The sequence below is a fragment of the Procambarus clarkii genome, chromosome 27 (genome assembly GCF_040958095.1).
Source record: "Procambarus clarkii isolate CNS0578487 chromosome 27, FALCON_Pclarkii_2.0, whole genome shotgun sequence".
Lineage (NCBI taxonomy): Eukaryota > Metazoa > Arthropoda > Malacostraca > Decapoda > Cambaridae > Procambarus > Procambarus clarkii.
In genome coordinates, this window is record NC_091176.1 from 43613366 (window position 1) to 43685454 (window position 72089).

Genomic DNA, 72089 nt, shown 5'->3' on the forward strand with positions numbered 1-72089 from the left:
CCCAGCTACACCGCGGGCCATTCAAATCGTGCGCGGTACCCATAATCGTCATATGACGTGAAGCGCAGTTGACTGGTAAAACGATTTACACTTCATATGACGTGATGCGCACTTTAAGGGTTAAGAAGCACATCAACAAACTGGAAAAGGTGCAAAGACATGCTACTAAGTAGCTCCCAGAACTGAAGGGCAAGAGCTACGAGGAGAGGTTAGAGGCATTAAATATGTCAAAACTAGAAGACAGAAGAAAAAGAGGTGATATGATCACTACATACAAAATAGTAACAGGAATTGACAAAATCGATAGGGAAGATTTCCTGAGACCTGGAACTTTTAGAACAAGAGGTCATAGATATAAACTAGCTAAACACAGATGCCGAAGAAATATAAAAAAAATTCACTTTCGCAAACAGAGTGGTAGACGGTTGGAACAAGTTAGGGGAGAAGGTGGTGGAAGCCAAGACCGTCAGTAGTTTCAAAGCGTTATATGACAAAGAGTGCTGGGAAGACGGGACACCACGAGCGTAGCTCTCATCCTGTAACTACACTTAGCTAATTACACAGATAATGGCAGAGAGCCGCAACTGGACACAAAACATGACGCACCCCCCCCAGCCTAACCAACCATCAACAACCCAAGGACTGCTCCAGAAAGCAGGAGTCCCATTCTTTGCCATAAAAGGAGACGGCTGCAATTGAACAAACCTACTACCAGGACCAAACAGGCAGTAACCTCTGCGCCAGAGGAGAGCATGAAGCTAACAGACCCGACCCCCAGAGGCCAATTCCAACAGGAAAAAGAGCCTTAGAGAAACAATCCTTAACCCAAGGGGCCACTACAAACGGAGGAGGAGAGAGAAAGGAGAGCACCCGATCCAAAGACCAGGATGACGCAGGTAGCGAGTGAACAGGCCAGAGGTGAAATAATGCACGAGACAGCTTGTGGAACGGTAGAGAAGTTAAATCGACCCCGAACACAAGCTGTAGTGGCTCTGCCAGCGCCACACGATAAGACGCGACAGTATTAGGTCTAAGATGACGGTCCTGTAACAACCACGAAAGAAAAGACAACACCACAGCATCAGAAACCTAAGTAAACCTACGAAGGGATAAGAAAAACTGAAAGGACCGCCAGGAAACTTCATACTGACACCGAGACAAAGCACACACGTGGGACACCATCAAAGAAGCCACCTGCTCACCATACAAATGGTGATAGACTCGAGTAAAAAAATACCAGACACGAAGACTCGAGGGGAAGATTGAACCAGCCATGTAGCAGACTGGGGAGATCTCCTGAAAAAGGCAGAGGGCAGGAAGACCCCCAGGTTCAGACACAGAGCAAGCAGCCCCTGAAACCAAGGCTGGGTCGGCCACCAAGGGGCCCAAGAGGACTACTCTCCCCCTGGTAAGTCTCCTAGCGAGCCAGGGGCCTGGAGCAACAGCGGAACAGCGGGGAAGAGGTAAAGGTAACCCCACCTCGACCAGTCCTGCCAAAAGGCATCGACCCCGACTGCCTCGTAGTCAGGGAAAGGAGCCACGTATATGTCCCTTTGTTCGTATTCCACCCGCGCTAAAGAGTTTGTCTTTGTCCACCCTGTCAATTCCCCTGAGAATTTTGTAGGTGGTTATCATGTCTCCCCTTACTCTTCTGTTTTCCAGGGACATGAGGTTCAGCTCCCTTAGCCTTTCCTTGTAACTCATTCCTCTCAGTTCCGGGACCAGTCTGGTGGCATACCTCTGAATCTTCTCTAACTTTGTCTTGTGTTTAACTAGGTATGGACTCCAGGCTGGAGCTGCATACTCCATGATTGATCTTACATAAGTGGTATACAGGGTCCTGAACGATTCCTTACACAAGTTTCTAAAGGCAGTTCTTATATTGGCCAGTCTAGCATATGCCGCTGATGATATCCTTTTGATGTGGGCCTCTGGGGACAGGTTCGGTGTGATACCGACCCCCAGATCTTTCTCTCTATTTGACTCTTGTAGGATTTCACCTCCCAGATGGTACCTTGTGATCAGCCTTCTGCTCCCTTCGCCTAATTTTATTACTTTACACTTTCCTGAGTTGAACTTTAGCAGCCATTTTCTAGACCATTCCTCCAGTTTGTCCAGGTCGTCCTGTAGTCTCTGTCTATCTTCATCCGTTTTGATTCTTCTCATAATTTTTGCGTCATCAGCAAACATTGAGAGGAATGAGTCTATAACCTCTGGAAGGTCGTTTACATACACTAGAAACAGGATGTATCCGAGAACAGAGCCCTGTGGAACCCCGCTGGTGACATCTCGCCACTCTAATGCCCCCCCTCACTGTTACTCACTGTTTCCTATTGCTTAGATACTCCCTTATCCACTGGAGCACCTTACCTTTTACTCCTGCCTGCTGCTCCAACTTTTGTAACAGCTTTTTGTGAGGTACTGTGTCAAAGGCTTTCTGACAGTCCAAGAAAATGCAGTCTGCCCACCCTTCTCTTTCCTGCCTAATTTGTGTTGCTTGGTCATAGAATTCTATTAGGCCTGTGAGGCACGATTTACCATCTCTGAACCCATGCTGGTGGTGTGTTACAAAGCTGTTTCCCTCCAGATGCTTTATGAGCCTTTTCCTCACAATCTTCTCCATCACCTTGCATGGTATACAAGTTAGGGAAACTGGCCTGTAGTTCAGTGACTCTTGCCTGTCACCCTTTTTGTAAATTGGGACTACATTAGCTGTCTTAACAACGTACTAACGTACAACGTAATAACAACGTACTGGAGTGAACGACATGGAAGAAAATGCAGAATAGAACCAATGAAGAGCAGAGGTGCCATAAGCACAATCAGAGAACACTGTATGAACATCAGGGGTCCGCGGTTGTTCAACACCCTCCCAGTGAGCATCATAAATATTGCCGGAACAACCGTGGACATCTTCAAGAGGAAACTAGATTGTTTTCTTCAAGGAGTGCCGGACCAGCCGGGCTGTGGTGGTATGTGGGCCTGAGGGCCGCTTCAAGCAACAGCCTGGTGGACCAAACTCTCACAAGTCAAGTCTGGCCTCGGGCCGGGCTTGGGTCGTAGAACTCCTCTCAGAACCCCATCAAGCAGGTATCAAGCAGTAAGGACCAACATGGTTTCTATAGTGAAGACACTGATGGCACCATGGCTGAACAAAGTCCACATTTTATACACAGATAACTATTATACAAGTCCCTCGCTAACTAGGTTCTTGCTTGAAAATAGAACTAGTGTGTGTGACACAGTAAAGGCAAGAAGAAGGGAAATGCCAGTATTTGACAATATTCTTGAAGTTGGTGACTGTCAGCTAAGAAAAAGTGATCAAAAACTCTTAGTGCAGTGGAAAGACAAGAGAGAAGTGAACATGTTGACCACCGTTCACAATGGCACAATGGTGGACGGTGGCAGGGTGAAAAGAACAAAACAAATAAAGAGCACCACTTGGTTTCCGAACCCCTTGGGGACGAGACCCGTCGGTTAACATGTAAGTTCGTATACGAGAAATGGAGGAAAAATATATAAAAAATGTGTGAAAAAATCTAGGGGTAAAATCGACAGGTTCATAGCATAAATGCGACCATATTTTGTTTGTACTCACCAATAATTGAAGTCCTGATCTGCTTATGTTGATGACTGATGTTGATGAAGCATAGTTATTTACATGGAAGAGGTGGTGGTGGATGTTGATGGTGTTGGTTTGACTGAAGTTTTTGGGTTGACTGAAGTTGTTGGGTTGACTGGGCCAACATGAGATGAGTCAGGTGCAGGTGATGCAATGCGAGCTTTCTTGGAAGCCATTGCAAAAGACTCTTTAATTGACATTTGTTTCAGTCCCTTGGCTCTTGTTTTTAAAAACTTCATATACAAATTATACTGAGTCATCATGTCCTTAATTTCAAACTCGCTGTTACTCGTGTCCATAAATGCCAGAATTTCTTAAAAAAAATTCTGAATTTTTTCCACATTACAATTTTCCTTTAACGTTTCTTCATCCTCTTCCTCTTCCTCTCCATCTTCTTCATTGCACTCGTCTGGCTTTTTTGCTGTACATACTAATTCTATAATTTCATCATTAGTCATGTTTTGATTGTTTGGGGCTTCTTCATCAAAATCCATCCATCTATCGATGTCATCTTCTATTGTTTCAGTTACCAGTTCTGCTCTCAGCTCAGGGGACTTAATCCCCTTGACATAGGCTAGGAGTTCCTCTCTTAATTTTTTCTTCTCGCTAACTTTCTTCACCGCAAATCCTTCAAAATCTGCCTCGTCATCTTCGTCAGGAAACAGACTTGACGTGGGCCAAAGTTTTTCCAACCATTTCTTAGTGTTGTCTGCTTTACCTCATCCCACGCACTAGCAATAGTCCAGATAGCTGACTTTATTGTGAAGACTTTATAAAAGTCCTTAAGTGTTCCAAGCTGATTATTAAGACGTCTGGCAAACATCCTCTTGTAGTGGTGTTTAAGGTTCTTAATTATTCCTTGATCCATGGGTTGGATCACTGAAGTTGTATTGGGTGGCAAGAACGTTCCAATAATATTGCCATATACTAGCTCATCACCTCGTGGATGCGTTGAACTGTTATCTAACAGCAGCACAACTTTGCTGTTTTGCGGGAGACCAACACTTTTCAGGTGCTCCTTCACCTCGGGTACAAAGTTCTTATTAAATCACTCGACAAATATTACTCGAGACATCCACGCACTTGGCTGGTTCTTATAAATCACAGGGAGGTACCTGGCTGACTTTAAAGCCCTGGGGTTTTTACTAATTCCAATCACAAGTAATTTTAATTTGTGCATGCCAGCTGCATTTGCACAGCACAACAAAGAAATTCTCTGTTTGTTCTGTTTATAACAACCTTAATCGTCCTCACCACTATGAGCCATCGTTTCTGTGGGAAGCATATGCCAGTGCAAACCTGTCTCATCAGCATTATAAATTTGCTCTGAAGATAAATTTTGTTCCTGCACCATCTCCGCAAATTTACTTACATACTCATCAGCACCAACAATATCAGCAGATTGTCTTTCACCATGCACTCTAATGAACCTAATGCCATGACGGGTTTTAAAACTTCTGAGCCATCCATCACTGTATACACACTCTTGAGTAATTTTCATTGCTTGGTGAAATTTACGCGCCTTTTCCATGAGCAGCCAGCCTGCCACTGGCTTCATCGTCATCAAACTTCACGTCTCTGTTTGTACTACTCCCACACTGTGTTATCAACACTCTCCACCTTTGCTTTACTTACTACCTTCCTATTTCGTATTGCTTTATCACATTCACTTCTAGAGAAAAAGTAAAAAATGATAGGTTTAGCCTTAAGAAGATCAAAAACAGTACTTTTACTAATGCCATATTCAGCGCACACGACACTTCTCGGGACACCACTCTCCACCTTCTTAATTATTTCAACTTTCTTCTCAAATGTCATCACTGACCTCTTTCTTTTACGTAACCCGCTTGTAGATGCTTTCACTGACACAATGCGTGCATTTGGAGTCGATATGGTGCACGGATGTTCCTTGATTGTGCTGATATGTAAAACAAAGTCACGGAATGAACACTCCAGTCTCGTGACAAATTCAAACAATGGGAACAATAGACCGTGAGTCTGTGACGTCACAGGGTAGCAGGCGGTGCCCGACACGGTCAGTGAGCAAACTGAACCATCTCCCACCCACCCACCACCACGGGCCGGCATGACGCTTGTCTGACCGCTTCCTTACCCGAACTTGGTTCGTGTAGGATAACCCCAACCCCGGCCGGCATGAAGCTTGGCGGACTACTTCCTACCCGAACTTAGTTCGTGTAACATGACTCCCCAACCCCAATCGGGAAACTGGAAGTTTCGGATAACTAAAGTTCGTAAACCAAGTGGTGCTCTGTAATCTATAAGCCAGACTGTGTGAAGGACTATAACATCAGCAGGCGTTTGGTGGATAAATGTGATATGACGGTGAGGTCAGTCGAGTGTGTACAGAAAACAGTGAAGGCGACCAAGTTGTTTTTCCACCTTGTTGACGTAACAATGCTGAACAGTTACAATATGTATCTTGTGAAAACAGATGGTAAACGAAATTTCCATGCGTCCAGTTTTACTGTAGTGACACAATTACTAGAAACGTTTGCCAAACCAATTTCTGGCATATAAATGTTCACTGTGATCCGTTTACCACCAAACAGGTGGTAAACAAAATTTCCGTGTGTTCAGTTTTACTGTAGTGACACATTTACTAGAAACATTTGCCAAACCAATTTCTGGCATATAAAGAGTCATTGTGATTGTGAATGCACCATGCTCCCAAACCCAGACTTGCTTTCAAGAATGCCTTTCTGACACACAATATAACGAATTTACCACCAACTGGAAAACGTGCAGTACGCCAGTGTGAGTGTATTGTATGTAAGACCACACAAAAGAGGGAACAGAAATGTAAAGTGGTCTTAACTTGGTGCACAACGTGTGAGGTCCCTTTGTGCTATGTCAAATGTTTTGAGGAGTATCACAGTCTCAAGGCCTTCTAAATGTTCAATACTGGTGCAAAAACATGTACATATTGAGTGATACCTGGTTACCAGGTTGATGGGGTTCTGGGAGTTCTTCTACTCCCCAAGCCTGGCCCGAGGCCAGACTTGACTTGTGAGTTTGGTCCACCTGGCTGTTGCTTGGAGTGGCCCTCAGGCCCACATACATCACAGCCCAGTTGGTCCGGAACTTCTTGAAGAAAACATTCTAGTTTCCTCTTGAAGATGTCCACGGTTGTTCCTGCAATATTTCTGATGCTCGCTGGTAGGACGTTGAACAACCGTTGACCTCTGATGTTCATACAGTGTTCTCTGATTGTGCCCCTGGCACCTCTGCTCTTCACTGGTTCTATTCTGCATTTTCTTCCATGTCGTTCACTCCAGTACGTTGTTATTTTACTGTGCAGATTTGGGACTTGTCCCTCCAGTATTTTCCATGTGTATATTATTTGGTATATCTCTCGTGTCCTTTCTAGTGAGTACATTTGGAGAGCTTTGAGACGATCCCAACACTACCTGAGAAGCCATGTTGGTCATTAGCAGGAATGTCTACATTTGTACCCGTATACATTATCATATGTAACACAATTTCTGTTTCACAGTCACAGAGTACAAAGAATTTCAATCCAAATCGGTGGCGTTTGGAGGGAATATACTGCTTAAAGGCAAGACGTCCTTTGAAAAGCACAAGGGATTCGTCAATCACAAGCTTCTGAGCTGGTACGTAGAAATCCAAGTACTTTCCGATAAGTTCATTCAGTACGTGCCTTACCTTCCAAAGCCTATCTTCATCATTTGCAAAGTGAAGACACCTGAGGATTATTGCAAATCGGTCTCGAGACATATATTTGCCAAACATTGGTGTTGGAACAGTATGGTCTTTGCTCCAATAATGATCGATTACGTGTTTGACACAATGTTTCATCAACATACACAGTGCCAAAAACACATACATTTCACCTACAGTCGTATCTTTCCATCGCTGCAAACGTGAAAAATCGGATAACTCCTCCTCATCAATGAGATCACTCGCATATTTGTTCGTCTCCTGAACAAGATGTTCCATTAGCGGCTCATCAAAATATGCAGTAAAATAGTCCATTTCACACATATCTGCACCTTTATCAGGGAAAATGTCTGTAATTCCAACATCCGAATTATCAAAAACAGGAATTTGTGGAACAAAATCTGTCCCATCACTCCACACAAAAACACCGGGTGTCTTTCTAGAGCCAATAGCGGCACCACGGCGAGGAAACCGTGTACCAGGAGCTGAAGCAGGTCTAGGAACAGTAGGGGCGGGCAGGGATGGTGATGGAAAATTCCTCGATGTTGAGGGTCTTTGTTCCTGTGGTGCCATGCGGTGCTGCATGGCTTGGCCATATGCTGCTGACGCGACAAATTGTCGCTTGGCAACACCACACACTCCTCCACTGGCACTAGCAAAACTATTTTCCGATTCTAAGTCACTAAAACCGGAAAATGATTCACCTTCTTCAGAATCGTCGAGCAAAACATCAATATCTTGCAAGGGAGCACATGAACTGTGTGGTCTTGCTGAAATTGGGGTGGAGTGAGGGCGAGGAGGCATGGGCGAGATGCTAGGCCTAGCCCTGGTGGAGCCAGCATGTTCACACTCGTCGTCGGTCGTATCCACCTCTGAGGGCTGTGTATAGTCATGATCAAAGTCTGAGTCGTCTATATCAGACTCATCACCATCTGGGAACAAATTACGAGTAATTTCGTCCTCGGTCAGAGGTCTCGAGGAACGTCTCGCTGAGCGGGGTCGGTCGTCGGAACGTGATGCGCTCGCCATGGTGTCCGCCGGGTAACTGAGCTCTGTACACAAAGGGGACCCACGCTGGATTTTTTTCCCAGGCGGGATTTGTTTATGTTTGGTCGAGGCTCGCCGATGACTACCCCTATCCCAGGCGGGGCGTTTAAATTATAGCGCTAGACACGAAATCATATATAAATGATGTGCGCGGTTCCGGTTTTGTCACTGATATCATTTATATATGATATGCGCGGTTTGAGGGTTAATGGGCTAGGTTCTGCCACAATAAGGCAGCGCTTACTTGAAAATAAAACTTTTAGACTTACAGTTAGCCTTTGACCACACTCTAGAAACGGCACTGAAACTTTCTGCCTCTTATGCTCAGCCAGGGGCTACAAACGCTGCCATGGCACTCTCATTAGACCTGGAGGACTCAGGAGGACAAGAAAGTGCAGAAGAAAAAGTTGAAACAGTTTCTGCATCTACAACTATTGGCTTAAAGTGCTTCTTTTGTGGTCATACTCGACATCCTCGCAGTCGATGTCCAGCTAGAGAGGCTCTGTGTATGTATTGCAAGAAAAAGGGTCATTATGCTTAGGTTTGCCGATCTCTGAAACAGTCTAAGAGTGCTTCAAACACCCAACAATCCGCTGCTATGCTCACTACTTTAGCTGGGACTTCGCCCTCTTGTCTCAATAAATCAGTGCTTAGCTCTAAGATCAATGGTATTCCAGTCAGTGTACTGATTGACACTGGTAGCTCTGAGAACTTTATTCATAAGAATATTGCCAAGCAGAGTGGGTTACTCGTCTATCCTGACAATGGGGCAGTTTCTATGGCTACTGTATTGTTCTCTTCAAAATTCCTTGGTCAGTGTTCTGTAGACTTAGAATTGCAAGGAGAAACGTACCATGGTGTGAATCTCAAAATGTTACCCGATTTGTGTGCTGATGTGATTTTGGGCCATAACTTCTTACAAAATAATTCTGTCCTCGAGATGGCTTTTGGAGGATATAGACCTCCCCTTAGAATATGTGGATTAGCTGCCGTCAAAGTTCCGGCTCCATCTCTCTTCAGTAATTTAGCACCAGACTGCAAGCCGATTGCTGTAAAATCCAGACGCTATTCTGAGGCTGACAAGTTGCTTATTGAATCCAAGACCGCTCGGATACTATGTGAAGAGATAATTAGACCCAGTCATTCTCCATAGAGAGCCCAGGTATTAGTAACTAAAGGAGAACATCACAAGAAAAGAATGGTTGCAGATTATTCACAATCAATCAATCTTGACTTCACAAACATTATTCACAAACAATCACAGGGCTTGATGCCTACCCCTTACCGCATATATTTGAGATTGTGAATAATGTTGCTAGATTTAAAGTATACAGCACGCTAGACTTGAGAAGTGCTTACCATCAAGTGGGTTTAACCACTTAACTGCGCCAACCGAGTATTCTCAGTCAGCGGGAAACTGCGCCAACCGAGAAAACTCTTTTTGATTTTTCGGTACCAATTCTATATGTGTACGAAATGGACTCTTAGGATCTCCAGTGAGAGGCAGCCATCTTGGAAAAAATTCCCAGAATGCCCTAGGGCTGCTGACTGGGTTAGTACTGAATGAGCAACCATGGGTGGCGCACACACCTCTGGCTCCCAAACACCTGTCCGACGCGGTGTTGAAAGATAACGCTGTCGGTGAAATTCAAACATTATTATTTTAAGAACATAAGGGTCATAATATTGGTGAAGCTAGGCGCAATAAGGACCTAACACAAAGGTCGGATGCAAGTGATACAGCACCTATGAGGACGATACAGCGAGTGTATCCAGTTGTAGCTCTGAGCGTCACCCTTGCAATCCTATGCTATCTACAATTTATTTAGATGATTCATAGATGAATTATTTTCTGCATTCAGTGATGATGCTTCTGATACAAGTAGTATAAATGAACAGTGTTAGCAGCTTCCATGGTGGTGTTTTCCATAGATATTTTCAAGAATACCTGAATCTCTTCCAGACTGACGGATACTCTTAAGGCTAGCTGAATTTTTTTCTGACTGATGGACACTCTTTGAGGTAAGCTGAAATTCTTCCTGTGTAGGACCACACAAAGCGATATTTCAAGACTATCTTACAAATTGATATTTTCCTATAATCTTTTCAATAATACCTTATGCTTTACAAGCTTGGCTACATACAACCTACAAGTACTAAAGCCAAGGGTGTATGTGAGTGCGTTATTTGCAAGCACACAGAATGAAGAAACAGAAAGCGAAAATTTATCTGTACCTGGTGCACTGAAAGCGAAGTCGTGCTGTGTACCATGGACTACTTCGTTGATTATTACTCACTTCCAAAGTACTGAGTATGTAATACAGTGTGTTATTGTGTAAATAGTGCGTGAAACTGTACATATTGTAATTTTAGTGAATTTTTTTAACAGGTAACAGGAGGGGTTACAATTGAAAAGATCTCTTTGAAAGACCCTCACTGGAAGAGATTCAGTCATTCTGGAAGAGATTCGGACAACCAGGAAGAGATTCAACCATTTTGGAAAAGAATCAGCTATTCTTGAAAATATCTATGGAAAACACCACTATGGAAACCACTAACACTGTTCATCTATCTTCAACACCATGTCGGACAGGTGTTTGGGAGCCAGAGGCACGTGCGCCACCCATTGTTGCTCACTCAGTACTAACCTAGCCAGCAGCCCTAGGGCATTCTGGGAATTTTTTCTAAGATGGCTGCCTCTCACTCGAGGTCCATTTCGTACTGAACCTACCGCGCACGCATTTTGAATGGGTACAAAATATTCAAAAGTTGTTTTTTTTTTTGATTGGCGAAGGTTTTCCACCGACCAAGTTTTCTCGGTTGGTGTAGCAAAGTGGTTATGGGTTAAGGTGCTCAAACTTGTCCCCCAGATAAAAATAAAATTGTACAGTAATTGCTCAAACTTATCCCACAGGTAAACCTGCAGAATGGTAGAAGTTTCTTGCCACTCAAGCATGCGGGTCCAACAGAACCCATGCCGTGCCCCCAACGAAAAGAATGGCCAGTCTGCCAGCCAGGAAGACTCCGGAACCTCCTTACCTCGAGGTTACCTTGAGGTGCTTCCGGGGCTTAGCGTCCCCGCGGCCCAGTCGTCGACCAGGCCTCCCGGTTGCTGGACTGATCAACCAGGCTGTTGGACGCGGCTGCTCGCAGCCTGACGTATGAGTCACAGCCTGGTTGATCAGGTATCCTTTGGAGGTGCTTATCCAGTTCTCTCTTGAACACTGTGAGGGGATTGCCAGTTATGCCCCTTATGTGTAGCGGAAGCGTGTTGAACAGTCTCGGGCCTCTGATGTTGATAGAGTTCTCTCTCAGAGTACCTGTTGCACCTCCGCTTTCAACGGGGGTATTCTGCACATCCTGCCATGTCTTCTGGTCTCATGTGATGTTATTTCTATGTGCAGGTTTGGGACTAGCCCCTCTAATATTTTCCATGTGTAAATTATTATGTATCTCTCCCGCCTGCGTTCAAGGGAGTACAGATTTAGGCTCTTTAGTCGGGCCCAATAGTTTAGGTGTTTTACTGAGTGGATTCTAGCAGTAAAGGATCTCTGCACACTCTCCAGGTCAGCAATTTCTCCAGCTTTGAAAGGGGCTGTCATTGTGCAGCAGTACTCCACTCTAGAGAGCACAAGCGTTTTGAAAAGTGTCATCATCGGTATAACATCTCTAGTGTGAAAAGTTCTTGTTATCCAACCTGTCATTTTTCTTGCAGTTGTGACGGATACTTTATTGTGTTTTTTAAAGGTAAGGTCTTCTGACATGAGTACACCCAGATCCTTTACATTGCCTTTATGTTCTATATTATGATTTGACCGAGTTTTGTACGTGGTTTCCGTTTTTATATTTTCATTTTTTCCATAGCGCATAAGCTGGAACTTATCTTCGTTAAACACCATATTATTTTCTGTAGCCCATAGAAAGACCTGATCTACATCTGACTGGAGGTTTGCCGTGTCCTCTATGTTGCCTACTCTCATGAAGATCCTAGTGTCATCTGCAAAGGATGATAGAGTGCTATAGGTTGTGTTCTTGTCTATGTCCAATATGAGGATGAGAAGAAGTACTGGAGCAAGCACAGTACCCTGGGGGACTGAGCTCTTCATGGTTGATGGGCTGGATTTTATTTTGTTGACTATTACACATTGGGTTCTGTTGGTCAGGAAATTGTAGATCCATCTGCCTATTTTTCCGGTAATTCCTTTTGAACGCATTTTATGTGCAATAACGCCATGGTCACATTTATCAAAAGCTTTAGCGAAATCTGTGTAAATTACATCAGCGTTTTGTTTGTCTTCCATAGCATCTAATGCCATATCATAGTGGTCCAGCAACTGCGACAGGCAAGAGCGCCCTGTTCTGAAACCATGTTGTCCGGGGTTATGGAGATGCTGTGATTCCATGTATTTTGTGATCTTACTTCTTAGCACTCTCTCAAAAATTTTTATAATGTGCAATGTTAGTGCTATCGGTCTGTAATTTTTTGCCTCTGCCTTACTTCCTCCTTTATGAAGTGGTGCTATCTCTGCTGTTTTTAGTATAGCAGGAATAACGCCAGTATCTAGGCTTTGTCTCCACAGAATGTGGAGGGCCTGCGATAATGGTTTTTTAGTTCTTGATGAATATGGAGTTCCAAGAATCCGGGCCTGGTGCAGAGTGCATAGGCATACTGTTTATGGCTTCTTCAAAATCCAGTGGGGATAGGGTGACGTCTGATATATGATTTGATATTGGTATCATATCCATGAAAAATTCATTTGGGTTATCAATCTTTAGTGCATTTAATGGCTCACTGAAAACAGAGTCGTACTGCTTCCTCAGTAGCTCGCTCATTTCTTTGTTGTCATCGGTGAAAGTTCCATCTTCCTTTCGCAGGGGCCCGATACTAGATGTGGTTTTTGATCTTGATTTTGCATAGGAGAAAAAATATTTCGGATTTTTCTCTATTTCACTGATGGCCTTTCCTCTCTTTGCCTCTCCTGGGTTTTGTATGATTCTTGTAGCTTGCGTTCAATTGTTTCTATTTCTTTACCTAACCTTCTTCACCGTTCTTGAGATAGGGTGCGACTCTCAAGTTGTTCCGCGATTCGTTTTCTTCGCCTATATAGGGAATGACGTTCCCGTTCCAATCTGCATCTCTTCCTCATTTTTTTCTTAGGGGTATGCGGTTTGAACATATTTCTAGTGCTACTGAGCTTATTTTTTCCAGGCACTGGTTCAGGTTTGCATTTTCTAGCTGTTCTTCCCAGTTTATTTCTGTGAAGTCCTGGTTTATTTGCTCCCAGTTTATCTGTTTATTATTGAAGTTGAATTTGCTGAAATCTCCTCCACCGGGAATCTGGACTGATTTTGAAGGTCTACTCCCCATGGTTGTCATAACTTCAATTAAGTTGTGATCTGAGTAACAGGTATTTGTAATCATTATGTTCCTGATCAATTCATCATTATTAGTGAAAATGAGGTCCAGCGTGTTCTCCTTCCTAGTTGGTTCTACTATTTGCTGGTTTAAGGCAAACCTGTCACACATCCGTAGCAGGTCATTTGCATGTGCCTGTTCATTTAGGCTACTTCCTGGTATTCTTTCTGATATTACAGTATTAGCCAGGTGCTTCCATTTCAGGTGCCGTAGGTTGAAGTCCCCAAGCAGGATGATGTTCGGAGCTGGATTTGTGAGGTTTTCGAAGCAGTGTTCTATTTTCATTAGTTGGTCTTTAAACTGCTGAGGGTTTGCCTCCGGTGACTTATATACAAGGACAATAACTACATTTAGAATCTCTATTTTGATTATCAGCACTTCCACCATATCATTTGAGGTGTTTAGCAGCTCAGTACAGATGAGTGTGTCTTTGAGGTAGAGGCTGACCCCACCCTGAAGCCGGTGTTTCCTATCACATCTGAAAAGATTGTACTCTGAGATCCATATTTCACCATCATGGTAGTCTTTTGTGTGGGTTTCTGTTAGGGCTGCAAACACTGCATTTGCCTCATGAAGGAGACCATCAATAAAGTGAACTTTGTTGGATTTGCGTGTTTTTATACCCTGGATGTTGGCAAACATAAATGATGTTATCGTGTTAGTGGAAGTGCTGGATGCCTTACTTGGTGTTAATATCTGAGGCTCTGGTAAGGAGGCCACTGTGTTTGCGTCCAGGGTGTGTTGTTTTGGAAGTGATTCGCCCAGTTTTGGTAGTAGGACGGGTGTTGTGTGGTGTAGCACCTGTGTGCTTGTTGATAGTTTGCATTCCAGTCTTGTGGGTATCTCCCTTCCCCTCTGTAATCCTGTAGTGGTTCCATCTGACTGTTCCTCTCTCTTATATTTATTACTCTGTTTCTGCCTTCCTCTAAAAAATTTCCAGTAGAGTCATCTTGATCTTCCTGTCTATAATGCTGTGTATCTCTCACGTGGAATTCCAGACACTGAAGATTATAGCATTTGTTGTCCCTAATTGAAAATTGACATAATTTCGGGTGGAAGTATCTACACCCTGTTCCAAAACGGCATGTACCCCTCGCCAACATGTTCCTGCATTTTTGAGGATGCAGAAAATGGCATTTTGCTCCTAATTTTCCATATTTGCATATTCCTTTAGCGTAGAATTTGCAAATGTGTTCCGGTTTTGCGTTTTTCAAGGTATTTATATCTGTCTGTCTTGTCTACCTCTTTATTGGAGTTGCACTCAATACCGAACCGGAGAAGAAGAAATGAGCTCAAATAAGGATGGATCCATCACAAAGGCAGAATCCTGGTCTCGCGGGGGATACGTAGCAAGAGCCTCCTGAACCTACTTAGGTGAGATTCGACAGGCAGAAAACCTCTGTAAAGACAGAGCCCAGGAAGCCAAGGGAGACCGGAACCGAACCCAGGGAGAAGCCGACCTCAAATCATACTCATACAGGGAAGGGAGGTAAGAAAACCCCTCCCCTTGTAACAGCAAGCCTCATGAAGAGGGCACCAATACCCAAGCAGTGTCAAAGGAGGCCAAAGGCCTCCCAGGTCAATGTATCCCCAGCCCCGGGATCTCCCAATTCAGGACCCCAGGGCAGAGCCATCCTCCACACCCTCTACCCCTGAAAAAAGGCAGAATCCAGGAGTAAGGCTGAGAAGAAGAGGGCCTTGCTGGGGGGACCCAGAAGCCTCGGAACGAGGAGCCGGCTCGAATGCCTCTGTCCTCAACCCCGAACAAGGCGGCTCTAGAAGCTGCTCGAGTTTTATTACCAACTAAACCCTGCCCCGACCCCAAAACCCTCAGACATTTGGGAGCCGAAAGCAGGGAGGGAAAAGGTGCAGGATGAACAACAGGAGAAGAACCAGGGTGTGCGGACTGGACCAAAGTTGAAGCGACTAATGTCCCCAGGTCCAGGTCCCTGTAACCAAAGCGGGACAGCCGTGGGACATTCCGGTGGGAAACCAATCTAGCACGTTGCAGACAACCTAAACCTAGCATACAATGTGGATGCTGCCTGTACCCTAACAGTAATGTCATCAGAATAATATTGGAGAACAAGCAGAGAACACGACTTGCAAGACTCCAGGTCAAAGGTGTCGTTGACCCAAGAGGCAGCATGATGCAGGCAAAAGTGGTGACTGTCACCCTGAGACTAGGGCACACAGCAACCTTCAAACCCGCTAGTTCGCACACTTTTAGGCCGGATATACTCACCCGGTTCGCAGAAGTGGGGGATGTTCGGATTTGCTTACGATGTCCAGACAGAGTTCACAGACTGGTGGAAAACTTTCCCATTCTATCACAGATTAGGCTGGAAGTGAGAAAAGAATTGGCATCTAACCCGAAGTTGGTGCAAAACACAGTTGATCGAAGTAAGTCCCTGATCATTTTTGGCTGCAAAGAAAAGGCGATAACATCTAGGTCAGAAAGAGCTGTAGAAGAAGCTAAAGTAGTAGATAAAATTGTTGGCCTCGTGGAAGGTCTTACAACCATAGAGAATGTGTGCGACTACAGGAGAATAGGCAGGTACGTAAAAGGGAAAGATCGACCTTTGAGGATCACCCTAAACGGTGCCATACAGATGGAAGAAGTACTAAGGAATGCTAGAAAATTGCAAAGTGATGAGGATGGGAAAGGGTGGTCGTTAAGACGAGATCTTTCAAAAGAAGATAGAGAGAAGCTGAAACTGAACCTCGCCGAGGCAAAACATTTAAATGAGAGCAGGAATGAAGAAGAAATAAATTCTTTTTTCTACAAAGTGATAGGGGTAGGCAAACCAGTAAAGTGGTACATAAAGGCAAACCAACAAAATCAATAGAGAGAGGGGGAGTGAAGAATAAGGAGAGGGGGAACAAGTTCCTGAAGATTGCATACACCAACATAGATGGAGTGAGATCGAAGATACTGGAGTTAAGTGATGTAATACAGCTGCAGACACCAGACATTGTTGCACTCACGGAGACAAAACTTAAAGATGTTATTTTAAATGAGGTCATATTCCCAAGGGGCTACTCACTTTGGAGACGGGACAGAAAAATTAGGAAAGGCAGTGGCGTTGCTGTGCTGGTAAAAGAACACCTAAAGGTGAACGAAATAATGACTGCCAATCCACAAGAAGTTGACATAATAGCACTAGAGATCTGCCATGAGGATGATAAACTAATGATCATAAATGCATATAGTCCACCGCCAAGCAGCACATGGTCAAAGGAGGAGCTAGATAGTAAACGAGAAGGTCTTATAACAATAATGAGATCATAGCGAGAGCGGATAACGATAGTTCACGACTGTTGATAGTCGGCGACTTCAACTTGAAAGCCATAGACTGGGAAGCATATGAAGCTAAAACAGAAGATTTCTGGACCTGTAAATTTGTAGACCTCATCCTGGAAACATTCTTGTATCAACATGTTAAACAAGCTACGAGGATGAGGGAAGGGGACGTTCCCTCCATGCTAGATTTGATATTTACCAGGAAGGAGGAAGAAATATTTGACATTCAGTACCTTCCTCCCTTGGGTAAAAGTGACCATGTCTTTTTGGGAATAAAGTATGCAATGCGTTATAATCTGAGAGAAAATATGAAGGTTGATGCAGTTGAAAAACCTGACTTTAGGAGAGGACATTATGGTGACCTTAGAAATTTTTTTAGTGAGTATAATTGGACAGACTTGATGCTAGGCAAGGAAGTGAATGAGATGTATGTCAAGTTTTGTGAAATATATGATAAAGGCACAAAAAAATTTATACCAAAACAGAGATGCAGAACTAGGAAACAGGATTGGTTCAATAGAAATTGCGAGAGGGCTAGAGACCAAAAGACACAAAAATGGAATCAATACAGGAAGAGGCCGAACCCCCAAACATACCAGCGATACAAAGATGCGAGAAACAACTACACGGCAGTGAGGAGAGAAGCAGAAAGAAATTTTGAAAAAGGGATTGCAGACAAATGTAAAACAGAACCAGGTCTATTCTATAAATTCATAAACAACAAATTGCAGGTAAAGGATAATATTCAGAGGTTGAAAATGGGAAATAGATTCACGGAAGATGAAAAGGAAATGTGTGAAACACTAAACGAAAAGTTCCAAAGTGTGTTTGTACAAAATGAAATCTTTAGGGAACCAGATACAATAAGAATTCCAGAGAACAACATAGAGGTGTCTAGAGACGAAGTGGAAAAAATGTTCAAGGAGCTCGGTAAGAACAAAGCAGCTGGCCCAGATGGCGTTTCACCATGGGGTCTGAGAGAATGTGCATCTGAGCTCAGCATTCCACTTCACCTGATCTTTCAGGCATCCCTGTGTACAGGAATCATAGCAGACGTGTGGAAACAGGCTAACATAGTTCCAATCTACAAAAGTGGCAGCAGGGAAGACCCCCTCAATTATAGACCTGTATCATTGACAAGTGTAATAGTGAAAGTATTAGAAAAACTAATCAAAACTAAATGGGTAGAACACCTAGAGAGAAATGATATAATATCAGACAGACAGTATGGTTTTCGATCTGGAAGATCCTGTGTATCGAATTTACTCAGTTTTTATGATCGAGCCACAGAGATATTACAGGAAAGAGATGGTTGGGTTGACTGCATCTATCTGGACCTAAAAAAAGGCTTTCGACAGAGTTCCACATAAGAGGTTGTTCTGGAAACTGGAAAATATTGGAGGGGTGACAGGTAAGCTTCTATCATGGATAAAAAATTTTCTGACTGATAGAAAAATGAGGGCAGTAATCAGAGGCAATGTATCGGAATGGAGAAATGTCACAAGTGGAGTACCATAGGGTTCAGTTCTTGCACCAGTGATGTTTATTGTGTACATAAATGATCTACCAGTTGGTATACAGAATTATATGAACATGTTTGCTGATGATGCTAAGATAATAGGAAGGATAAGAAATTTAGATGATGGTCATGCCCTTCAAGAAGACCTGGACAAAATAAGTAGATGGAGCACCACTTGGCAAATGGAATTTAATGTTAATAAATGTCATGTTATGGAATGTGGAATAGGAGAACATAGACCCCACACAACCTATATATTATGTGAGAAATCTTTAAAGAATTCTGATAAAGAAAGAGATCTAGGGGTGGTTCTAGATAGAAAACTATCACCTGAGGACCACATAAAGAATATTGTGCAAGGAGCCTATGCTATGCTTTCTAACTTCAGAATTGCATTTAAATACATGGATGGCGATATACTAAAGAAATTGTTCATGACTTTTGTTAGGCCAAAGCTAGAATATGCAGCTGTTGTGTGGTGCCCATATCTTAAGAAGCACATCAACAAACTGGAAAAGGTGCAAAGACATGCTACTAAGTGGCTCCCAGAACTGAAGGGTAAGAGCTATGAGGAGAGGTTAGAAGCATTAAACATGCCAAAACTAGAAGACAGAAGAAAAAGAGGCTATATGATCACTACATACAAAAGAGTAACAGGAATTGATAAAATCGACAGGGAAGATTTCCTGAGACCTGGCACTTCAAGAACAAAAGGTCATAGATTTAAACTAGCTAAACACAGATGCCGAAGAAATATAAGAAAATTCACTTTCGCAAATAGAGTGGTAGACGGTTGGAACAAGTTAAGTGAGAAGGTGGTGGAGGCCAAGACCGTCAGTAGTTTCAAAGCGTTATATGACAAAGAGTGCTGGGAAGACGGGACACCACGAGCGTAGCTCTCATCCTGTAACTACACTTAGGTAATTACACTTACGTAATTACAGATTACAATTAATAATTCTCTCATATGACATGTTGGATCACACAAGTGGACTACACAAGTGGACCACACATGTGGACCATAAGTGGTCCACAAGCTAACGATTTTGGGACAGAGTTCACAGAGTGGTGGAAAACTTTCTCATTCTATCACAGATTACAATTAGAGAACCATATGAACCAAACACCAGCCAGAATGGTCCACACAACGAGTAAAGTATATTAACCAAACACCAGCAGAGTGGTCCACACAAGTGAATGACTGAGTTTCCATGATTTTCGTTCACTGATTTGTGGCACACGTATCTTTGTACATTAATTTAAAGGCTGAAGCGTAATTGCCTAGCTACATGTGGTAAAATCTCCTTATAGACATTTTCTGTGATGAAACAAGATGAGTGAGGGTGGACAGATAAGAGAATACTGTACTGTAAACCTCACTTTACAGTGAGGTTTCACTCACTTTTGTCTGTGTCTTCATAGTTTAGTAACCCATGACTGAAAGTTTCATATTAATAAATAATTTATAAAACCAGTGTTTTAATAGCTTTTTATTATCCTAATTAAACTAAACTAAATAAAACCAAGAATATACTGTAATATGATAGACATCTGTTATTTGAGAAATTACTGTACAGTTATTGGAACAACTCCAGCGTGAGTGAGTGGACGGGTCTAATCCTTGTACACACAGCACCATGCGTGTTTCCTTCGATTTCGTCGCCACAGTTCAGTGACTACGGCCTCGAAATAATAACATTAATAAATCAGTTCTAAAATAATTTTTTTATATCTCTTATTATCCTCCCTCGCTTATTATCCCTCCCTCTCTCCATCGCTCCCTCCCTCCCTCCCTCTCTCCCTCCCTCCCTCCCTCCCTCCCTCCATCCCTCCCTATCCCTCCCTCCCTTCCTCCCTCCCTCCCTCCCTCCCTCTCTCCCTCCCTCCCTCCCTCTCCAGCCCTCCCCCCCTCCCTCTCTCCAACCCTCACTCTCTCCATCCCTCCCTCCCTCTCTATCCCTCCCTCCCTCTCTCCATCCCTCCCTCGCTCTCTCCATTCCTCTCACCCTCCCTCCCTCTCTTCATACCTCCCTCTCTCCATCCCTCCCTCTCTCCATCCCTCCCTCTCTCCATCCCTCCCTCTCTTCATCCCTCCCTCTCTCCATCCCTCCCTCTCTCCATCCCTCCCTCTCTCCATCCTTCCCTCTCTCCATCCCTCCCTCCCTCTCTCTCCATCCTTCCTTCTCTCCCTCCCTCCCTCTCTCCACCCATCCAGAATATAAGAAACAGTAAAGTTAACTGGGTCAAGTGAGTTAGGCTTATCGATGAGCCGGTCCCTTCATCACCACGGACACACCTCCCTCACCCCCCCCACCCCCTAAGGGGCCTCGTAGCCTGGTGGATAGCGCGCAGGACTCGTAATTCTGTGGCGCGGGTTCGATTCCCGCACGAGGCAGAAACAAATGGGCAAAGTTTCTTTCACCCTTAATGCCCCTGTTACCTAGCAGTAAATAGGTACCTGGGAGTTAGTCAGCTGTCACGGGCTGCTTCCTGGGGGTGGAGGCCTGGTCGAGGACCCGGCCGCGGGGACACTAAAAGCCCCGAAATCATCTCAAGATAACCTCAAGATAACCCCTACAGCCCATTGTTACGGCCCTCTCGGGACGCAACGGGGTCCTTTCTCTGATGTTGTTAGAGGAAGATATATGTATCCGTTCCCGAGCCAGTAGTGGCTATCAAGGGATGAGATCCATGACGCAAGTAACTTAAAAGGGAGTAGGGAAAGAAAGTTAAGAACTTAATATTATAATGTTCACCATCACCGATTAAATATATAGAATAAAAGAGTACATAAGGGGGAGGGGTATTAACACTTTACAAGGGGATTAATCCTCAATCGATGTCTTCTACTGAAGACGCTGGTGCCATAACTCTCGGTGCCTTCTTCGTGGCCTCACGACGTGTCCTCTGAGAATGCCGAGCCTACCCGGGCCACAGGTCAGCCAAAACGCAGGTCCACTGGGGGCACCGTCGTGGAGGCCGTCAACCACACGTCCAGCTGGTCTGCTGGCAGGTACTGAGCCACCAAGGCTGGTACGGCCACTCCACGAACGATATAATGGGTACGCCCTAGACAGGAGTCTCGTGTGATATCACCAATCACCCTCCTGTCCTCAATACCCCAGTGGATGATCGTCTCCAACAGTCGGTCCCGGGTAAATCCTTTCACTGCCACTCCACTGGCAGGCTAACACACCACAGTGTTCTTCCGGGGGGACGACGTCACAACAGCTGCAGCAAGGTTCACAGTATGGAGACTGGCTGCCTCGGGTAGACTGACTCCACTTCCATCACAGTGGTCCCAGGTCGGCTCTGTAAGCAGACACGTCATCAATAACAGGGACACTAAAACACCACACTTACAGGTTCGGGCGCAAACACCTGATGTATCCAGTCCATAGATGGCGCTGTCGTCGGAGCACCACCTCACCAGAGGTCAGGAGCGGCTGTGTTGTGAGCTGCACAGGACTGGAAACTGGCCCTTGTGGCCGATATTCGCCGTCCTCATCCGGTGTCGTCGTTCGTTTGGCGGGGGTTTCGGGAGCTGACCCACAGATGGCGTAGTTGTTACTGCTCCTTGCTCGGACGCTGGATCCGGGTTCGTAACACCCATACACACATACACTCTGCTCAACTCAACACCCATACCTCCATCGCTCCCTCCATCCATTAATCCCTCCATCTCTCCCTCAAATCATCCATCCATTAATCCCTCAATCCATCCTTCTATCCCTCCCTCCATCCTTCCATCAATCCACCCATCAATCCATATCCATCCTCTCCTTCCCTGGCTCCCTCCCAGCCTCTGCCTGCCTGCTTCCCTCCCTGCCAAGCTATGCCTGCCTGCCTCTCTCCCAAGCTCTGCCTGCCTGCCTCCCTCTGTGCCTGTCTCCTTCCATGCTTGCCTCCCTCCCAGCCTCTCCCTGCCTCCCTCCCTCCCAAGCTCTGCCTGCCTGCCTGCCTGCCTGCCTGCCTCCCTGCCTTCCTGCCTGCCTGCCTCCCTCCCAAGTTCTGCCTCCCTCCCAAGCTCTGCCTGCCTGCCTCCCTCCCAAGCTCTGCCTGCCTGCCTGCCTGCCTGCCTGCCTGCCTCCCTCCCAAGCATTGCCTGCCTCCCTGCCTTCCTCCCAAGCTCTGCCTGTCTGCCTCCCTCCCTGCCTACATCTCAGCCTCTCCCTGCCTGCTTGCCTCCCTCCCTGCCTCCCTCCCTAGCTCTGCCTGCCAGCCTGCCTGCCTGCCTCCCTGCCTCTTCCTGCCTGCCTGCCTACATTTCAGCCTCTCCATCCCTGCCTACCTCCCAGCCTCTTCCTGCCTGCCTGCCTACATTTCAGCCTCTTCATCCCTGCCTACCTGCCCATCCACCCACCAGTCAGCCATCACTGACACAATGAGTGCATTTGGAGCCGACATGGTGCACGGATGTTCCTTGATTGTGCAGATATGTCCAATAAAGTCACAGAATGAACACTCCAGCCTCTCGACAAATCAAAACATAGTGTTAAAATTAAAGTTGCAGTAATTTTAGTGTACAATAGTTTTCATAAACTGTATTGTAGTACTCAACATACAGCAGAACTACTCAACACAAGTGTTAACGACATAATACACTACAGTATGCATTTACTGTACAGCATTCACAACTCCATGAGACTTCAAGATAGATATAACTCCAACAATAAGGTAAATAACAAATGTAACACAGTATTTGTTAGTAGAGTAATAATATATAGGTACAGTATATAATATGATAATGCATTTTTATTGTTAACAAGAAAATAAAAACACACTGATGCAAACGCCTCCTGAAGGTCACCTCTTGCAGCGAATCCAACGCTCCAACGAACTGGGGTCGGTCCCATATAGTACGTTGAATCAAAGTTTGTACTGTATATAGTGTAATAACAGCAAAGCTATTTGTTTATTGTTTTATGAACATATTTCTATCCCCATTTTGACATCTCTCTTCAATGAGGTTCATTTTCAACTTTTCTCTGTCCTCTTTTCAGAGGTCTTGTCTTATTGACCAAAGTTTGCCATCCTCATCACATTGCCATTTTCTGGTATTCCGAAGCCCTTCTGTCATATACTTCACTCCATTAAACATCACCTTTAAGGGGTGGTTCTTGTCTTTCTCATATATTCCTTTCCTCCTAAAATCACATACATGCTCCTTTGAATTTATTCCTTCTCCTAATCCAACTATTTTTTCTATGATTTTCATCTCTTAGATAAAAAAAAAGAGCTGGACCTGCGGACTGTGAGGCCGCGGAGGACGCTCCCACAACTGGACTACTGCGACTCCCTTGATCCACAAGGGCCATGATAAAGGCCCTACGTTCCCGCTATTGTGATTTCTGATTATTGTGATTTATTGTGGAACCAACAGAACCCATGCCACACCCACAACAAAACAAAGGCAGTTTACCAGCCAGGAAGACTCCGGAACCTCAGAAACCTCAGAAAAGAGGAAACAGAAACCGGCCGCCACATAGGTAGGTAGGCAGCACAACATTTTGACGTCCCCAACCAGCACAATACCACTCTCTACCCAAGGCCAAACAAGGGCCACGAAACTCCAGCTTGTCCCAAGGGTGGGATAAGTGCCGAGAAGCAAAACAACAGAGTTGGTTGTAATGAAACGCCATTTTCTGGGTGAGACAAGAAGGCTTCCCTGTGCTATTCAGGCTGATATGGATATACAGTGACACCTCGGTTTACGAATATCCCTCTTTACGAACTTTTAGGGTTATGTGCCTAATTTCTTCGTAAAATCCGAATCCGGTTACGAACTTTGCCTCGGGAAACGAAGTCTGTTGATATGCGTTTGACCGACCTAGCACGTGGTGGTACGGCAACCGTGCCTTAGTTTACCAGTGCCTCCTGCCTAGTGGCAATCGCGCCTGAATTCTCTGAAAACAATTTCAGTTTTTTTCGGATATTTAGGTATTTGAACATAAACGTTATTATTATATATCTTGCCATAGGTCCCAAGATAGCCAGTGGAAAGGTTCAATCCTTAAAATGTGGTCTGACTGTGTTTCAGAACTAGACTTTGAGGGGTTTGAGCCTGGATCTGAAGTGTCTATTGTCGAGGAAATTGTTACTCTGGGCCGGAAATTGGGCTTGGAGTTGGATGGTGCTGATATGGAGGAGTTGGTGGAATAACACAGCGAAGAACTGACCACCGAAGAACTCCTAGCCCTTTGCAAGAAGCAGCAACAAAAGGCAGCTGAGGAAATGTTTACAGGGGAGGAGAAGGCAGTATGGAATGCCCCTTCCCCAACAATTAGGATGTGGTGTAGACTGTGGGAAGAAATGCAAACTTTTGTCGAAACGACTCACCCAGAGCAAGCTGTAGTAGGCCGTTGCATCAACCTTTTTAATGACACTGTGATACCTCACTACAGACAAGTCAAAAATCAAATCAAAATCAAAATGTTTATTCATGGAAAAAGTACATACAAACAAGATGAGTTACAAACAAACATAATGTTTGATTTATAGATAGAGCTAGTACATACAATACTGGTACCTAAAGCCACTAATACACAGAGCATTTTGGGCAAGGTGTGGGAAAAAAAAACACTTAGACTAAAGCTTAACCCTTAAAGTGCGCATCACGTCATATGACGTGTTGGACGTTGTTCCAGTCAACTGCGCATCACGTCATATGATGTGTTGGAGTACTACGCAAGATTTAAACGGCCCGCGGATACACGGGGTTCACCACACCTTCATCAGGGCTCTTGTAAACAGACACCATTTAAAAAAAAAAATCATGGGCCAAACTCCCGGGTGTTATTGGCCTCAGTATTGAGTGAGCAACCAAGCCTGATGCACGCAGCATGAGCTAACAGCACTGCTGTTCAGCTTGTGACCACAGCATCGCCTAAAAATGCCAAAATATACTTGTTCATGCTATTATGTAGCGATGATATTATTACAGAAGACCCCTGACTGTGATAAAACTGACCAGGGTTCTGATAATAGCAGAATTGTGGTGATATTTAGCACTGTGCGTCATGGAGGGAGGAGTAATGCTGCGGGAGGGTGGATGGTGGCGATGTCTTCTGACTGTGTGTGGCCACCTTTTATTGACTGCACTCACCATACCAGCTTAGTGGTTCGCTATGGTGAACACAAATGTAGATACTTATATATAACGTGTGTATAGAGGGTATAAACAGCAAGAGAAGGTTTGGAGCCGCCATTTTGGTGAGGGCGGTGGCGTCGTCTGCACGACGCCACCGTGCAGACGACGGTGTTGTTTACTGGTTACCACGATGGTCTTTGGGCACCATACCAGTTTATTTGTACAAGTATGGTGAATAAAACAGGTAGATATTTATATATAATGTGTGTGTATATAGCGTAATAACACCACACAGTATTGTTGGAGGAGAAATATTAGTGCGTCTGGCCTTGAGGGCGGCAGCCATCAGCTGACTGTGTGAGGTCCTACGTCTTTGTGCCTTTACTCACCATACAAGCTTAGATGTACAGTTATGGTGGACAAAACATGTAGATACTTATATATAACGTCTGTATATAGTGAATTATAGCAAAAACATTATTGTGGGAGGAGAATGTGGGTGAGTCAGATGACTGGAGGGAGGGCGGGAGTGGCTGGCTGGTACACGGCGGTCACTCCTCATTACTTTTTGACTCGTAATAGCTACTTAGTGGTTCGTTATAGTGAACAAAACATGCAGATACTTATATATAACCTGTGCTTAGAGTGCAATAACCGACAAAGTATTTGTTCACTGACTGATGAACATAATTGAATCAACAATATGCACACCATATTTTTGAGTACAGCGATGATTCACTCATTTTATTATATAAATATATCAAACTACACACTATTGAATAATATTACAGCAAAAAAACTATGAAAAATCAATCAGAGACATTGAAATAATTAGGTAATTATCTCTGTGGCAACTCCGGCCTGACAGCTGGCAAGCAACAGACCACCTGGGACACATGCTGAGTCAGCGCCTATAATTTGCCAGAATTCCCCGCCCTATAGAGGGCAATATATGCCACTTACGATTTTTTTATTATTTTTCCCGTGATCAGTGAACACAAATTAACAGGTTAGGAAGAAAAAATTATTATTTTTTTTTCAAAATGACATGCGCCTGTGGGGATGACAGGATATTAAACCCCGAGCATGTTAAGGGTTAATCCTTAAGGTCAGGATTGGCATTACTGTTCAGAGTTTTAAATATATAGAGTACACATGAGAGGATGTGCAGTGACTTAATATCTAACATATTTAAAGACTTTAGTAAGAGTACCAAGTGCTGTCTGGGGCCAGAGTTTGATATTGTTCTAATAGCAGTTTTGTGTTAAGTAATTAGAGGACGTAGATGAACGTAGAACAAAGTGTTACGACAAAGAGAAAAACAATCCTCTATGGATCGGTTTTTAGTGAGAAAATCAAGCAGTGAGCCACAGGCAGGTCCTAGTGGTATGCAGGCAAAACATGCCAGAGAGTGTACCGCAAAGAAGTCATTACTGCCCGATGTAATAATGGAAGAAGACCCCTTCCAAACACTAACACCTCTCCTCTTCCCCTCCTCACCGTCTTCCATACGCAAACAAGAGTCATCAATAAAGATAAGGAAAAACTTATACATTCGTTAGTACTGAAGATTTTGGTGAATTAGCTATAAAATTTACTTTGAAGTTAATTTTTTGGGGAGTGTGGAACAGATTAATTAAATTTACATTATTTCTTATGGGAAAATTTGCTTTGGTTTACGAATTTTCAGCTTATGAATCGTCTCTGGGAATGGATTAAATTCGTAAGCTGAGGTACCGCTGTATTAGACTTTGGCATGAGTCGGTGTGAATGGAGTTCTATGCCTACCAGGTACCACGAGCCAGAATCTGACCCCCACAGAGAGGCACGAGGAGCAATAGCCTACAGAAACCCCTTGTGAGGTTGGAAGAATTATGTCTTCCATCGACTGGGTTATTCACCCAGAAAGGTAAGCGCCCCCAAAACAAACCCTTATTCTGGTTAAGAAATTGCTACAGAAAGCCGAAATAGTGGACAGAACTCCTCAACCAAAAATGAGCATGACGTCACCACATCGCCTCGTAGCTTGTCTGCACAGCTTCCCCTCCCTGGAAGGGGGAAGGGGAGCCCCAGACCCTCATGCCAGATACTCACACCTCAGTTCTGAGGCTGGATGTCAAAAACATGCAAAAAAAATTGCCGACCGGAGGGAGGGAGAGTTGCCGAGGAGCCTCCAGATCACACCCAGATAATGGTGTTTCATAACATTCAATGCTGGTTTTCTAGGGGAATGCCCTTCGGCTCCTCGGAGCTACTTACCCAAAGACAAAAATAAAAATGGACTTACCCGGGAGGTGGTCGGCACTCACTCCTCAACCCGAAGTCAAGACAACACGCTGCAACCGCTGATACAAAGCGACACAGGCCCGACTAGGCCCAGGAACATTGACCAGGTAGCGCGCAGCCAGGACCCTGTTCGACCACCAAAAACCCCGCGCCCGAATATCAGCCTAAGACATGGTACCGAAGACGGCAGCAAGCACAGCAAACTTATGAATATCGTGGGCACGGGGATAGACTGCATGCTGGCTGGACCGAATAACCCTGCGGACAACCTGGGAGACCTGAACCCTGGAACAAGGAAGAAGGGGAAACCAAATCAACCCAATAGGGCATCCTCGGACACAGAAGCCGTGGGGCACAGATAATGGCAGAGAGCTGCAACTGGACACAAAACATGACGCACCCCCCAGCCTAACCAACCAAGCATCAACAACCCAAGGACTGCTCCAGAAAGCAGCAGTCCTATTCTTTGCCATAAAAGGAGATGGCTGCAACTGATCAAACCTACTACCAGGACCATACAGGCAGAAACCCCTGCGCCGGAGGAGAGCATGAAGCTAACTGACCCGACCCACAGAGGCCAATTCCAACACGAAAAAGAGCCTTAGAGAAACAATCCTTAACCCAAGAGGCCACTACAAACCGAGGAGGAGAGAGAAAGGAGAGCACCCGATCCAAAGACCAGGATGACTCAGGTAGCGAGTGAACAGGCCAGAGGTGAAAAAATGCACGAGACAGCTTACCAAACTGTGGAGAAGTTAAATCAACCCCGAATGCAAGCTGTAGTGGCTCTGCCAGTGCCAAACGATAAGAGGCGACAGTATTGGTCTAAGATGATGGTCCTGAAACAACCACGAAAAAAAGGACAACACCACAGCATCAGAAATCAAAGTAAACCTACGAAGGGATAAGAAAAACTGAAAGGACCGCCAGGAAACTTCATACTGACGCCGAGACAAAGCACACACGTGGGACACCATCAAAGAAGCCACCTGCTCTCCATACAAATGGTGATAGACTCGAGTAAAAAATACCAGACGCGAAGACTCGAGGGGAAGATCGAACCAGCCATGTAGCGGACTGGGGCGATCTCCTGAAATAGGCGGAGCAGCAGGAAGACCCCCAGGTTTGGACACAGAGCAAGCAGCACTCGAAACCAAGGCTGGGCCAGCCACCAAGGGGCCCAAGAGGACTACTCTCCACTGGTAAGTCTCCTAGTGAGCCAGGGGCCTGGAGCAACAGCGGAACAGTGGGGAAGAGGTAAAGGTAACCCCACCTCGACCAGTCTGCCAAAAGGCATCGACCCCGACTGCCTCGTAGTCAGGGAAAGGAGCCACGTATACCGGGAGATGCCTCGACCACGCCGATGCGAAGAACTCCACTTCCAGAGGCCTGAATGTCTGGCAGAGCCAACTGAATGAGTTGGCGTCAACTGTCCATTCCATGGACAGGGGAATGAACCAGGACAGGCCATCTGCCAGGATGTTGAACACCCCCTGAAAGTGAACTGCCAAGAGAGCCAAACCCCGAGAACTCAGCAGATGAGTCGCTCGAAGCGACCAGCCCCATAGCGCCAAGGATCGCAAGGAACCCCCCTTGGTTCAGGCAATGAACCACCAGGGAACAGTCCGAATGGAGCCCGATCATCAATCCGCAAGCGACCCCATTCCTCCGGAGCAACACCCACACAGCCTCAAACTCCCGCACCGTGCTGTGAGCCCAACAGAAGGACAGACCCCACCGACCCAGGCCCGCCTGGTGAGCACTGGTCACAAAGTCCCAGCCAAGAAACGACGCATCCATGATGTAAGGTACGGGATTGCAAGTCGTATCCTAGAGTATCGCTAACAACACCCGCTCTTACTTTCTTATAAATAATGGAAGTGCAGAAATCTATATAGCAATAATCACCAGTTCTAACTACATGGGTCAAGAAATACACCTTGGGGTACAATTTTACAATAGAGTTTATATTTAAAAAATACCAATGTCCTCACACTGATTAGAACAGAGGGAGGAGGGGGGGGGCACTAGGATCCACCACATGATTGATACAGACAAAAAGGGGGGAGGAGGTTCCTTTCCACCAACACACACCTCAGGGGAACCACTGGCACAAGGGAACACACACAACGGTTTAGGCCTCTACAAACTGGGACTTAAGGTTATTACTCCATTCCACTCCTCTTGGGTCACTACAAGGGCCATGGGTTTTAACAATACACCACTCTAACCACAATACACAAATGGATTACAAAGTAAATGTGGATAACCCCCTGTGACACACAGCTGAGCACATGTACGTATCTTACACGGCAGTTTACGGGACCCCATCTGGGTAAACCCATGCGTGCTTTGGCCGGTTGGGTCATGCTACCACAAAATTGTTTACCGTTTAAGACTTACCACAATAGTTTATAAGACATTGTTTTATGACATTTCTTTGCCTAACTCCCAGGCCCTTTTTTGTATCAGTGAACAATTCTGTCAGTAAACAACCTTAAGTTTGAGGAAATTTTCTTTGACTAACTGTAGTTCAGGTATTCTACCATTTGTCAGTTGGGAGTTAGACAAGATTATTTGTGTGCATAAGCACCTATCCCTATGCTAGTGGCAGCTCATGTAGTGTCTAGCTTTACCACATATATATATATATATATATATATATATATATATATATATATATATTTTTTTTTTTTTTTTTCAGTCTAGGGAGTATTTTACCTAGGCTACAACTGTGGCCAATTGCACTGTCTATTTTGAGGTTATTTTGCTAGTAGACATCACTAATTCTTGGGCTCTTATGTTGTTTTTAGATTTTTTTTTTTGAGATATATACAAGAGTTGTTACATTCTTGTACAGCCACTAGTACGCGTAGCGTTTCGGGCAGGTCCCTGGAATACGATCCCCTGCCGCAAAGAATCGTTTTTTCATCCAAGTACACATTTTACTGTTGTGTTAAACAGAGGCTACAGTTAAGGAATTGCGCCCAGTAAATCCTCCCCGGCCAGGATACGAACCCATGACATAGCGCTAGCGGAACGCCAGACGAGTGTCTTACCACTACACCACGGAGACTGTAAATTTAATTTATTTATATACAATGTGTGACCACTGTGAAGTGGTGGCCAAATTTACTTATTTCAGGTGCCGTGTTATAACCATGTGCTTATATTTGAATGTGTGACATTCTTAAAGTTTATGTGTAGCCAGGGGGGAATGTAAAGTTGTATTGAATGCTAGGATATCTACAGGTTTATTGTTGACAGCCACCTGCAAGGTAAAGTTTTGGTTTCATGCTCTTTTGTTCATCCAGCCAGGGCAAGTTAAGGAAAAGTCAGTGTGTAATTCCCACTTGTGTTTGGTTTCAAAGGTCTGAGTGCCCTTCCCCCCCCTCCCCCACCATCCTCTTTTTGTTTACCATGGCTACCCCTGCTACCCTGAACCCCAGAGCAGACTTTTCAGGTTTTGTCTCAATTGACATGAGTGGAGACACGTCGGGTACTCCCCTGGAGTATACTAGAGATAAGAGCGATTTGTCAGAGATAACCCTTAGCCTGAGTGATGGGGGTGAAAGACATAGGTTATCTACCCCTAGGAAGGTTAGCCATGTAGGGCAAAGCAGTGCAGGACCTGCACACCAGGGGGCCACCACGAAGATGTCCACATAAATCAAGCCCAGACAAGTGTCCAGACATCGGGGGACCTTACCCACTAAGGAGGATAGAGTACCCTGCCATCACTGCAAGGCAAGTAATATACCAGCAAAAGTCCCTTGTAATACAAACCCTTCCATGGTACTGTGTGGTAACCCTTATGGGCTACAGTTCATAACCCACCCAGATGTTCCTAGGTTACACACAGGAGAACTATCCAGGAACCCACTAGCCCGAAACAGAGATATTGAGGACTGATTGATTGATGCACAAATTGCTCTCGGTACAGTGACAAGTGAGGAACTAAAAATTAAATTTGCCCAAAAGGCTCTCCTTAACCACACAACTTGAGGTGTGTGAACTCGACAAGAGATTCCAGGCGGTCTTCACAATAAAACAAGGAGAAGCCCCTGCACTAAATGAGGCAGAGGCAAAGCAAGCAACCTTGGAGGAATTTGACCTCTCCAGTGATGAGGTCAAAAGGTGTCTGTTGGAGCTGGATGTGACAAAGGCTGTTGGGCCTGACAGAATCTCACCATGGATACTAAAGAAAGGTGCAGAAGCACTAACTGTGCCACTCTCTACGGTGTATAACAGGTCACTGGAAACAGGAGACCTACCAGAAAGTTGGAAGACAGCTAACATAGTCCCAATATACAAGAAGGGTGACAGGAAAGAGGCACTGAACTACAGGCCTGTTTCCCTAACTTGTATGCCATGCAAGGTGATGGAGAAGATCGTGAGGAAAAAGCTCGTAGAGCATCTGGAGGGAAATAACTTATGCACCACCAACATGCTTTAGCTTTGATGTCCATAGGGAATGGAAAGGATGGGGGAGGTAGAGGGATGGGGAGATGAAATTCAGGAAGAGGATGCGGGTGTAGAGAGAGAGGAGGTTTGAAAGTTCGGTGGCCTGTCCACCATGGGTTGACATTTTTGTATGTGTTGTTTGTTTGTGTATGTGTTATGTTGGGTTGTCAGTACATTGGCTGGGGGGGCTAGTGTTTGTGACCTTGTTGGTGTCCTAAAGCACTAGAGCCGATGGAGTTGGCTGAAGGAGGCTAATCTTAGCAACATCAGGGTAGTTACACTTCTGATGCCACAACAAATGGTTTTTTGGTTTTATATTTTTTTGTAGGAGTTTTATTTATTTATTTATTATTTTTTTTTATATATTTATTTTTTTCTTTATTCTTCATTTGGTGTAGATCGGGTCCGGGATGGGCCACTCATCTGTGTCGTCTGGCAGGCCGCTTAGTATTTGAGGTCTTGGGAAGGCCTCATCATGGATGTGTCTGATCACTTTTTGTTGGAGAGTGATTCTTCTGGTTCTGTGTGGTGGTTCGTGGATCTCGTAGTCGCTGGTGGTGTTTTCTGCTACGTAGGGATCTTCGGGGTCTGGGACATACATGTTCTTCATGCGGTACAGCTGTCTTCTGGCCAGGTAGCTGAGCCTGATGTTCATTGGCTTCATGTTGAGCGTCTCATGGATTTGGTCAGTTCTTACCCTGTCCATCAGAGTCAGGCCCTCCGCAAAGCGAAGTGCTTTGTTTTGTACTCGTTGGATCTTCAGCATGTTGGATTTGTTGGTGAGGTTCAGGGGAACGTAAGGGTATTCCAAGCTAGGCCTTATGATCATTCTGTTCAGGTGGAGCTTGATGTGGGATGGGGCTTGCTTGAAACGGAAGAGCCTCGCCAGTGAGCCCCGGGCCATCGGTGTCTTCTGAGATACGTACTGGGAGGAGTTTAGTAGCCTGTTGAAGTTGTAACCGAGCACTGTGTTGGAGTTTGAGATGGCTATGGGTTCACCCCTGATTCTTATTCCCCCCTCATTTTCGATTGAGAAGGCCATACAGCCGACAGTGCTTAATTGGATCTTTTCTGGGTTAGTGGTGATCCTCCATTTCCTTTCCCAGTTAGCTGTCCTGGCTAGTTCTACGTTTGCCTTACGGGTTACAGTTGCATGCTTGGCCGCTTGGCTGCTAGGGTTAGATGTTATTACGTGTGTTACGTCGTCCGCAAATTGCACGATAATGGTGTCCCTATACTCTGGTTGGGGCAGGTCGTTTACAAAGATGTTGAAGAGAACCGGGCTCAAGCATGATCCTTGGGGGACTCCAGCTGTTGGGGTGAAGGCTGCGGCCTCTTTTGCCTTGAAGCTGGGGGTAACTTGCCTATTCTTAAGGAAATTTCTGATCAGCCTGAGGAGGGTCCAGTTTGGCGCTGGTAAGTCTGCTAATTTGTGCACAAGACCATCGTGCCACAAGCTGTCGAAGGCCTTGTGTACGTCCCTCGTTGCTATCAAAGCTACCTGTTTTTGCTTGCGAATTGAGCTTACGGCGTCGTAGATGATGTTTATTGCGTGCTGGGTTGATCTATGTGCTCGAAAGCCAAACTGCTTTTCTGTGAAGAGGTTGGTGTACTCCATGTAGTAGTTAAGACGGTTTGACATGATTTTTTCAAAGCACTTGCCTATTGTGTCTAAGAGGGAGATTGGTCGGTAGTTGCCAGGTTGGTGGGGGTCTTTCTTGGGTTTGGGAATGAATATCATCACCAACATGGGTTCAGAGATGTTAAATCGTGCCTCAAAGGTTTACTAGAATTCTATGACCAGGCAACAAAAATTAGGCAGGAAAGGGAAGGGTGGGCTGACTGCATTTTCCTGGACTGCCAGAAAGCCTTTGACACAGTACCCCATAAAACCAGCGTTGAATGTAATGAAACGCCATTTTCTGGGCGAGCCCCGGAGGCTCCCTGGAGCTTATCGGGCTAATGTATGTTATATTAGACCGGGACATTAGCTAAGGAGTTCAGACTTACCAGGGACCAGTGCCAGAACCTGGCCCCTTCAGAGAGGTTTCAGGGAGCAATGGCCCTGGAAAACCCCCTTGTGGTTGGGATTTTCCTTTTCTACCATCGACTGGGGTTAGGCACCCAGAAAGGTAGGCATAACAAAACAAACCCCACATGGTAAAAACTAAAACAAAAAACCGAACAGAGAGGTAGAAACTCCCTCTGGTAGAACAGAGAGGTAGAAACAACCCAGCCACAAGACGACAGTATGAGACAGAAGAGGACACCACCTGTCACACACCAGCCAGTGTCAGACAATGTTTCTCTGTCCACAACCCAGCCACAAGACGACAGTATGAGACAGGAGAGGACAGCACCAGTCAGACACCAGCCAGTGTCAGACAATGTACCTCTCTCTCTCTCTCTAGAGGGAGTTTCTACCTCTCTGTTTGATTTTTTGTTTTAGTTTTTACCATGTGGGGTTTGTTTTGTTATGCCTACCTTTCTGGGTGCCTAACCCCAGTCGATGGTAGATAAGGAAAACCCCAACCACAAGGGAGTTTTCCAGGGCCATTGCTCCCTGAAACCAGTATGAAACAGTATGAGACAGGAGAGAACACCACCAGTCTCATACCAGACATCGCCAGACTCTGCACATCTTCCAAAATTCAAGATAATGCAGACAGACCACTTTCCTACAGCACCTGGAGTAGTAACGACAATGGAAAAAGAACAACCAGAGCTCAAACTTTCCATTACAGTCAACCTGAAAGGAGAAATAATAATAACACCACGAGACCAACAGACTGCAAATTACTTAGAAAAAGTAAGAGTCCTGCAAGGGAAACCTGTATGCTTGGAAAAGCTGGACCCTTCAGAAAGACGCACACGAGTCGTGCTTTTGGGATACCCAATCGACTTTCCCCTGGATCAAGTACTAGAACACAAGCAAATCCTGAATGGTGGGGGGGGGGGAACTGGATGGATGGATTGATGGTGGGGGGAACTGGATGGATGGTGGGGGGGGGAACTGGATGGATGGTGGGGGGGGGGAACTGGATGGATGGTGGGGGGGGGGGAACTGGATGGATGGATGGATGGTGGGGGTAACTGGATGGATGGATGGTGGGGGTAACCGGATGGATGGATGGTGGAGGTAACCAGATGGATGGATGGTGGGGGGAATTGGATGGATGGATGCACTCTGCACCAGGCCCGGATTCTTGGAACTCCATATTCATAAAGAACTGAAAAAAACCACTATCGCAGACCCTCCACATTCTGTGGAGACAAAGCCTAGATACTGGCGTTATTCCTGATATACTAAAAACAGCAGAGATAGCACCACTTCATAAAGGAGGAAATAAGACAGAGGCAAAAAATTACAGACCGATAGCGCTAACATCGCACATCATAAAAATTTTTGAGAGAGTGCTAAGAAGTAAGATTACAAAATACATGGAATCACAGCAACTCCATAACCCCGGACAACATGGTTTCAGAACAGGGCGCTCTTGCCTGTCGCAGTTGCTGGACCACTATGATATGGCATTAGATGCTATGGAAGACAAACAAAACGCTGATGTAATTTACACAGATTTCGCAAAAGCTTTTGATAAATGTGACCATGGTGTTTTTGCACATAAAATGCGTTCAAACGGAATTACCGGAAAAATAGGCAGATGGATCTACAATTTCCTGACCAACAGAACACAATGTGTAATAGTCAACAAAATAAAATCCAGCCCATCAACCGTGAAGAGCTCAGTCCCCCAGGGTACTGTGCTTGCTCCAGTACTTTTTCTCATCCTCATATCGGACGTAGACAAGAACACAACCTATAGCACTGTATCATCCTTTGCAGATGACACTATGATCTTCATGAGAGTAGGCAACATAGAGAACACGGCGAACCTCCAGTCAGATGTAGATCAGGTCTTTCTATGGGCTACAGAAAATAATATGGTGTTTAACGAAGATAAGTTCCAGCTCATGCGCTATGGAAAAAATGAAAATATAAAAACGGAAACCACATACAAAACTTAGGCAAATCATAACATAGAACGAAAAGGCAATGTAAAGGATCTGGGTGTACTCATGTCGGAAGACCTTACCTTTAAAGAACACAATAAAGTAGCCGTCACAACTGCAAGAAAAATGACAGGTTGGATAACAAGAACTTTTCACACTAGAGATGCAATACCGATGATGATACTTTTCAAAACGCTTGTGCTCTCTAGAGTGGAGTACTGCTGCACAATGACAGCACCTTTCAAAGCTGGAGAAATTGTTGACCTGGAGAGCGTGCAGAGATCCTTTACTGCTAGAATCCACTCAGTAAAACATCTAAAGTATTGGGACCGACTAAAGAGCCTAAAACTGTACTCCCTTGAGCGCAGGCGGGAGAGGTACATAATAATTTACACGTGGAAAATATTAGAGGGGCTGGTCCCAAACCTGCACACAGAAATAACATCACATGAGACCAGAAGACATGGCAGGATGTGCAGAATACCCCCGTTGAAAAGCAGAGGTGCAACTGGTACTCTGAGAGAGAACTCTATCAACATCAGAGGTCCGAGACTGTTCAACACGCTTCCACTACTCATAAGGAGCATAACTGGCCAACCCCTCACAGTGTTCAAGAGAGAACTGGATAAGCACCTCCAAAGGATACCTGATCAACCAGGCTGTGACTCATACGTCAGGCTGCGAGCAGCCGCGTCCAACAGCCTGGTTGATCAGTCCAGCAACCAGGAGGCCTGGTCGACGACCGGGCCGCGGGGACGCTAAGCCCCGGAAGCACCTCAAGGTAACCTCAAGGTATGGATGGTGGGGGGGAACTGTATGGAGGGATGGATGGTGGGGGGGAACTGTATGGAGGGATGGATGGTGGGGGGGAACTGTATGGAGGGATGGATGGTGGGGGGGGAACTGTATGGAGGGATGGATGGTGGGGGGAACTGTATGGAGGGATGGATGGTGGGGGGAACTGGATGGATGGATGGTGGGGGGGACTGGATGGATGGATGGTGGGGGGGTACTGTATGGAGGGATGGATGGTGGGGGGGGAACTGTATGGAGGGATGGATGGTGGGGGGGAACTGTATGGAGGGATGGATGGTGGGGGGGGGGAACTGAATGGAGGGATGGATGGTAGGGGGAACTGTATGGATGGATGGATGGTGGGGGGGGGGAACTGGATGGATGGATGGTGGGGGGAACTGTATGGAGGGATGGATGGTGGGGGGAACTGTATGGATGGATGGTAGGGGGGGGGAACTGGATGGATGGATGGTGGGGGGAACTGTATGGAGGGATGGATGGTGGGGGGGGAACTGTATGGAGGGATGGATGGTGGGGGGAACTGTATGGAGGGATGGATGGTGGGGGGGAACTGTATGGAGGGATGGATGGTGGGGGGAACTGTATGGAGGGATGGATGGTGGGGGGAACTGAATGGAGGGATGGATGGTGGGGGGAACTGTATAGAGGGATGGATGGTGGGGGGGGAACTGTATGGATGGATGGGTGGTGGGGGGAACTGTATGGAGGGATGGATGGTGGGGGGGAACTGGATGGATGGACTACCATGATGGTGAAATATGGATCTCAGAGTACAATCTTTTCAGATGTGATAGGAAACACCGGCTTCAGGGTGGGGTCAGCCTCTACATCAAAGACACACTCATCTGTACTGAGCTGCTAAACACCTCAAATGATATGGTGGAAGTGCTGATAATCAAAATAGAGATTTTAAATGTAGTTATTGTCCTTGTATATAAGTCACCGGAGGCAAACCCTCAGCAGTTTAACCCTTAACATGCTCGGGGTTTAATATCTTGTCATCCCCACAGGCGCATGTCATTTTGAAAAAAAAATTATTTTTTCTTTCTGACCTGTTAATTTGTGTTCACTGATCACGGGAAAAATAATAAAAAAATCGTAAGTGGCATATATTGCCCGCTATAGGGCGGGGAAGTCTGGCAAATTATAGGCACTGACTCAGCGTGCGTCCCAGGCGGTCTGTTGCTCGCCAGCTGTCAGGCCGGAGTTGCCACAAAGAGATAATTACCGAATTATTTCAATGTCTCTGCTTGATTTTTCATACTTTTTTTGCTGTAATATTATTCAATAGTGTGTAGTTTGATATATTTATATAATAAAATGAGTGAATCATCGCTGTACTCAAAAATATGGTGTGCATATTGTTGATTCAATTATGTTCATCAATCAGTGAACAAATACTTTGTCGGTTATTACACTATAAGCACAGGTTATATATAAGTATTTGCATGTTTTGTTCACTATAACGAACCACTAAGTAGCTATTATGAGTCAAAAAGTAATGAGGAGTGACCGCCGTGTACCAGCCAGCCACTCTCGCCCTCCCTCCAGTCATCTGACTCACCCTCATTCTCCTCCCACAATAATGTTTTTGCTATAATTCACTATATACAGACGTTATATATAAGTATCTACATGTTTTGTTCACCATAACTGTACATCTAAGCTTGTATGGTGAGTAAAGGCACAGAGATGTGGCTACTCACACAGTCAGCTGATCGGCGGCAGCCCTCAAGGTCAGACGCACTAATATTTCTCCTCCAACAATACTGTGTGGTGTTATTACGCTATATATGTTATATACAGACGTTATATATAAGTATCTACATGTTTTGTTCACCATAACTGTACATCTAAGCTTGTATGGTGAGTAAAGGCACAAAGATGTGGCTACTCACACAGTCAGCTGGTCGGCGGCCGCCCTCAAGGTCAGACGCACTAATATTTCTCCTCCAACAATACTGTGTGGTGTTATTACGCTATATACACACATTATATATAAATATCTACCTATTTTATTCATCATACTTGTACAAATAAACTGGTATGGTGCACAAAGACCATCGTGGTAACCAGTAAACAACACCGTCGTCTGCACGGTGGCGTCGTGCAGACGACGCCACCGCCCTCACCAAAATGGCGGCTCCAAACCTTCTCTTGCTGTTTATACCCTCTATACGCACGTTATATATAAGTATCTACATTTGTGTTCACCATAGCGAACCACTAAGCTGGTATGGTGAGTGCAGTCAATAAAAGGTGGCCACACACAGTCAAAAGACATCGCCACCACCCTCCCTCCCACAGCATTACACCTCCTTCCATGGCGCACAGCGCCAAATATCACCAAAATCCTGCTATTATCAGAACCCTGGTCAGTTTTATCACAGTCAGGGGTCTTCTGTAATAATATCATCGCTACATAATAGCATGAACAAGTAGAATTTGGCATTTTTAGGCGATGCTGTGGTCACAAGGTGAACAGCAGTGCTGTTAGCTCATGCTGCGTGCGTCAGGCTTGGTTGCTCACTCAATACTGAGGCCAATAACACCCGGGAGTTTGGCCCACGATTTTTTTTAAAATGGCGTCTGTTTACAAGAGCCCTGATGAAGGTGTGGTGAACTTAGTGTATCCGCGGGCTGTTTAAATCTTGCGTAGTACTCCAACACCACTTATGACGTGATGCGCAGTTGACTGGAACAACGTCCAGCACGTCATATGACGTGATGCGCACTTTAAGGGTTAAACCAGCAAATAGTAGAACCAACTAGGAAGAACATGCTGGACCTCATTTTCACTAATAATGATGAATTGATCAGGAACATAATGATTACAAATACCTGTTACTCAGATCACAACTTAATTGAAGTTATGACAACCATGGGGAGTAGACCTTCAAAACCATTCCAGATTCCCGGTGGAGGAGATTTCAGCAAATTCAACTTCAATAATAAACAGATAAACTGGGAGCAAATAAACCAGGACTTCACAGAAATAAACTGCGAAGAACAGCTAGAAAATGCAAACCTGAACCAGTGCCTGGAAAAAATAGCTCAGAACTTTTTCTCATCCTCATTTCGGACATAGACAAGAACACAACCTATAGCATTGTATCATCCTTTGCAGATGACACTAGGATCTTCATGAGAGTAGGCAACATAGAGGACACGGCGAACCTCCAGTCAGATGTAGATCAGGTCTTTCTATGGGCTACAGAAAATAATATGGTGTTTAATGAAGATAAGTTCCAGCTCATGCGCTATGGAAAAAATGAAAATATAAAAACGGAAACCACGTACAAAACTCAGACAAATCATAACATAGAACGAAAAGGCAATGTAAAGGATCTGGGTGTACTCATGTCGGAAGACCTTACCTTTAAAGAACACAATAAAGTAGCCGTCACAACTGCAAGAAAAATGACAGGTTGGATAACAAGAACTTTTCACACTAGAGATGCTTTACCGATGATGATACTTTTCAAAATGCTTGTACTCTCTAGAGTGGAGTACTGCTGCACAATGACAGCACCTTTCAAAGCTGGAGAAATTGTTGACCTGGAGAGCGTGCAGAGATCCTTTACTGCTAGAATCCACTCAGTAAAACATCTAAAGTATTGGGACCGACTAAAGAGCCTAAAACTGTACTCCCTTGAGCGCAGGCGGGAGAGGTACATAATAATTTACACGTGGAAAATATTAGAGGGGCTGGTCCCAAACCTGCACACAGAAATAACATCACATGAGACCAGAAGACATGGCAGGATGTGCAGAATAGCCCCGTTGAAAAGCAGAGGTGCAACTGGTACTCTGAGAGAGAACTCTATCAACATCAGAGGTCCGAGACTGTTCAACACGCTTCCACTACACATAAGGGGCATAACTGGCCGACCCCTCACAGTGTTCAAGAGAGAACTGGATGGATGGTGGGGGGAACTGTAAGGAGGGATGGATGCTGGGGGGGGGGGAACTGTATGGAGGGATGGATGGTGGGGGGGGGGAACTGTATGGAGGGATGGATGGTGGGGAGAACTGTATGGAGGGATGGATGGTGGGGGGGAACTGTATGGAGGGATGGATGGTGGGGGGGAACTGTATGGAGGGATGGATGGTAGGGGGGAACTGTATGGAGGGATGGATGGTGGGGGGGGGGAACTGGAGGGATGGATGGTGGGGGGGAACTGTATGGAGGGATGGTGGGGGAACTGTATGGAGGGATGGATGGTGGGGGGGAACTGTATGGAGGGATGGATGGTGAGGGGGGGGGGAACTGGAGGGATGGATGGTGGGGGGGAACTGTATGGAGGGATGGATGGCGGGGGGGGGAACTGTATGGAGGGATGGATAGTGGGGGGGAACTGTATGGAGAGATGGATGGTGGGGGGGGGGAACTGGAGGGATGGATGGTGGGGGGAACTGTATGGAGGGATGGATGGTGGGGGGGGGGAACTGGAGGGATGGATGGTGGGGGGAACTGTATGGAGGGATGGATGGTGGGGGGGAACTGGATGGAGGGATGGATGGTGGGGGGGAACTGTATGGAGGGATGGATGGTGGGGGGGAACTGGATGGAGGGATGGATGGTGGGGGGGAACTGTATGGAGGGATGGATGGTGGGGGGGGGGAACTGGAGGGATGGATGGTGGGGGGGAACTGTATAGAGGGATGGTGGGGGAACTGTATGGAGGGATGGATGGTGGGGGGGAACTGTATGGAGGGATGGATGGTGGGGGGGGGGAACTGGAGGGATGGATGGTGGGGGGGAACTGTATGGAGGGATGGATGGTGGGGGGGAACTGTATGGAGGGATGGATGGTGGGGGGGGGGAACTGTATGGAAGGATGGATGGTGGGGGGAACTGTATGGAGGGATGGATGGTGGGGGGGAACTGTATGGAGGGATGGATGGTGGGGGGAACTGTATGGAGGGATGGATGGTGGGGGGGAACTGTATGGAGGGATGGATGGTGGGGGGGGGGAACTGTATGGAGGGATGGATGGTGGGGGGGGGGAACTGTATGGAGGGATGGATGGTGGGGGGAACTGTATGCAGGGATGGATGGTGGGGGGAACTGTATGGAGGGATGGATGGTAGGGGGAACTGTATGGAGGGATGGATGGTGGGGGGAACTGTATGGAGGGATGGATGGTGGGGGGGGGGAACTGTATGGAGGGATGGATGGTGGGGGGAACTGTATGGAGGGATGGATGGTGGGGGGAACTGTATGGAGGGAGGGATGGTGGGGAGAACTGTATGGAGGGATGGATGGTGGGGGGAACTGTATGGAGGGATGGATGGTGGGGGGAACTGTATGGAGGGATGGATGGTGGGGGGAACTGTATGGAGGGAGGGATGGTGGGGGGAACTGTATGGAGGGATGGATGGTGGGGGGAACTGTATGGAGGGAGGGATGGTGGGGGGGAACTGTATGGAGGGATGGATGGTGGGGGGAACTGTATGGAGGGATGGATGGTGGGGAGAACTGTATGGAGGGATGGATGGTGGGGGGAACTGTATGGAGGGATGGATGGTGGGGAGAACTGTATGGAGGGATGGATGGTGGGGGAACTGTATGGAGGGATGGATGGTGGGGGGGAACTGTATGGAGGGATGGATGGTGGGGGGACTAAGTGGATGGCAGGTGAGTGGGACGAGGAGGCTGGAGGACAGGAAAGAAAATCTTTCAGAAACACCAGCGCTAGAATCGGGTAAGGAAAGAACACATGGAGGACGAGTGGGTGGGCATGTGAGAGTGAGTGGATGGATGAGTAGCAGGTCGGGTGGTAATATGGGTGGATAGGCAGGCAGCAGTGGTCGGGCAGGTGTCAATGTGTGCAGGCGGGCAATCCTGAGATGGTCGGCAGAGATGGCAGAGTGGGTGGATGTGTCGGCAGAAGAACGAGCGGGTGGCAGATTGTAAACTATGGTGGTGGGTGACTGATGGTAGACTATGGTGGTGGGTGGCTGATGGTAGACTTTGGTGGTGGGTGGCTGATGGTAGACTTTGGTGGTGGGTGACTGATGGTAGACTTTGGTGGTGGGTGGCTGATGGTAGACTAAGGTGGTGGGTGACTGATGGTAGACTTTGGTGGTGGGTGGCTGATGGTAGACTAAGGTGGTGGGTGGCTGATGGTAGACTAAGGTGGGTGGCTGATGGTAGACTAAGGTGGTGGGTGGCTGATGGTAGGCTAAGGTGGTGGATGGCTGATGGTAAACTAAGGTGGTGGGTGGCTGATGGTAGACTAAGGTGGTGGGTGGCTGATGGTAGACTAAGGTGGTGGGTGGCTGATGGTAGACTAAGGTGGTGGGTGGCTGATGGTAGACAATTGTGGTGGGTGGCTGATGGTAGACTAAGGTGGTGGGTGGCTGATGGTAGACTAAGGTGGTGGGTGGCTGATGGTAGACTAAGGTGGTGGGTGGCTGATGGTAGACTGAGGTGGTGGGTGGCTGATGGTAGACTAAGGTGGGTGGCTGATGGTAGACTAAGGTGGTGGGTGGCTGATGGTAGACTAAGGTGGTGGTGGCTGATGGTAGACTAAGGTGGTGGGTGACTGATGGTAGACTAAGGTGGTGGGTGGCTGATGGTAGACTAAGGTGGTGGGTGGCTGATGGTAGACTAAGGTGGTGGCTGGCTGATGGTAGACTAAGGTGGTGGGTGGCTGATGGTAGACTAAGGTGGTGGGTGGCTGATGGTAGACTAAGGTGGTGGGTGGCTGATGGTAGACTAAGGTGGTGGGTGGCTGATGGTAGACTAAGGTGGTGGGTGGCTAATGGTAGACTAAGGTGGTGGGTGGCTGATGGTAGACTAAGGTGGTGGGTGGCTGATGGTAGACTATTGTGGTGGGTGGCTGATGGTAGACTAAGGTGGTGGGTGGCTGATGGTAGACTAAGATGGTGGGTGGCTGATGGTAGACTAAGGTGGTGGGTGGCTGATGGTAGACTGAGGTGGTGGGTGGCTGATGGTAGACTAAGGTGGGTGGCTGATGGTAGACTAAGGTGGTGGGTGGCTGATGGTAGACTAAGGTGGTGGGTGGCTGATGGTAGACTAAGGTGGTGGGTGACTGATGGTAGACTAAGGTCGTGGGTGGCTGATGGTAGACTAAGGTGGTGGGTGGCTGATGGTAGACTAAGGTGGTGGGTGGCTGATGGTAGACTAAGGTGGTGGGTGGCTGATGGTAGACTAAGGTGGTGGGTGGCTGATGGTAGACTAAGGTGGTGGGTGGCTGATGGTAGACTAAGGTGGTGGGTGGCTGATGGTAGACTAAGGTGGTGGGTGGCTGATGGTAGACTAAGGTGGTGGGTGGCTAATGGTAGACTAAGGTGGTGGGTGGCTGATGGTAGACTAAGGTGGTGGGTGGCTGATGGTAGACTAAGGTGGTGGGTGGCTGATGGTAGACTAAGGTAGTGGGTGGCTGATGGTAGACTAAGGTGGTGGGTGGCTGATGGTAGACTAAGGTGGTGGGTGGCTGATGGTAGACTAAGGTGGTGGGTGGCTGATGGTAGACTAAGGTGGTGGGTGGCTGATGGTAGACTATGGTGGTGGGTGGCTGATGGTAGACTAAGGTGGTGGGTGGCTGATGGTAGACTAAGGTGGTGGGTGGCTAATGGTAGACTAAGGTGGTGGGTGGCTGATGGTAGACTAAGGTAATGGTGGCTGATGGTAGACTATGGTGGTGGGTGGCTGATGGTAGACTAAGGTGGTGGGTGGCTGATAGTAGACAAAGGGTTGGGTGGCTGATGGTAGACTAAGGTGGTGGGTGGCTGATGGTAGACTAAGGTGGTGGGTGGCTGATGGTAGACTAAGGTGGTGGGTGGCTAATGGTAGACTAAGGTGGTGTGTGGCTGATGGTAGACTAAGGTGGTGGGTGGCTGATGGTAGACTGAGGTGGTGGGTGGCTGATGGTAGACTATGGAGGTGGGTGGCTGATGGTAGACTAAGGTGGTGGGTGGCTGATGGTAGACTAAGGTGGTGGGTGGCTGATGGTAGACTAAGGTGGTGGGTGGCTGATGGTATACTATGGAGGTGGGTGACTGATGGTAGACTAAGGTGGTGGGTGGCTGATGGTAGACTAAGGTGGTGGGTGGCTGATGGTAGACTAAGGTGGTGGGTGGCTGATGGTAGACTAAGGTGGTGGGTGGCTGATGGTAGACTAAGGTGGTGGGTGGCTGATGGTAGACTAAGGTGGTGGGTGGCTGATGGTAGACTAAGGTGGTGGGTGGCTGATGGTAGACTAAGGTGGTGGGTGGCTGATGGTAGACTAAGGTGGTGGGTGGCTGATGGTAGACTATGGTGGTGGGTGGCTGATGGTAGACTAAGGTGGTGGGTGGCTGATGGTAGACTAAGGTGGTGGGTGGCTAATGGTAGACTAAGGTGGTGGGTGGCTGATGGTAGACTAAGGTGGTGGTGGCTGATGGTAGACTATGGTGGTGGGTGGCTGATGGTAGACTAAGGTGGTGGGTGGCTGATAGTAGACAAAGGGTTGGGTGGCTGATGGTAGACTAAGGTGGTGGGTGGCTGATGGTAGACTAAGGTGGTGGGTGGCTGATGGTAGACTAAGGTGGTGGGTGGCTAATGGTAGACTAAGGTGGTGTGTGGCTGATGGTAGACTAAGGTGGTGGGTGGCTGATGGTAGACTGAGGTGGTGGGTGGCTGATGGTAGACTATGGAGGTGGGTGGCTGATGGTAGACTAAGGTGGTGGGTGGCTGATGGTAGACTAAGGTGGTGGGTGGCTGATGGTAGACTAAGGTGGTGGGTGGCTGATGGTATACTATGGAGGTGGGTGACTGATGGTAGACTAAGGTGGTGGGTGGCTGATGGTAGACTAAGGTGGTGGGTGGCTGATGGTAGACTAAGGTGGTGGGTGGCTGATGGTAGACTAAGGTGGTGGGTGGCTGATGGTAGACTAAGGTGGTGGGTGGCTGATGGTAGACTAAGGTGGTGGGTGGCTGATGGTAGACTAAGGTGGTGGGTGGCTGATGGTAGACTAAGGTGGTGGGTGGCTGATGGTAGACTAAGGTGGTGGGTGGCTGATGGTAGACTATGGTGGTGGGTGGCTGATGGTAGACTAAGGTGGTGGGTGGCTGATGGTAGACTAAGGTGGTGGGTGGCTAATGGTAGACTAAGGTGGTGGGTGGCTGATGGTAGACTAAGGTGGTGGTGGCTGATGGTAGACTATGGTGGTGGGTGGCTGATGGTAGACTAAGGTGGTGGGTGGCTGATAGTAGACAAAGGGTTGGGTGGCTGATGGTAGACTAAGGTGGTGGGTGGCTGATGGTAGACTAAGGTGGTGGGTGGCTGATGGTAGACTAAGGTGGTGGGTGGCTAATGGTAGACTAAGGTGGTGTGTGGCTGATGGTAGACTAAGGTGGTGGGTGGCTGATGGTAGACTGAGGTGGTGGGTGGCTGATGGTAGACTATGGAGGTGGGTGGCTGATGGTAGACTAAGGTGGTGGGTGGCTGATGGTAGACTAAGGTGGTGGGTGGCTGATGGTAGACTAAGGTGGTGGGTGGCTGATGGTATACTATGGAGGTGGGTGACTGATGGTAGACTAAGGTGGTGGGTGGCTGATGGTAGACTAAGGTGGTGGGTGGCTGATGGTAGACTAAGGTGGTGGGTGGCTGATGGTAGACTAAGGTGGTGGGTGGCTGATGGTAGACTAAGGTGGTGGGTGGCAGATGGTAGACTAAGGTGGTGGGTGGCTGATGGTAGACTAAGGTGGTGGGTGGCAGATGGTAGACTAAGGTGGTGGGTGGCTGATGGTAGACTAAGGTGGTGGGTGGCTGATGGTAGACTAAGGTGGTGGGTGACAGATGGTAGACTAAGGTGGTGGTGGCTGATGGTATACAATGGAGGTGGGTGACTGATGGTAGACCAAAGTGGTGGGTGGCTGATGGTAGACTAAGGTGGTGGGTGGCTGATGGTAGACTATGGTGGTGGATGGCTGATGGTAGACTAAGGTAGTGGGTGGCTGATGGTAGACTAAGGTGGTGGGTGGCTGATGGTAGACTATGGTGGTGGGTGGCTGATGGTAGACTAAGGTGGTGGGTGGCTAATGGTAGACTAAGGTGGTGGGTGGCTGATGGTAGACTAAGGTGGTGGGTGGCTGATGGTAGACTAAGGTGGTGGGTGGCTGATGGTAGACTAAGGTGGTGGGTGGCTGATGGTAGACTAAGGTGGTGGGTGGCTGATGGTAGACTAAGGTGGTGGGTGGCTGATGGTATACTATGGAGGTGGGTGACTGATGGTAGACCAAAGTGGTGGGTGGCTGATGGTAGACTAAGGTGGTGGGTGGCTGATGGTAGACTATGGTGGTGGATGGCTGATGGTAGACTAAGGTGTTGGGTGGCTGATGGTAGACTAAGGTGGTGGGTGTCTGATGGTAGACTATGGTGGTGGGTGACTGATGGTAGACTAAGGTGGTGGGTGGCTAATGGTAGACTACGGTGGTGGGTGGCTGATGGTAGACTAAGGTGGTGGGTGGCTGATGGTAGACTAAGGTGGTGGGTGGCTGATGGTAGACTAAGGTGGTGGGTGGCTGATGGTAGACTATTGTGGTGGGTGGCTGATGGTAGACTAAGGTGGTGGGTGGCTGATGGTAGACTAAGGTGGTGGGTGGCTGATGGTAGACTATGGTGGTGGGTGGCTGATGGTAGACTAAGGTGGTGGGTGGCTGATGGTAGACTAAGGTGGTGGGTGGCAGGGTGGGCAGAGAGAGTAGGTAAGTACAGTGGAACCTTGAATAACGAATTTAATCCGTTCCGGCTCTGTGATCATCATGTGAAACGGACGTCATACAAAACGAATGTCCCCATTGACAATAATGGAAATCAAATTAATCCGTTCTACCACCGAAAAACATCATTATGATATTCGATGTTTTAAATAATGGAGCAGCCTACCTTACATACACTGAACAAACTTTTAGGACATTTTTCTTTCTTCAAATTTGTTCAATATTTTTTTTTATTTGTCTTATAGCAAAAGGTTCGTTTGGTGGGCAGGTAGGCTGCTCCATGTTTCTTAAATAAAAAAAATAAAAAAATAAAAAAAGGTTGAAACAATTTGGAAAACGGACAAATGCCATAAAGGTTCATTCAGTGTTTGTCAGGAAGGCTGCCCCATTATAGCAATCTTTCTTTGTTTCAAATGTGTTCCATTTGTTTTGCATTTTTCATTTACGTCTCAATAATGGAGCAGCCTACTCAATAAACACTGAATGCATCTTTATGGTATTTGTTCTGTTTTTCAAATTTTTTTATTTTTTTTTTATTTTTTATTTTTTTTTTTATTTAAGAAACATGGAGCAGTTTACCTGCCGAACACCGCACGAACCTTCTTGACATTTGTTCTATTTTTTTTTCAATTTTTCTACAAAAAAGTCAATGCTTTGCAACATCTCAGCATCTTTACCCCTTTATATCCCAGCATCATTAGCATCTTTAAACAAAAACAGCATAATTTATTTGCATCGTCGGAGGCATCCGAGAATGTGCAAGAAGCAGTGCGACCCCACCATGTGGTGTCATCGTTATTCAAATGAGCGGTCGCCATACAAGACGAATTGTCGGCGATCGGGCCGGTCGTTACCCAAAATGTTCTCCATTTCAGGTGATCGTTATTTGAGGTACCTCTGTACAATGAATTTTTTTTTATTCCACATGCTCAGGGAACACAAATGAACACTTTTATAAGACAATTTTTTTTTTTAATTTTGCTGCTGTCCCTGGCAGTGTTAAAGGTCTTAGCCCCATAGCTGCTGCCTCCCAAGGGTTAATGACCTTCCAAATGCCTCTAAACACCTCAACCCAATTTTATTTGCTGATGACACAACCTTTATTTCCTCCAATCCTGACCGTCTTACTCTGAATGATACAGTGAATACTGAACTAAATAAAGTTCATCTTTGGTTAACTGCTAACAAACTCACCCTTAACCCTTCTGCTGTTCAGGGCTTAACCCTTAAACTGCAAAACAAACACATTACTAGCTGGGGTGTGTAACTATCGCAGAATTGCACACCAAACCTATTGAAGTGTTGGAGTACCATGCAAGATTTAACCCTTAAACTACGCAACACTGCATATGAAGTTTTGAATAACTGACGCAAAAGTGCGCATCACTGCATATGAAGTTTTAGAGTACTACACAAAATTTAAACTGCCCATAGACACACGGGGTTCACAGCACCTTCTTCAAGGCTCTTATAAACAGAAGCCATTTAAAAAAAAAATCATGGGCAACATTCCTGGATGTGAGGGCCTCAGTACTGAGTGAGCCACCAAGGCTGGCACACACAGCATGAGCTCACAGCATTGCTGTTCAGCTTGTGATTACAGCTTCGCCTAAAAAATGTAAAAACATATATGTAACCGGTTTTATTTAGCAATGATTGTATTACAGAAGACCCCTGACTGTGGTAAAAATGACCAGGATTCTGATAATAGCAGGATTGTTGTGACAATTTGTGCTGTGCTGTGAGAGGAGTAATATTGAGGGTGGGGGGGGGGGGGCTGTAGCATCGTCTGCCGAATCTATGTGGCCACCTGTTGCTGTCTGTACTTACTATTCCGGCTTAGTGATTCGCTATGGTGAACAAAACGTACAGATACTTATATATAACATCTATATATAGTGAATAGAAGCAAAAACAGTATGGTGGGAGGAAGATGTTGGCGAGTGAGGTGTTGAGGGAGGGAGTTGCAGCCAGTGGCGGGCTGGTTGGTGTGACTCCTTGCTGCTTTTTGACTCAGCATACCAACTTTAGTGGTTCGTTATGGTGAACACAAATGTAGATACTTATATATAATGTGTATATATAGTGTAATAACAGCAAAAGAAGTGTTGGGAGAAGGCATTTTGGTGAGGATGGGGCCTAATCTGTATGACATGTCATGCTGTGTAAGGGTGGCCACTATGCTCTTTGGGCACAATATTTGCTTAGTTGAACAGTTATGGTGAACAAAACATGTAGATACTTATATAAAGTGAATAAAAGCAAAAATCAGTATGGTGGGAGGAGGATGTTGGGGAGTGAGGTGGTGTTGAGGGAGTAAGTCGTGGTGAGTGGTTGGCTGGCTGCTGTGTGTTGGCCACTACTCGTTGATTTTTTACTCTGTATAACATCTTATGGTGAACAAAACATGCAGATACTTATATGTAACTTGTATAGTGTAATATCTGCAAAACTATTTGTTTATTTTTTATGAACATAAATGAATCACTAATATGCACACCATAATTTTCAGTGTAGCGATGATTCACACATTTTATTATAGAGCACCACTTGGTTTTCCGATTGGGGTTGGAGAGCCACACTACACGAACCAAGTTCAGGTAGGAAGCAGTCCGCCAAGCTTCACACCGACCGGGGTGGGAGTTACCCTACACGAACCAAGTTCGGGTGAGGAAGCAGCCAGACAAGCGTCGCACCGGCCTTTGGTGGTGGGTGGGAGATGGTTTAGTTTGCCCACTGACTGTTTTTGGTGCCACCTCTATGGTGCCTGCTACCCTGTGATGTCACAGATTCTCAGCCTATTGTTCCCATTGATTTGTCACAAGGCTGGAGTGTTCATTCCGTGACTTTGTTGGATATATCTGCACAATCAAGGAACTTCCGTGCACCATGTCGGCTCCAAATGCACGCATTGTGTCAGTGAAAGCATCAACAGGTGGGATACATAAAAGAAAGAGGTCAGTGATGACATTTGAGAAGAAAGTTAAAATAATTAAGAAGGTGGGGAACAGTGTCCCGAGAAGTGTCGTGTGCGTTGGATATGGCATTAGCAAAAGTACTGTTTTTTATCTTCTTCCGGCTAAACCTATATTTTTTTACTTTCTCTAAAAGTGACAGTTGTAAGGCAATACGAAATAGAAAGGTAGTAAGTAAAGCAAAGGTGGAGAGTGTTGATAATGCAGTGTGGGAGTGATACAAACAGAGGTGTGAGGTGACAAAGAAGCCAGTGGCAGATGATGTCACAAACAAATGTCAATTAAAGAGTCTTTTGCAATGGCTTCCAAGAAAGCTCGCATTGCATCACCTGCACCTGACTCATCACATGTTGACCCAGTCAACCCAACACCACCAACATCCACCACTACCTCTTTCATGTAAATAACTATGCTACATCAACATAAGCAGATCAGGACTTCACTTATTGGTGAGTACAAACAAAATATGGTCGCAATTATGCTATGAACCTGTCGATTTTCCCCCCTAGAATTTATTTTAAAAATCAATAAAAAAAAAAATTTTTACATTTCTAATTTATTTTTTCCCTCCATTTCTCGTTTACGAACTTACATAATAAACAACGGGTCTCGTCCCCAAGGGGTTCGGAAACCAAGTGGTGCTCTGTATATATAAATATATCACACTACACACTATTGAATAATATTACTGCAAAAAATTTTGAAAAAATCAGAGACATTGAAGTAATTAGGTAATAATATCTTTGTGGCAACTCCCGCTTGACAACTCAGGCAGAGCAGGCCTCCTCTGGTGCCTGCTGTGTCAATGCCTCTTTTTTTTTTGCCAGACTTCCCCGCGCTATTTCGGCCAAAATATGCCCCTTGTGATTTTATTTTTTTTCACATGATCAGGGAACACAAACACATTTGTAGGACAAAGTATTTTTTTTTTTTGTGCCTGTGGGTGTTGAAGGCCAAATAGTCTAGAGCAGCTTAGAGGTTAAAAGTCTAGTGACTACACGAACCCCGTGTAGCCACGAGACTTTTAACCTCTAACCTGCTCTGGGCTATTTGGCCTTCAAAACCCACAGGCGCAAAAAAAAAAAAAAAAAAAAGTCTTACAAAAGTGTTTATTTGTGTTCTCCAATCATGGGAAAAATAATAAAAAATCGTAAGTGGCATATTTTAGCCGAAATAGCGTGGGGAAGTCTGGCAAAAAAGAGGCGCTGACATAGCTGGCACCAGAGGAGGTCTTCTCTGCCCGAGCTGTCAAGCGGGAGTTGCCACATAGATATTATTACCTAATTACTTCAATGTCATCAGCTTGCTTGATACCTGCTTGATGGGGTTCTAGGAGTTCTTCTACTCCCCAAGCCCGGCGACTTGTCAGAGTTTGGTCCACAAGGCTGTTGCTTGGAGCAGCCTGCAGACCCACATACCCACCACAGCCCAGTTGGTCCGGCATGTTTTTTAGAAAACAGTCCAGTTTTCTCTTGAAGATGTCTACGGTTGTTCCGGCAATATTTCTTATAGTCGCTGGGAGAACGTTGAACAACCGTGGACCTCTGATGTTTATAGTGTTCTCTGATTGTGCCTATGGCACATCTGCTTTTCACTGGTTCTATTCTGCATTTTCTTCCATATTGTTCACTCCAGTATGTTGTTATTTTACTGTGTAGATTTGTGACCTGGCCCTCCAGTATTTTCCATGTGTATGTTATTTGGTATATCTCTCGTCTCCTTTCTAGTCATTCGGAGAACTTTGAGACGATCCCAATAATTTAGGTGCTTTATCATGTCTATGCGTGCCGTATATGTTCTCTGTATTCCCCCTATTTCTCTGTATTCTCAGCTTCCTCAGGACTCTAGTAAACAGATGCCATTTATAAAAAAAATATAGTGGGCAACATTCCCGGGTGTAAGAGCCTCAGTACCGAGTCACCATGGCTGGTACATGTTGCTGGTGCACACAACACGAACTAACAGCACTGCTGGTGCACGCAGCGCGAGATAACAGCACTGCTGGTGCACGCAGCGCGAGCTAACAGGACTGCTCGTGCACGCAGCATGAGCTAACAGGACTGCTCGTGCACGCAGCGCGAGATAACAGCACTGCTGGTGCACGCAGCGCGAGATAACAGCACTGCTGGTGCACGCAGCGCGAGCTAACAGCACTGCTCGTGCACGCAGCATGAGCTAACAGGACTGCTGGTGCACGCAGCACGAGCTAACAGGACTGCTCGTGCACGCAGCACGAGCTAACAGCACTGCTCGTGCACGCAGCACGAGCTAACAGGACTGCTCGTGCACGCAGCACGAGCTAACAGCACTGCTCGTGCACGCAGCACGAGCTAACAGGACTGCTGGTGCACGCAGCACGAGCTAACAGCACTGCTGGTGCATGCAGCACGAGCTAACAGCACTGCTGGTGCACGCAGCACGAGCTAACAGCACTGCTCGTGCACGCAGCACGAGCTAACAGCACTGCTGGTGCACGCAGCACGAGCTAACAGGACTGCTCGTGCACGCAGCACGAGCTAACAGCACTGCTCGTGCACGCAGCACGAGCTAACAGCACTGCTCGTGCACGCAGCACGAGCTAACAGCACTGCTGGTGCACGCAGCACGAGCTAACAGGACTGCTCGTGCATGCAGCACGAGCTAACAGCACTGCTGGTGCACGCAGCACGAGCTAACAGCACTGCTGGTGCACGCAGCACGAGCTAACAGCACTGCTCGTGCACGCAGCACGAGCTAACAGCACTGCTGGTGCACGCAGCGCGAGCTAACAGCACTGCTGGTGCACGCAGCACGAGCTAACAGCACTGCTGGTGCATGCAGCACGAGCTAACAGCACTGCTGGTGCACGCAGCACGAGCTAACAGCACTGCTGGTGCACGCAGCACGAGCTAACAGCACTGCTGGTGCACGCAGCACGAGCTAACAGGACTGCTGGTGCACGCAGCACGAGCTAACAGCACTGCTGGTGCACGCAGCACGAGCTAACAGCACTGCTGGTGCACGCAGCACGAGCTAACAGCACTGCTGGTGCACGCAGCACGAGCTAACAGCACTGCTGGTGCACGCAGCACGAGCTAACAGCACTGATGGTGCACGCAGCACGAGCTAACAGCACTGCTGGTCCACGCAGCACGAGCTAACAGCACTGCTGGTGCACGCAGCACGAGCTAACAGCACTGCTGGTGCACGCAGCACGAGCTAACAGCACTGCTGGTGCACGCAGCACGAGCTAACAGCACTGCTGGTGCACGCAGCACGAGCTAACAGCACTGCTGGTGCACGCAGCACGAGCTAACAGCACTGCTGGTGCACGCAGCACGAGCTAACAGGACTGCTGGTGCACGCAGCACGAGCTAACAGCACTGCTGGTGCACGCAGCACGAGCTAACAGCACTGCTGGTGCACGCAGCACGAGCTAACAGCACTGCTGGTGCACGCAGCACGAGCTAACAGCACTGATGGTGCACGCAGCACGAGCTAACAGCACTGCTGGTCCACGCAGCACGAGCTAACAGCACTGCTGGTGCACGCAGCACGAGCTAACAGCACTGCTGGTGCACGCAGCACGAGCTAACAGCACTGCTGTTCAGCGTGTGACTACAGCATCGCCTAAAAATGAGGGCAGTAATCAGAGGCAATGTATCGGACTGGAGAAATGTCACAAGTGGAGTACCACAGGGTTCAGTTCTTGCACCGGTGATGTTTATTGTCTACATTTATTTATTTATTTATATATATACAAGAAGGTACATTGGGTTTGTGAGAATACATTGGATAGTACAGTATTTACATTCTCGTAAAGCCACTAGTACGCGCAGCGTTTCGGGCAGGTCCTTAATCTAGCAGATAATTTTAAGTAGGTAATTTCTATCAGAATTGATAAATGATAAAGATACATTGCAAGAGAAAAATGAGATGAGAGAGCTTAGTAAGTATATTAAAGCACATTGTTATATTAAAAGCTCTGATTGATTACATTGACAGCTTGATTAGTAATTTAAACAAGATTAATAGACACCATACAGCAGATTGACAGCATGTATAAGACAGCAATGATCACAATGGTAAAGATGTTCAGATTGGGTACATAAAGATTGGGAGACTGGGTAGCAATAGATACAGACAAACAAGATTTATAAACACCATACAGCAGATTGGCAGCACACATAAGAAGACAGCAATGATCACAATGGTAAAGATGTTCAAATTGGGAACATAAAGGTTGGGAGATTGGGTAGCAATAGATACAGTGCAATTTTAAGGCAAAAAGTGAAAAACTATAAAGATGAAATTAGGTACTTTTTAGTATTGATTTTGAATGATGTAAAAGTTGGACAGCTTTTCAATTCAGTAGGGAGTGAGTTCCATAAACTGGGTCCCTTTATTTGCATAGAGTGTTTACACAGATTAAGTTTAACTCTGGGGATATCAAAGAGATATTTATTTCTGGTGTGGTGATAATGGGTCCTATTACATCTGTCCAAGAAGAGTTTCAGACAAGGATTTGCATTTAAGAACAGGGTTTTGTAAATGTAGTTGACACAAGAGAATTTATGGAGTGAGATTATGTTAAGCATGTTTAGGGACTTAAACAAGGGGGCTGTGTGTTGTCTGAAAGCAGAATTTGATATTATTTTGATAGCAGATTTTTGCTGGGTGATGATGGACTTGAGGTGGTTTGTAGTGGTTGAACCCCATGCACAGATACTATAGTTGAGATAGGGATAGATTAGTGCATAATATAGAGAGAGGAGAGCAGAGTTAGGTACATAATATCTGATTTTGGAGAGTATACCAACTGTTTTAGAGACTTTCTTAGTTATGTGTTGTATGTGGGTGCTGAAGTTGAGTCTCTTGTCTAGGAATAGGCCAAGAAACTTTCCATCATTTTTATTGCTAATGTTTACATTGTCTATCTGAAGCTGAATTGCATTTGTAGATTTGCTTCCAAATAGGATGTAGTAGGTCTTTTCTATGTTAAGTGTTAGTTTGTTGGTTGACATCAATAAGTGGACTTTTTTTAGTTCATTATTAACAACATCATTTAGTGTATGTGGGTTGGGGTTGGAGTAGATGAGGGTAGTATCATCAGCAAACAAAATAGGTTTCAGAATGTTAGAGACATTAGGCAGATCATTGATGTATATAAGAAATAGAAGAGGTCCCAAGATGCTGCCCTGTGGCACTCCAACGGTTATTGGTAGAATGGGAGAGGTTATATAATTGATGGCTACACATTGGTGTCTATCACTAAGATAGGATTGGATATAGTCCAGTGCATGGCCTCGGATTCCATAATGATGGAGTTTATATAAGAGGTAATCGTGATTAACAGTATCAAAGGCCTTTCTCAGGTCAATGAAGAGTCCAGTCGGAAACTCATTTTTGTCAAGGGCTGAGTAAATTATATCAAGGAGACTAATAATTGCATCGTTGGTACTCTTTTGAGAGCGGAAGCCAAACTGACAGGGGCTAAGAATGTCGAATTTTACGAGATAGGAGTAGAGCTGTTTGTAGATAATTTTTTCAAATATTTTTGATAGTATGGGTAGGTTGGATATTGGTCTATAGTTGTTTATGTCTGCTGGATTACCTCCTTTATGAACTGGCGTTACTCTTGTTTTTTTAAGGATATCAGGGAAGGTATGACACTCAAGGGATTTGTTGAACAGCAGAGCTATAGGTGGTGCAAGGGCATGGGAGGCGCTCTTGTATACAATGGATGGGGTTTCACTGATGTTCCCAGCTTTGGTTTTTAGTGAGTGTATGATGGACACAACATCTGTCGGGCTGACTGGTGAAAGGAGAAGAGAGTTTGGATAGCTGCCTGAGAGATATGTGTTAATATATGTCCGAGTCTGTGGAATTTTACTTGCAAGGTTGGCACCAATCGATGAAAAGAAGCTATTAAATTCATTCGCCATTTCTAAATCAGATGACGGTGTAAGGCCATCCTTAGAGAGTGCTATCTGGTTGTGGGAGTGTTGTTTAGTTCCTAGGATATTAGAGATGGTTTTCCATGTGCTTTTCATGTTGCCTTTTGTTTCTTTGAATCTAGTCTCATAATATGAAAGTTTCGCTTTCCTTATGATACTGGTAAGCACTGATGAGTACCTTTTAACTACTTCCTTTGAAACTAGGCCACTCCTAAATTTCTTTTCATATTCATGTTTTTTGTTGATTGATATAATTATGCCACTTGTGAGCCACGGGTTATTTTTTCTTTTATCAGTTACTTGTTTGTTAAGGAGGGGACAGTGAGTGTTGTAGAGGCTTAGAGTTTTGGAGAGAAAGAGGTTAGTTGATGAGTTGAAATAATTGATAAATGATCTACCAGTTGGTATACAGAATTATATGAACATGTTTGCTGATGATGCTAAGATAATAGGAAGGATAAGAAACTTAGATGATTGTCATGACCTTCAAGATGACCTGGACAAAATAAGTATATGGAGCACCACTTGGCAAATGGAATTTAATGTTAATAAATGCCATGTTATGGAATGTGGAATAGGAGAACATAGACCCCACACATCCTATATATTATGTGAGAAATCTTTAAAGAATTCTGATAAAGAAAGAGATCTAGGGGTGGTTCTAGATAGAAAACTATCACCTGAGGACCACATAAAGAATATTGTGCGAGGAGCCTATGCCACACTTTCTAACTTCAGAATTGCATTTAAATATATGGATGGCGATATACTAAAGAAATTGTTCACGACTTTTGTTAGGCCAAAGTTAGAATATGCAGCGGTGGTGTGGTGCCACATCTTAAGAAGCACATCAACAAACTGGAAAAGGTGCAAAGACATGCTACTAAATGGCTCCCAGAACTGAAAGGCAAGAGCTATGAGGAGAGGTTAGAGGCAAGTATGCCAAAACTAGAAGACAGAAGAAAAAGAGGTGATATGATCACTACATACAAAATAGTAACAGGAATTGATAAAATCGATTGGGAAGATTTCCTGAGACCTGAAACTTTAAGAACAAGAGGTCATAGATTTAAACTAGCTAAACACAGATGCCGAAGAAATATAAGAAAATTCACTTTCGCAAACAGAGTGGTAGACGGTTGGAACAAGTTAGGTGAAGTGGTGGTGGAGGCCAAGACCGTCAGTAGTTTCAAAGCGTTATATGACAAAGAGTGCTGGGAAGACGGGACACCACGAGCGTAGCTCTCATCCTGTAACTACACTTAGGTAACTACACTTAGGTAATTACGGATTAGACCCGTCCACTTGCACAGGGGTTGTTGTGCCAATAACATGAATAATTTCTCAAATAGCTGATTTCTATCATATTACAGTATATTTTTTATTTTATTTAGTTCAGCTTAATTAGGATAATAAAAAACTATTAGAACACCAGTTTTAAAAATGATTTATTTATCTGAAACTTTCAAAGTCATGGGTCGCTGAACTATGACGACACAGATTAAAGTGAGTGAAACCTCACTGTAAAGGGAGGTTTACAGTACAGTATTCCCTTATCTGTCCACCCTCACTCATCTTGTTTCATCACAGAAAATGTATATAAGAAGATTTCAACACATTAGCTAGCTATTTACGCTTTAGCCTTTAAATTAATCTACAAAGATACGTGCCATAAATCAATGAACGAAAATCATGGAAATACAGTCGTTCACTTGTGTGGATCACTCTGGCTGGTGTTTGGTTCATATGGTTCACTTCTGTGATCCAACTTGTCATATGAAGGAATTATTGATTGTAACCTGTGACAGAACGGGAAAGTTTTCCACCAATCTGTGAACTTTGTCCCAACATCGTAACCAAGTGGAGCACTTGTGGACCACTTGTGTGGTTCACTTGTGTGCTCCACTTGTGTGCTCCAACTTGCCATATGAAGGAAATATTAATTGTAACCCGTGATAGAATGGGAAAGTTTTCCACCAGTCTGTGAACTGTGTCCCAACATTGTAAGCAAATCTGCACATTCCCTTCTTCGGTGAGCCAGAGTACGCCGAACCGGGTGAGTAAATCAGGCCTGAAAAGTGTGCGACCTAGCCGGAGATGCTGCGAATTGGGGTTCGTTGAATCACGGTTGTACCGTATACACACGTTATATCTAAGTATCTTCGAATTTTGTTCACCATAACAAACAACTAATTTGGTATGGTGAGTCAAAAAGCAACGAGAAGTGGTCACAACACCAGCCAGCCCGCCACTCGCCCCCACTTCCTCCCCACAACAACACCTCACTTGCCAACATCCTCCTCCCACCATGATGTTTTTGCTTTTATTCACTACAGTATATATGAACCTTAACCCAAAACCCATTTCGTAACTCGAAAAATTTGTAAAGAGGGGCATTTGTAAGCCGAGGTCAACTGTACAGTGGAACCTCGGGTTATAAGCGTCCCTGTTTACGAGTTTTTCGGGTTATGAGCCCGATTTGTTTGGAAAATTTGTATCGAGACATGAGCATTGCATCGGGTTACGAGTTTGTTGATACGCGTACGGGCCGACCTAGCACGTGGTGGCACGGTGATCGCGCCTCAGTTTACCAGTGACTCATGCCCAGTGACTATCCCACCTGAATTCTTCACAAGGATTTACAGTTTTTTTGTCAGATTTTTGGCCATTTGAGCATAAAAGATGTTATTATATACAGTATCTTGCCATGGGTCCCAAGAAAGCCAGTGGTAAGGTTCAACCTAAGAAAATAGTTGTAAGTAGAGGCAGTAGAGGATGTCCCTTCCTCATTAAGAAAATGTGTGAAGTATGTGAAGAACTGCAAAGTTTTGTTGAAAAAACTCACCCAGATAAAGCTGTAGCAGGCCGTTGCATTGACCTTTTAAATGACAATGTGATGTCTTGCTACAGACAAGTGTTAAAATGTAGGGAAAAACAAGTGTCTTTAGACAGATTCTTAGTAAAACAAGCAAGCAGTGAGCCTCTTGACAACATCTTCCACCACTGACACCACTTGCTTCCCTTGACAACAACTTCCACCACTGACACCACTTGCCTACCTTGAAAACACCTTCCACGACTGACACCACTTGCCTCCCTTGACAACAGCTTCCACGACTGACACCACTTGCCTCCCTTGACGACAGCTTCCACCAATGATACCACTTGCCTACCTTGAAAACACCTTCCACCACTGACACCCCTTGCCTCCCTTGACAACAGCTTCCACGACTGACACCACTTGCCTACCTTGAAAACACCTTCCACCACTGACACCCCTTGCCTCCCTTGACAACAGCTTCCACCACTGACACCCCTTGCCTCCCTTGACAACAGCTTCCACGACTGACACCACTTGCCTCCCTTGACGACAGCTTCCACCAATGATACCACTTGCCTCCCTTGACAACAGCTTCCACCACTGACACCACTTGCCTTCCTTGACAACAGCTTCCACCACTGACACCACCTGCCTCCCTTGACAACAGCTTCCACCACTGACACCACTTGCCTTCCTTGACAACAGCTTCCACCACTGACACCACTTGCCTACCCTGACAACAGCTTCCACCACTAACAACACTTCCCTCCCCTGATAACAGCTTCCACCAGACACCACTTGCTTCCCTTGACAACAGCTTCCACCACTGACACCACTTGCCTCCCTTGACAACTTCCACCACTGACACCACTTGCCTCCCTTGACAACAACTTCCACCACTGACACCACTTGCCTCCCTTGACAACATACACCACTGACACCACTTGCCTACCTTGACAACAGCTTCCACCACTGACACCACTTGCCTCCCTTCACAGCTTCCACCACTTACACCACTTGCCTCCCTTCACAACTTCCAACACTGACACCACTTGCCTCCCTTGACAATGTAACGGGGGGGGGGGAAATAGCTCTCTCTTGTCCATTATTCCACCCCCCAGTTAACTAACGAGGCCAGGGCAAACAGCTCTCTTTAGTCCGTTATCCCGTCCCCAGTTAGCTAACTATTCTAGAGCACCCCCCAGAGTTCCTACGGCAACCTCTCTCGTTCAACACCTTGTAACCTAAGTATTCGACTACCTAGGTGCTGGGACTACAAGGCGCCGTAACTTGATCAGCTACCCAAAACCCTAGAGAACTCTAGAATACATTTCACTGTCACAAACGTATAAGAGAAACGAAAGGAAAGAGATGAATAATGAAGTAATTAGTGAGGGTTTGGGGTGAGAGAGGTAGAGAGGTGGGAGGAGTGAGGAGGGTCGTCAGTTGAAAGGGAGAGTTCGGAGAGGGGTGGAGGGGGAGGAGTAGATAGGTAGAAGTAGAAAAGTAGATAGTAGAAGAGTAGATAGTAGAAGAAGAAATGCTGCCACCATCCATTTATTTGTCCGTACCTACAAGACAAGGAATGGAACTTGTCTGTATCACAATATCCTCAAAGATGTTATCAAGAGGTCATTATTAGTGTGTTCCATCTGTATCATGTACCCATTAAAATCATGAAACCAGTAACTGCAGAGGCTTTCTCACCTAAACTCAAAAACTCTAGGGAACAAAGTTAAAGACAATTTAAATAATAAATTCAATTATATTTCACATGATAAGTATCATAATTTAAGCAATTCAACTTAATGTTCAAGATTAATATGCAAAGTGAGTCATCATCCAAGAATTCGAGAACCCTACAACTTGACTGCCCCTGATCCTCACACAACCCTTGTAAACACGATCACGTCACCTAAATGTTCACTCACCGAGGACTGAGTCTAAGTTGAATAGAGAGGGGGGAGGGAGTCTGCAGTTGTCAGGCAGCGTCAACCCCCCGTCCGGCGACAGCCTATCTCGACGGCTGGCCTCAGCTCTGCTCTGCTGGCTGGTCTCCTATTACATCTCTCTCTATGCTCTACAGCTCCCTCAGTATATATTGGGAAACCTAGTAGCTAACTCCACCCACAAGTAGATAGCCTCAGGCACTCTACCAAGCCACTCCTTAAATGTCGGCATGTTTGAAGGCTACCAGGCTACAATTATAAGATTAACAGAAGCAAGGTGAAATTCCCATGACTTGACCTCAGGTCAACTTGAGGTCATTAACGCTTAGAGGTGTGAGTTTCAGGCCGACAAACTGGCGCCTCTCAAATCCTTGTCTGTGACTCGTTAATTATATGTATATATTAAATACAACTAAACAAAACACCTTTACGGTGTTACAACAACAGCGTCCACCACTGACAACACATCCCCTCCCCTGATAACAGCTTCCGCCACTGACACCACTTGCCTCCCTTCACAACAACTTCCACCACTGACACCACTTGCCTCCCTTGAACCAGGCTTCCACCAAAGCCTCCCTTGACAACAGCTTCCACCAAAGCCTCCCTTGAACCAGGCTTCCACCAAAGCCTCCCTTGACAACAACTTCCACCACTGACACCACTTGCCTCCCTTGACAACTTCCACCACTGACACACTTGCCTCTCTTGACAACAGCTTCCACCACTGACACCACGTGCCTCCTTTGACAACAGCTTCCACCACTGACACCACCTGCCACTCATGACAACAACTTCCACCACTTGCCTCCTTTGACAACAACTTCCACCACTGACACACTTGCCTACCTTGACAACAGCTTCCACCACTGACACCACGTGCCTACCTTGACAACAGCTTCCACCACTGACACCACTTGCCTACCTTGACAACAGCTTCCACCACTGACACCACGTGCCTACCTTGACAACAGCTTCCACCACTGACACCACTTGCCTCCCTTGACAACAGCTTCCACCACTGACACACTTGCCTACCTTGACAACAGCTTCCACCACTGACACCACTTGCTTTCCTTGACAACAGCATCCTCCACTGACACCACTTGCCTCTCTTGACAACAGCTTCCACTACTGACACCACTTGCCTCCCATCACTACTTCCACCACTGACACCACTTACCTCCCATCACTACTTCCACCACTTGCTTCCCTTGATAACAACTTCCACCACTGACACACTTGCCTCCTTTGACAACAGCTTCCACCACTGACACCACTTGCCTCCCTTTACAACAGCTTCCACCACTGACACCATGTGCCTACCTTGACAACAGCTTCCACCACTGACACCACTTGCCTACCTTGACAGCAGCTTCCACCACTGACACCACTTGCCTCCCATCATAATTTCCACCACTGACACCACTTGCTTTCCTTGACAACAGCATCCTCCACTGACACCACTTGCCTCTCTTGACAACAACTTCCACCAATTGCCTCTCTTGACAACAGCTTCCGCTACTGACACCACTTGCCTCCCTTGACAACAGCTTCCACCACTGACACCACTTGCCTCCATTGACAACAACTTCCAACACTGACACACTTGCCTCCTTTGACAACAGCTTCCACCACTGACACCACTAGCCTCCCTTGACAACTTCCAACACTGACACACTTGCCTCCTTTGACAACAGCTTCCACCACTGACACCACTTGCCTCTCTTGACAACAGCTTCCACCACTGACACCACTTGCCTCCCTTAACAACAGCTTCCACCACTGACACCACTTGCCTCCCTTAACAACAGCTTCCACCACTGATAACACTTCCCTCCCCTGATAACAGCTTCCACCACTGACACCACTTGCCTACCTTGACAACAGCTTCCACCACTGATAACACTTCCCTCCCCTGATAACAGCTTCCACCACTGACACCACTTGCCTACCTTGACAACAACTTCCACCACTGATACTACTTGCCTCTATTGACAACAGCTTCCACCACTGACACCACTTGCCTCCCTTGACAACTTCCAACACTGACACACTTGCCTCCTTTGACAACAGCTTCCACCACTGACACCACTTGCCTCTCTTGACAACAGCTTCCACCACTGACACCACTTGCCTCCCTTAACAACAGCTTCCACCACTGACACCACTTGCCTCCCTTAACAACAGCTTCCACCACTGATAACACTTCCCTCCCCTGATAACAGCTTCCACCACTGACACCACTTGCCTACCTTGACAACAGCTTCCACCACTGATAACACTTCCCTCCCCTGATAACAGCTTCCACCACTGACACCACTTGCCTACCTTGACAACAACTTCCACCACTGACACCACTTGCCTCCCTTGACAACAGCTTCCACCACTGACACAACTCGCCCGAAACGCTGTGCGTAATAGTGGCTTTAGGCATTGTATGTACTAGCCCTAACTATAAATCCATCACTCTTTGTAAAATCTCTTTTATGTACCTTACCTAAATAAACATTTTGATTTTGATTGATTTTTAACTTGCCTCCCTTGACAACTTCCACCACTGACACCACTTGCCTCCCTTGACAACTTCCACTACTGACACCACTTGCCTCCCTTTACAACAGCTTCCACCACTGACACCACTTGCCTCCCTTGACAACTTCCACCACTGCCACTACCTGCCTCCCTTGACAACAGCTTCCACCACTGCCACCACCTGCCTCCCTTGACAACAGCTTCCACCACTGCCACCACCTGCCTCCCTTGACAACAGCTTCCACCACTGACACCACTTGCCTCCCTTGACAACAGCTTCCACCACTGACACCACTTGCCTCCCTTGACACCAGCTTCCACCAGACACCACTTGCGTACCTAGACAACAGCTTCAACCTTTGACACCACTTGCCTCCCTTGACAACAACTTCCACCACTGACACCACTTGCCTCCCTTGACAACAACTTCCACCACTTCCACCACCTGCCTCCCATGACAACAGCTTCCACCACTGACACCACTTGCCTCTCTTCACAACAACTTCCACCACTGACACCACTTGCTTCCCCTGACAACAGCTTCCACCACTGACACCACTTCCCTCCCTTGACACCAGCTTCCATCACTGCCACCACCTGCCTCCCTTGACAACAACTTCCACCACTGACACTGTTTGCCTCCCTTGACAACAACTTCCACCACTTCCACCACCTGCCTCCCATGACAACAGCTTCCACCACTGACACCACTTTCCTCTCTTCACAACAACTTCCACCACTGACACCACTTGCTTCCCCTGACAACAGCTTCCACCACTGACACCACTTCCCTCCCTTGACACCAGCTTCCATCACTGCCACCACTTCCCTCCCTTGACAACAACTTCCACCACTGACGCACTTGCCTCTCTTGACATCTTCCACCACTGACATCACTTGCCATCCTTGACAACAGCTTTAACCACTGACACCACTTGCCTCCCCTGACAACAGCTTCCACTACTGACACCACTTGCCTCCCTTGACAACAGCTTTCACCACTGAGACCACTTGCCTCCCCTTACAACAGCTTCCACCACTTGCCTCCCCTGACAACAGCTTCCACCACTTGCCTCCCCTGACAACAGCTTCCACCACTTGCCTCCCCTGACAACAGCTTCCACCACTTGCCTCCCCTGACAACAGCTTCCACCACTTGCCTCCCCTGACAACAGCTTCCACCACTTGCCTCCCCTGACAACAGCTTCCACCACTTGCCTCCCCTGACAACAGCTTCCACCACTTGCCTCCCCTGACAACAGCTTCCACCACTTGCCTCCCCTGACAACAGCTTCCACCACTTGCCTCCCCTGACAAGAAGCTTCCACCACTGACACCACTTGCCTCCCCTGACAACAGCTTCAACCACTTGCCTCCCCTGACAACAGCTTCCACCACTTGCCTCCCCTGACAACAGCTTCACCACTTGCCTCCCCTGACAACAGCTTCCACCACTTGCCTCCCCTGACAACAGCTTCACCACTTGCCTCCCCTGACAAGAAGCTTCCACCACTGACACCACTTGCCTCCCCTGACAACAGCTTTCACCACTTTCACCACTGATAGCACTACAGACGATTACCCAACATTTCTTCTAACCAACATTCACAAACCACCTCTAGATACAAGGAAGATAAGCTTTAGGCTGCACAATGAAACTTCTATAGGCAACTTTATAGCTGCTGCCGCTAATATCAACTGGGAGTCCGAATTAGGTACCACAGGAGACATCAACCTAGCAGTGCAATCATTTCTTCAAAAAACTCTCAGCCTCTATAACACCCACTGACCTATGCTAACGAAACAAGTCACAACTAAAAGGCTAAACAATCCTTGGCTTACAAAGGGAATATTTAAATCTATTAATAAAAAACATGAACTTGGGAAGAAGTATAGGTTAGGTATCGTCTCCAAAGAACTTTCAAAGAATTACTCATCATTACTATCTAAAATAATTAGAAGAGCCAAAATTAAATACTACGAAGATAAATTTACTCAAACAAAGGGCAACATCAAGAAAACATGGAGCACAATTTCACAAATATTGGAATCAAAAAAGATTTTAAATAACAAACCAATAATCCTGTCCAATAACGATGGTCTGCTTTCAGCCATTGATACTGCTATTGAATTCCATAGGTTCTTCTCATCCATTGGGTCATCCCTTGCTAATGATATTCCATCTTCCAGTACTAATGTTCAGGACTAACTTACAGGTAACTACCCAGTCTCTGTACCTAATGCCCGCTAATTCCACTGATGTAAATAAGGTAATCCTTTCCCTTAAGACCAAGTCTAGTGCCCTTGCGGAGATACCAACTCTAATCTACAAAAAAGCCTCCAGATCTTTAGCCCTTGCCATTGCATTGCTCTACAACAAGTCACTTGAACTCCAAACTTTTCCAAATATTCTAAAAAGAAGAGAGAGTAACCCCCGTCCATAAATGTGGTGATCTCACTGATGTCAACAACTTCAGACCGACATCAATTCTGCCAAACTTGTCAAAAATATTTGAAAAACAAATCTACAAGCAGCTTTACTCTTATCTAGCCAAACAATATATACTAAGCTCTTGTCAATATGGCTTCAGACCCAAAAAAAGCACTAACGATGCACTTATTAGTATGATTAACTTGATACATGCAGCTCTTGATAAAAATGAGTTCCCTATTGGGATATTTGTGGACCTACGTAAGGCTTTTGACACTGTCAACCACCAAATCCTTCTTCTTAAATTACATCATTATGGAGTCAGAGGTCACTCCCTGCAATACCTTCAGTACTACCTTACTGACAGGCTCCAGTATGTTTCTGTGAATAATTCCATTTCTCCGACACTACCTATAAACATCGGTGTTCTACAGGACAGCATACTTGGCCCTCTCCTCTTTCTCATCTACATTAATGACCTTCCAAATGCCTCTCAACACCTCAAACCAATCTTATTTGCTGATGACACAACTTTCATCTTCTCCAGTACTGACCCTCTTGCTCTAAATGTCACTGTGAATACTGAACTAAATAAAGTCCATCTTTGGCTAACTGCTAACAAACTCACCCTTAACATTAACAAGACTTTCTATATTTTGTTTGGTAATAAATCCTCAAATGAAATTAATTTAAGAATAAGCAATATACAAATCAGTAGTAAAGTTGATGGTAAATTCCTTGGTGTCCTCATCGATAACAAGCTGAATTTCCAGGGACACATTCTAAATATAGCAAAAAAGTTTCTAAAACTGTTGGCGTTCTTTCTAAGATCAGATATTATGTTCCTCGCCCTGCCCTGGTGACGTTCTATTACTCCCTCATCTATCCTTATCTCAACTATGGTATTTGTGCTTGGGGTTCTACTTCCCAAAATCATTTACGTCCTCTAATTACCCAACACAAAGCTGCTATTAGAACAATATCTAACTCTGGGCCCAGACAGCACTCGGTACCCTTACTCAAATCTCTAAATATGTTAGATATTAAGTCACTGCACATCCTCTCTTGTGTACTATATATATTTAAAACTCTGAATTGTAATGTCAATCCTGACCTTTAACGCTTCCTAGAAGGTTGTAACAGAACACATGTGCACCACACCAGAAACAAATACCCATTTGATATTCCAAGAGTTAGACTTAATCAAACTAGAAATGCTCTACAAATCAAGGGACCCAGAATGTGGAATGACCTTCCCAATTATGTCAAAAATTGTACCTCTCTCAACCAGTTTAAGACGAAAACTAAGTACCTGTACTACCTAATTAACTCCATGTAACCTACCTTACTTCTAAATGTCAACCCATGTCTTACTATTCAAAAAAAAAAATGCTGTTTGTTGACCAACTTGTATATTGGCTATTTTCTACCATGTTTCCCCCTCTTTTTTATCTTTTATTATTTTTTTTTCATTCAACACAATTTATACTTTAAGCTCAATTAGTATTAAGTTTTAGTCTAAGTGTTTTTCCCCACCTCTCCTTGCCCGAAACACTATGCGTACTAGTGGCTTTAGGTATTGTATGTACTTCCTCTATCTTTAAATCTAACAGAATGTTTGTACTGTAATGCTGCAACTATGTATGTACTGTTCCTAAATAAAATATTATTATTATTATACTTACCTCCCCTGACAATAACTTCAACCACTGACACCACTTGCCTTCCCTGACAATAACTTCAACCACTGACACCACTTGCCTTCCCTGACAATAACTTCAACCACTGACACCACTTGCCTTCCCTGACAATAACTTCAACCACTGACACCACTTGCCTCCCCTGACAATAACTTCCACCACTTGCCTCCCCTGACAACTTCCACCACTTGCCTCCCCTGACAACTTCCACCACTTGCCTCCCCTGACAACAACTTCCACCACTGTCACCACTTGCCTCCCCTGACAATAACTTCAACCACTGACACCACTTGCCTCCCCTGACAACAACTTCCACCACTTGCCTCTCCTGACAACATCTTCCACCACTTGCCTCGCCTGACAACAGCTTCCACCACTTGCCTCCCCTGACAACATCTTCCACCACTTGCCTCCCCTGACAACTTCCACCACTTGTTACTCCTGACAACAACTTCCTCCACTTGCCTCCCCTGACAACAACTTCCACCACTTGCCTCCCCTGACAACAACTTCCACCACTTGCCTCTCCTGACAACAACTTCCACCATTTGCCTCTCCTGACAACAACTTCCACCACTTGCCTCTCCTGACAACAACTTCCACCACTTGCCTCCCTGACAACAACTTCCACCACTTGCCTCTCCTGACAACAACTTCCACCACTTGCCTCTCCTGACAACAACTTCCACCACTTGCCTCCCTGACAACAACTTCCACCACTTGCCTCTCCTGACAACAACTTCCACCACTTGCCTCCCCTGACAACTTCCACCACTAGTTACTCCTGACAACAACTTCCTCCACTTGCCTCTCCTGACAACAACTTCCACCACTTGCCTTCCCTGACAACAACTTCCACCACTTGCCTCCCTGACAACAACTTCCACCACTTGCCTCCCCTGACAACAACTTCCACCACTTGCCTCTCCTGACAACAACTTCCACCACTTGCCTCTCCTGACAACAACTTCCACCACTTGCCTTCCCTGACAACAACTTCCACCACTTGCCTCCCCTGACAACAACTTCCACCACTTGCCTCTCCTGACAACAACTTCCACCACTTGCCTTCCCTGACAACAACTTCCACCACTTGCCTCCCCTGACAACAACTTCCACCACTTGCCTCCCCTGACAAGAAGCTTCCACCACTGACACCACTTGCCTCCCCTGACAACAGCTTTCACCACTTTCACCACTGATAGCACTACAGACGATTACCCAACATTTCTTCTAACCAACATTCACAAACCACCTCTAGATACAAGGAAGATAAGCTTTAGGCTGCACAATGAAACTTCTATAGGCAACTTTATAGCTGCTGCCGCTAATATCAACTGGGAGTCCGAATTAGGTACCACAGGAGACATCAACCTAGCAGTGCAATCATTTCTTCAAAAAACTCTCAGCCTCTATAACACCCACTGACCTATGCTAACGAAACAAGTCACAACTAAAAGGCTAAACAATCCTTGGCTTACAAAGGGAATATTTAAATCTATTAATAAAAAACATGAACTTGGGAAGAAGTATAGGTTAGGTATCGTCTCCAAAGAACTTTCAAAGAATTACTCATCATTACTATCTAAAATAATTAGAAGAGCCAAAATTAAATACTACGAAGATAAATTTACTCAAACAAAGGGCAACATCAAGAAAACATGGAGCACAATTTCACAAATATTGGAATCAAAAAAGATTTTAAATAACAAACCAATAATCCTGTCCAATAACGATGGTCTGCTTTCAGCCATTGATACTGCTATTGAATTCCATAGGTTCTTCTCATCCATTGGGTCATCCCTTGCTAATGATATTCCATCTTCCAGTACTAATGTTCAGGACTAACTTACAGGTAACTACCCAGTCTCTGTACCTAATGCCCGCTAATTCCACTGATGTAAATAAGGTAATCCTTTCCCTTAAGACCAAGTCTAGTGCCCTTGCGGAGATACCAACTCTAATCTACAAAAAAGCCTCCAGATCTTTAGCCCTTGCCATTGCATTGCTCTACAACAAGTCACTTGAACTCCAAACTTTTCCAAATATTCTAAAAAGAAGAGAGAGTAACCCCCGTCCATAAATGTGGTGATCTCACTGATGTCAACAACTTCAGACCGACATCAATTCTGCCAAACTTGTCAAAAATATTTGAAAAACAAATCTACAAGCAGCTTTACTCTTATCTAGCCAAACAATATATACTAAGCTCTTGTCAATATGGCTTCAGACCCAAAAAAAGCACTAACGATGCACTTATTAGTATGATTAACTTGATACATGCAGCTCTTGATAAAAATGAGTTCCCTATTGGGATATTTGTGGACCTACGTAAGGCTTTTGACACTGTCAACCACCAAATCCTTCTTCTTAAATTACATCATTATGGAGTCAGAGGTCACTCCCTGCAATACCTTCAGTACTACCTTACTGACAGGCTCCAGTATGTTTCTGTGAATAATTCCATTTCTCCGACACTACCTATAAACATCGGTGTTCTACAGGACAGCATACTTGGCCCTCTCCTCTTTCTCATCTACATTAATGACCTTCCAAATGCCTCTCAACACCTCAAACCAATCTTATTTGCTGATGACACAACTTTCATCTTCTCCAGTACTGACCCTCTTGCTCTAAATGTCACTGTGAATACTGAACTAAATAAAGTCCATCTTTGGCTAACTGCTAACAAACTCACCCTTAACATTAACAAGACTTTCTATATTTTGTTTGGTAATAAATCCTCAAATGAAATTAATTTAAGAATAAGCAATATACAAATCAGTAGTAAAGTTGATGGTAAATTCCTTGGTGTCCTCATCGATAACAAGCTGAATTTCCAGGGACACATTCTAAATATAGCAAAAAAGTTTCTAAAACTGTTGGCGTTCTTTCTAAGATCAGATATTATGTTCCTCGCCCTGCCCTGGTGACGTTCTATTACTCCCTCATCTATCCTTATCTCAACTATGGTATTTGTGCTTGGGGTTCTACTTCCCAAAATCATTTACGTCCTCTAATTACCCAACACAAAGCTGCTATTAGAACAATATCTAACTCTGGGCCCAGACAGCACTCGGTACCCTTACTCAAATCTCTAAATATGTTAGATATTAAGTCACTGCACATCCTCTCTTGTGTACTATATATATTTAAAACTCTGAATTGTAATGTCAATCCTGACCTTTAACGCTTCCTAGAAGGTTGTAACAGAACACATGTGCACCACACCAGAAACAAATACCCATTTGATATTCCAAGAGTTAGACTTAATCAAACTAGAAATGCTCTACAAATCAAGGGACCCAGAATGTGGAATGACCTTCCCAATTATGTCAAAAATTGTACCTCTCTCAACCAGTTTAAGACGAAAACTAAGTACCTGTACTACCTAATTAACTCCATGTAACCTACCTTACTTCTAAATGTCAACCCATGTCTTACTATTCAAAAAAAAAAATGCTGTTTGTTGACCAACTTGTATATTGGCTATTTTCTACCATGTTTCCCCCTCTTTTTTATCTTTTATTATTTTTTTTTCATTCAACACAATTTATACTTTAAGCTCAATTAGTATTAAGTTTTAGTCTAAGTGTTTTTCCCCACCTCTCCTTGCCCGAAACACTATGCGTACTAGTGGCTTTAGGTATTGTATGTACTTCCTCTATCTTTAAATCTAACAGAATGTTTGTACTGTAATGCTGCAACTATGTATGTACTGTTCCTAAAT